At 34.7% G+C, this 72089-nt stretch overlaps 4 protein-coding genes across 5 annotated transcripts; 2 read left to right on the forward strand and 2 right to left on the reverse strand.

The window, feature by feature from the left end:
• Window positions 1–3765: 3765 nt before the first annotated feature.
• Window positions 3766–8337, reverse strand: LOC114313390 (endoglucanase). Its single transcript, XM_028259776.2, has 8 exons — window positions 8062–8337; window positions 7325–7537; window positions 6269–6469; window positions 6114–6191; window positions 5400–5552; window positions 5215–5323; window positions 4945–5111; window positions 3766–4619 (listed from the first exon to the last, which is right to left on the reverse strand). Exons 1-8 carry the CDS (start codon window positions 8296–8298, stop codon window positions 4245–4247), a joined length of 1533 nt encoding a protein of 510 aa, XP_028115577.2. The 5' UTR covers window positions 8299–8337; the 3' UTR covers window positions 3766–4244.
• Window positions 8338–20662: 12325 nt separating this feature from the next.
• Window positions 20663–22387, forward strand: LOC114313387 (putative WRKY transcription factor 43). The gene is made up of 2 exons (XM_028259773.2): window positions 20663–21226; window positions 22034–22387. Exons 1-2 carry the CDS (start codon window positions 20811–20813, stop codon window positions 22209–22211), a joined length of 594 nt encoding a protein of 197 aa, XP_028115574.1. The 5' UTR covers window positions 20663–20810; the 3' UTR covers window positions 22212–22387.
• A 210-nt stretch (window positions 22388–22597) lies between these two features.
• Window positions 22598–33851, reverse strand: LOC114313386 (Transducin/WD40 repeat-like superfamily protein). Of its 2 annotated transcripts, none has more exons than XR_003647175.2 (9): window positions 33354–33805; window positions 29643–32453; window positions 28834–28937; window positions 27673–27742; window positions 26380–27189; window positions 25915–26125; window positions 24981–25104; window positions 23682–23888; window positions 22598–23327 (listed from the first exon to the last, which is right to left on the reverse strand). XR_003647175.2 is itself a non-coding variant. In XM_028259772.2 (9 exons), exons 1-9 carry the CDS (start codon window positions 33507–33509, stop codon window positions 23184–23186), a joined length of 4629 nt encoding a protein of 1542 aa, XP_028115573.2. In that variant the 5' UTR covers window positions 33510–33851; the 3' UTR covers window positions 22598–23183. The 2 variants fall into 2 exon arrangements, 1 of the variants encoding a protein (XP_028115573.2); XM_028259772.2 differs by having other exon boundaries at window positions 25915–26117; window positions 33354–33851.
• Window positions 33852–33855: 4 nt separating this feature from the next.
• LOC114313400 (pyruvate decarboxylase 2-like) lies at window positions 33856–35754 on the forward strand. The gene is made up of 5 exons (XM_082895670.1): window positions 33856–33928; window positions 34665–34707; window positions 34795–34909; window positions 35148–35339; window positions 35431–35754. The coding sequence occupies exons 1-5, from the start codon at window positions 33856–33858 to the stop codon at window positions 35569–35571; spliced, it is 564 nt and encodes a 187-aa protein (XP_082751796.1). The 3' UTR covers window positions 35572–35754.
• The last annotated feature ends 36335 nt before the right edge of the window (window positions 35755–72089 follow it).

Raw genomic sequence — 72089 nt, forward strand, 5'->3', positions numbered from 1 at the left:
TATGGAAAGGCGTTAAGCCTTCGTATAAATTCTTACGAATGTGGGGGTGTCTTGCAAAAGTGGCAATTCCTACACCCAAACGGGTTAGGATAGACCCGAAATCCGTAGATTGTATATTCATTGGTTATGCACATAATAGTAGTGCATATCGATTTCTTGTACATAAGTCTGAAATTCCAGACATACACAGGAATACCATTATGGAGTCAAGGAATGCATGTTTCTTTGAAGACATTTTTCCTTGCCGAACCCATGAAAGGGTTCCAAGGTCTTTGGAGAAATTTGATGAGCTTGCTAGTGAGGATGATCATATTGATGATTCAGGTGATGATCAAATTGAGGTTTTAGATGAGCCCAGAAGGAGTAAAAGGGCTAGGATATCCAAATCTTTTGGTCCAGACTTCTTAACTTATATGGTTGAGAACGAACCTCAAACTTTCCACGAAGCTGTGACTTATCTTGAGAGTCCATTATGGAAAGAAGCGATCAAAAGTGAGATTGACTCCATCTTACAGAACCACACCTGGGAGTTGGTAGATTTACCTCCAGGTTGTAAGCCTTTAGGCTGCAAATGGATTTTTAAAAGAAAGATGAAGGCCGATGGGTCTATTGACAAGTATAAGGCGAGGCTCGTTATCAAAGGGTACAGGCAACGAGAAGGCCTGGATTACTTTGATACGTACTCACCGGTTACTAGGATAACATCCATTCGGATGGTGATTGCGATTGCTGCTTTGCGCAATCTAGAAATTCACCAGATGGATGTAAAGACAGCTTTCTTAAATGGAGATTTGAATGAAGAAATTTACATGGAGCAACCTGAAGGATTTTTAGCTCCAGGGCAAAGTAGGAAAGTTTGTAAACTTGTCAAATCTTTGTATGGTTTGAAGCAAGCACCTAAACAATGGCATGAGAAGTTTGACAACGCAATGTTGTCAAATGGGTTTAGAATCAACGAATGTGACAAGTGTGTTTATGTCAAAGACACTGACAGAGGTTATGTCATTTTGTGTCTATATGTTGATGATATGCTCATTATAGGTAGTAACGATGAAATGATCAAAACTACCAAGAAGTTGTTAAACTCTAAGTTTGACATGAAGGATATGGGCATTGCAGATGTTATTCTGGGAATTAAGATTACTAGAATCTCTGACGGAATTGTACTATCTCAGTCTCATTATGTTGATAAGATACTTGAGAAGTTTAGTGGATCAGATAGGAGTGTGTCATCGACACCTGTAGACTTAAGTCTACATTGTACCAAGAATAATAATGAAAGTGTCTCACAGTTAGAATATTCTCGGGTAATTAGAAGTTTAATGTATTTGATGAGTTGTACTAGGCCGGATATAACTTACTCGGTTAGCAGGCTTAGTAGATACACAAGTAATCCCGATGTTTCTCATTGGAAGGGTATTGTGCGGGTGTTAAGGTATTTACGCTACACTCGGGATTATGAGCTGCATTATACTCGATATCCAGCGATGCTTGAAGGCTATAGTGACGCAAATTGGATATTAGATATAAAGGACTCAAAGTCCACTAGTGGATATGTGTTCACTCTTGGTGGAGCAGTGGTGTCTTGGAAATCTTCCAAACAAACATGTATATCTAAATCAACGATGGAATCAGAGTTTATTGCTTTGGATAAAGCAATGGAAGAAGCTGAATGGCTTTGCCATTTCCTTGAAGATATTCCAAGTTGGTCCAAACCTGTGCCTGCTATTTGTATTCATTGTGATAATCAATCTGCAATTGGTAGGGCACAGAGTAATATGTATAATGGAAAGTCTAGACATATCCGTCGTAGACATAATTTCATACAACAACTACTCTCGAATGGAGTTGTCTCTATAGACTATGTAAAGTCTAAGGACAACATTGCGGATCCGCTAACCAAATGGTTAAATCAAGTGTTAGTCGAAACGTCGTCAAAAGGAATGGGGTTGAGGCCTTTGGAAGTTACCGGAATGGAAACCCAACTTAGTTGACTGGAGATCCCAAGATCCAGGTTCAATGGGACAACCTAATTGCGTGTAACGGTGGTATGTCACTGAGGAGGTTAAACCTCCAGCCATTCCTTCTATCAGTGATACCTGCAAGTGTAGAGGTTAAGCTGAGCTTTTAATGACTCTAGTGTGTTAAGCTATTGAGCTGAGTATAGCATGATACTCAAGTAGAGTCACCTATATGAGTGTGAAGTGGGGCCGCTTCTAGAAGAATTGGGAGGCCAAGATTCTTTGAAACCACTCACTGAACCAAGCTAGTGTCCAGGGCCACACAAGGCACACCAGTGAGAACAGAATGGTGGTAGGAGTAATTCCCGTGTGAGATGTATTGTCTCAGTTTACATAAACGGCAGAGCAGTTCAAGATGTCATATTCACTGATCAGCCAGTAAACTCGATAGGTTTTCACTGGGAGAGGTTCAAAGCCAAAAGCTACCTTCTCTGATGTCGGGGTTAGTCCATTGTACTCTCTCTCCGAGTCATTATTGTTGAACGGTGTTCGTTTGTTGAGTCATTCGGTCAATTTTTATTCATGTGGGGGATTGTTGGAAAAAATGATTTTTGGGGACTTCAATTTAATATTAAAGTGTGGTGACTTTAATTAAAGATTAAAGTGGGTCCCAACCATCTATTGTATTGGGTCCAAGTGGGTCTAGATACTTTGCATTGAGATCTTTACACCACAGATAGAATGGCCAAAAACCAGTGAGATTTGAATGAGAAATTATCTCATGAAGTTAGCTTCATGGAAAAAAAGTAATAAGGTTTGTAACTCCTGCATTAATGGGGTTTGTAACTCCTGCATTAATGGGGTTTGTAACTCCTGCCATTATTGCAGAGGTTAATGGTGCATTATGAACAGCCATAAAGGCTGGAGGCTCTTCCTCTCTCCCCTATACATGTATAAATTGAGACCCTTCTGTCAAGTCTCAAACACAGAAATTTTTACTTCCATTTTCACAAGTCAGTTTGCCTGAAAGTTCCTACAGTGAGAGAGTGCTGCCACTGTTTTGTTCGCTAAGCTAGACAGAGAGTGCTTCTGCCGTAACTGGTTTTGACCGTTGTACCTGGGAGACAGACGCCGGGATTCCTCAAGCACTTGACCAGTGAAGCGGCGAAATCTGTTTTAAGGAAACTGCTTCCGTGCAGGCTTCGGTTTCGTCTCTTTACCCTTTTATTGTTTTGTGTATTTCTGTTGAAATTTAGTTGTAATTATTAGCATGTGTTCTTAGTATATGTATAATTTGATTTTTTCACAAATCTATTTATTTAATTTCAAAATTTGAACAACATATTTTTCTCATGCTTCTTTGATTGAGAGTAACGGTTGGGTCACATTGCATAAAAATGTGAAATTTTGACTTTCACAATTAGAAAGTCAAGTAACAAAGTGAGGCTCGGTGTAAAATTTAAGGGTACAAAGTGTTATTTGATTATAAAAAAAATTATAAAAAAAAAAAATAGAATAGAGTTGCTACTGCTCTGGTTTAGCGTGAGCCGAACTTATGTACTGGGATTACGAGCAATAATTGGTTACCCAATAAATTTTATCACCAGTACAATATAAATTTGAAGTTAATGTATTGTGAGTCATATCTAAAATAAATACTGTCCACACATTTCAATTTCAATAAAATTTTGTGGATGTGTAACAAAACTGTATTAGGAGTTCAAAATGTTAAATTTACTCTCAAAATTGATGTAAAATTTAATTTTTCTCTATTTTCATCAAGCCTGTAATATATATATTTATATTTGCGACGGCAAGACATTCAAATTAATTTCTTACTAATATGGTCGAGAATACAACATGGATCCCTCCTTTCTATTGCTTAACATTAACTTCTTGACCACTTTTATTTTTGCACACACCATAAAGGTAGAATTCGAGTATTCATCCTCTGTCTCCTTCTCCTTTGTCCCAAATTTATTCTGTACCACACGATCATATTTTTCTTATCTAATTGTATGGTAAAGAGGGGATTTAGGACCGGAAACGAGAGAAGATGGTCCTAAAATTCTAAAACACTTGAATCTACAAGTAGGTTATTCATTAATACTAGTTACATTCACTCTTACTACACTAAAAATACATATAAGAACACAGATCGAACACAAAATGCGTATGGATAGATAAGATTTTTGTGAAATTTTGTAAAAAATCATATCTATTCATGTACATTCTGTGTTCATTTCTATATTTGATTCCTGTGTTCATAGCATAATTGGTACACTAAACATCTCCAACCACATTTGTGGTTCCACCTTGCAAACAATCATCTCTGGTTTCACCAAGCAAAGCAGCCACTGAACCAACAAAAGCTGCATTCATGTAGGTTGTTGGCTCTGAATGGGAATAATCTGATCTCACATCATTGAAGTGATCACTTGAATCAGGACCTCCAACAATGGCACCCACATGAGTGTTTGGATTTGGTTTGCTAGAAGAATACCAGGTTGAAAAGCCATCGTTGCATCCCACCTTGGATGGGTGAGATTGGATTGAAGGGATGGATGAACCTCTGTGGTGTAATTGCAATGGGTATTTGCTCCCAAATCCCACCATGTATGACATATTCTTGGGGTTGTTTCCTAGTATGTAATCCACCTGAAAGCAGATAGAAAAGTTAAAAAAAAGGAAAAATATAATCTTACAAACACAATTTTTTCACGGTGCCCAAAAATTTACCGAAAGATAGCAATGGGAGATGGAAGGTGGTGGTGGGTGGAGTTGAATAAGATAATAGTAAGAGTTAATAGTTGAAGGGTAAAAAGATAAAATTTACATTTTCTGTTGATGGCATCCATGGCATTTGTAATCAAGTGTAAAACATTGGGGAGGAACTATTGGGCAATGTAGAATTATTCTTATTTATTGTTGTTCAGAACAAACACACAAGACACCTTACGACATTTATAAGTTATAATGTTACCTGTTTTTTTGCGAAGGCCTTGATTTGAGAATTGGAGAAATGGGTAGAACCACATTGGACTCCTTGTATTTTAGAAGCATCAAGGATCTTCGAGTAGACTAAGAGCACCATGGAAGCACTTGTAACATATTGTAGATTACTACTATCTCTATAATACATAAGCCCACCTATAAGACAAAAAACAGAACCAAGTATATCATTTTACAGAACAAAGTGAAGCCATCATTGGACCTAGAAACCAACTTAATTAGGTCTCATAAATATGTTTACCAGGGGTTGTGCTAATCTGTACAGAGCCACTCCCTGGCATCAGTGCACATACAAATGAGTCAGCATCCTTCTTAAACTTATCCAAATTAGACTTCCCACCATAGAATTCCTGAACAGAAAATCTCATTAACTCAGTCATTTCATCGAACGGAAAGAAGACAACATGGTTGGTAATAGAAAGGTACTTTTGCTAGTAATGTTTGAGCTCCTGCAAATTTGTTATCCCAACTGAACTCCGATACTGCCTGACTCCAACCTTGGTTGCTCGCGACATAGTTCAAGTAGCTGCTTTCTCCACTTGCCTTGTATAGCCATGCCGCAGCCCATAACAGCTCATCCTTTCATTGAAAATTTAGTTATTGTTATGATGGAATTAGAAATTGAGAAATACTACTAAATAGAAGAACGAGCACACAAGAATTTTTGTGGTTCCGCTTAACGTGTAAGTTCACTAGCTAAAAACGGAGAAAGTGTAGAGAATATAATTTGTCAACTCTGTCAACATACTTTATTGCTCTTTTAACATTTAAAAACCTTAGAACCTTAACAACCCAATAAATACAAAGATCCAAATAATACTAATTTGGATCAAAACATATCCAAATACAAATACTTGGCCGTTTGGCCTAGCCGTGTGGGCTGCCAATGGGTGATAACATAATCTGGGTTGAATTCGAAGCATACAAACAACACCAATTCTTGTAATACATGTAGTGGGACTTGTTACGTGCACAGAAATAGAATATAGAAAAGCACACGATGTGGCTAAGATTCATCTTGGGTTTGGTGTGTGTGGACCACACTTAACATAAATCACAATCACACAATGCCATTTTTGTACACTTCTTGTGCTTTAATTACGTGCCTCAAACATTTTGATATGCAGCTGGACTTTTTACCTGATAGCCAGAGTAAGAGCAATAGAAAGGGCATGAACCCTGGTAAGACCCTCTATACTTGTCTGCAAACCCAAACAGCTGAGAAACATTTTAATCAACAAGTTAGATAAGAGTTTAATTGCTGGGCAAACAGTGTCTTAAAGTATACGTCTTACAGATTTTGAATGGCTTAATAGGTTGGCAGAATAGTTGGAATCAACCCCTTTAAACACAATTGAAGCAGCAGAAAGAGCGGCAGCAGCCTCAGCTGCTGCCTCTGTGCCTGGTGAAGTGGAAGTGATCTTGTAGAGCGTTCGAGCCGTGTCCATGTCTTCGGGACGCTCCCAACACTGGTGATCTTTGTTTCCATCTCCTACCTACAAAACCAATATTGGAAAAAGTAGTAAATATAGTCCTAGTACTAGTAGAGATGTACAGTTCTGTTTAGTGACCTCTCTGCATTACCCTGTAGCTTCAGAGCTATATATGGATTCAAGATGTAAAAGAACTAACCAAAGACCAACATACATAGGCCACTGAATGAGCCGATGAATAGACACACAGTTCCATGTGCGCAGAATCAAACACAATTTTTCACATAAAGTGAGTCTTATCAAATGTGTGTGTCCTAGCTCATATAAGAAAGATACGTTATTGATACACTTAAAATTTTTTATTTAAAAAATAATGAAGTATTCAAGAGTCACATAATGTAATTGTAACTCATCTGTCATCGTGACATTATAAATCTTGACCATTTGATCAAGCCCTTTATTGTGATGTGATGTAATTTGTACCACAGGATTGTGATGACGGAACATAAATATATTAACTGTCTCATGGTTGACAATTATTATTGATAAAAATCATGGGTCTTGATCGCACGCCTAAATTTGCCCAACTGTCTGCTGCACCACGTCACCCACGAGCGGTACAAAGCACACAATAACATATTAGGATGCTCCTATGTTCTCTTTTTAATTTAAGAGAATCTTTCCATACTTTTTTTCCTTCTGCTCTCTTCTGTGAGATAAGGTTTCGTAATGGTAAATAAAGAATCAAGATGGAAAATTTTGAAGACCTCAAAACACTATATGACTTGAAATTGTGTCACAGGTGTGTATTAACGACAAGTCTTATCATTAAGTTAAATCAATTGGGATTACAAAATAAAATATGAATAAAATATAAAAGGAATTATTCTTTGCAAATAATAGAGAGAGAGAGAGGACCTGAGTATAGAGGGTGGTAGGTGAAGTATGAGATCTCAAAATGAAATCAGACCCCCAACGGATTGCTGTGCGAAGGTAATCGAGCTGGTTGGCTGAAGATATATCATTCTGGTTCTCAAAAGCAGCCCAACTCAACAAGCTCACACTGAATGCCATGGTCCACCCAAACTTCACATTGTCACCAGCATCATAGTATCCTCCAATCAATCTCACCTGCAATATATATTCACAATTCCTGTGTATTATAGCTATATGCCTACATGTGTTTGTTTTAGTAGAAATTATATATATATATATATATATATTTGTATTTTTTCACTTTTAATATAATGAAAAATTATTAGATTATTTTGGAATATTATGTATTATCATCTACGTGTGATACTTATGGTCAATAAAAAATTATAACACATATTAAGTGAGTCATCTTTTATTTTCTATCGGTTTGGATAACCACGTAAACACTGACTATTAAATAATTACCCAATACAAACCAAGTAATGTTGAAATATTTGAAGCATTTGGAAGAGCAAAATGGTAAACATATATTAGAGCTCAAAACATAGAATTAAAACACAGAAAAATGCATGATATGGTTTAAATTGATTCCATGTTTAGAAAGGAAAAAAAAATTATACAAAGACAAAACAATTAAGAAAAGCCATATCTCCCATGCATGATTAAAAAGCAAGAAAAAAAAAATTGATAAAAATTGTTAATAGTTAAGAAAAGCATACATTATCAGGGTTGCCATCAGAGAGTGCAGAATCACCCCTCCATTTGACTCTCTGGTTTGCCGGTAACTTCCCTGACCGTTGGCCTTCGAAAAACAAGATGGCTTTGGTGAGTGCATCTTTGTAATCATTTGCTGCAAAGCAGAGCCCATTGTCAGCCTTCAAAACTCGTGTGTTGAGACCCACGAAGGCCATGATCATGAAGAAAAGCACACCCCATGCCATTCCACCACTGCCCATGGTTTGTTTGTTATTTTTAATAAGATACAAATTACAATGGAGGGATGTGTTCAGTCTGGTTCGTATTTATAGAGCTACAAAACTACAAATGCGAGGGGTAGACGCCACGTGTGTATTTTGAGTCCTATTGAACACACTCTTTCTTTGCAAGGACTAAGAGTTTGTTTGACATGTTGGATATTAGTAAAAAAAAAATTTTTTAATCTTTTTGAGTTATATCATTTAATTTTTTTTTATTTTTTTTATATCTTTTCATAAAAAATCAAAACATATATTTATTTAAATTATTCCAAACAATTCTTAAATCTTATGTCCCATTTTACTCCCAAAGAATAAATCCATGAACTCCCTTTAAAACAGACTTGGTGGCCAAATAGGACTAGTAGCCACACAGGCTACAACCCTTCGTTACACAATGAGATCACTCATGTATAAAATTATTTTAATCTTTTTTTTGCATAAATCGTTAATGGTGTGTTTGGTTGGGAGATTTGAGAAGGGATTTGGAAAGGGAAAAGGAAAAAGTGTGTGAAACTATGTGAAATATATACATATTTTATTTACATTTCACCTACCTTTTCTATTTTCCTTTTTAAATCTCTTCCCAAATCTCCCAACCAAACACAGCATAAAGGTACAGACATTGCACTTGTACAAACCATAAGAAATGCACGTGTTTATTTTCAACTGTTAGTAATGGGCGCCCATGTGGCATGACCATTTAAATTTAAATTTGATCCTTATCCAAATAGGTTTTGAATTTGAATTCAAACCTATTTAGGATAACCACTCAAGATACAGATGTTATCAGTTTTAACTGATATGGATAGATATTATAATATATTATATATCTGATATATGGTTATGGGTAATCCAAGTGAGAAACAACGTATAGTCTGTTTCTATCCATATACTGACTCTCTCCCAAAAGCACAACGATCAAGTCTTTGACACTGTGGTTTGTGTGGGTGATATTCAATCTGTGATATCATTCCACTGCTGGGTTGGTTCATCAAGAAGTTTCCTGGAAGCACGTGATTTATCCAAGAAGGTTCTATCATCAAGAAGGTATGATCTGATTATTTTATCCGCTGCATATTCTGTGTTTTTAAGTTTACATTGGTATCAGAGCCTGTTTATGGATATTTTCGTGTTTCATTTAATCATATGTATACTTTTATATGTATATGTATATATATTATACACATGAATATTTGTAGAGGAAGAAAAAAAAATTTATCAGATTAGGAGCATAAAAATATTTTTTTTATGTTCATTAATGTCTTTTTTCATATCATAAATAGTTTTATTTTGAAAAAAGGAGTCCGGCAGTACAAAAATCGGACCAGAAAACAGCCTAGAAGGCGACGCGTGGTTTGCACGCGCCACCTGACGCCGTGGGCCGTTTCCACGCGCCCCCACGCGCAGCCACGTGCCCCCACGCGCCAGCTGCTCAACCAACGCGCTTGCACGCGCTCTCACGCGCGCGTCAGCGGCGCAGCCACGCGCGCGCCCTCCGCGCCACACACGCGCGCCGTGCTCTGAGCCGCGGACTGAGCCGTGCACTGAGCCGCGAGCCGAGCCGCGCGCTGAGCCGCGAGCCGAGCCAAGAGCCGAGCCGCGATCTGGGCCGCGTGCTGAGCCGCGCTGTTTTCCTCGGCTGGCTTGGCTGCTGGCGATTAGGCACTGTTTGTTTTGTTTTTAATTCTGAATTGCGTTAAATGGTCATAATTAATTCATTACATATTTGTTTTATGCGTGACTTATACTGTTAGACTCAAAATTAATTTTTCTACATTCTGTAAAATTTTGAAAATTTTCAGAAAATATAAATTATTTTTCCTGTGTTAATAATTCATGTTTTATGCTTTAAACTGCTTCTGGTGTTGCATAAATATTTTTCTGGAGCTGAAATATTTATTGTAGACTTCTGAAAGGTTTTATTATTTACTGGTAATATTGTCTCATTTTATCAGTTTCTGGATTTTTTATTTCTAATTTTATGTGTATTTATTAGTCATTTAAAATTCCAGAATATTTCAGAAAAATTTCAGAATATTTCAGAACAATGTACATTTTAATTATGGCATAATCTGAATATTGTTTCTGTTTACTAGTTTCTGGATTTTTTATTTCTAATTTTATGTGTGTTTAATTAGTTATTTAAAATTGCAGAAAATTTCAAAAATGATGTACACTTTAATTATGGCATAATCTGCATATTAAATACAATTTTTTTTTTGGTTTTTTAATATGTTGCAATTAAAGAAGCATGATTAATTATTTATTTGAATTCCATCATTAAATAAATATATCATGAGTTGTTTGTAAATTTATATTGAGATGCTATTGTATGGAATTTATCATGCTTTGTATATGCCATAAATAGTGGGAGATTGTTTGATTGTTTTTTGCGCATGGAATGAAATTAAATTTTGATAATTATCACTAGAGGCGCAAGAGATGATTACGAGCATAGCAAATTTTCGATCTTGAGACATGTGTAAAATTATCATTATTTAATTTAGATTCTTTTTTGCTGCAAAATATTTTGTTTTGTGTTGCTATCATTAATATCCCCTGCGCATTTATTTACTCTGTATGTAGAAATGGCTGCTAAGACAGTGGTGGCAGACTTAACTAAGGGAGAGAAATTGGATGGCGACAATTATGACATATGGCGCCGTAAGATCCAATACCTCCTCAATGAGCAAGAAGTGTTAACCACACTTGAACAAGTGATGGTTGAGCCAGAGCAGGGCAATACAGCTCAACATCGTCGTGATCTTGAAGCCTTTCAGACTTGGCGTAACAAAGGTCGGTGTGCGCGCTTTACTATGTTGAGCAGCATGCACAACGACTTGATTAGTGAGTTTGAGCATTGCCCGACTGCATTTGAGATGTGGGAAGCTCTCAAGCAAAAGTTTGGTATTACCTCTTTGGAAAAGCTACGTGGGCTGACTATGAAGTTTGACTCATATCAGAAAAGGGCGCATCACTCGATGAAGCAGCATTTGAGAGTCATGTCAGCCATGATATGTGAGCTTGTGGCTGCTGGGCATAATTTGACTCAAGAGCAGCAAGTACAGGCTGTGATACGCTCTCTGCCAAATTCTTGGGAGCAGATGAAGCAGAACATGATGCATAGTGAGAGTGTGAAAACATTCGAAGACATATCGCGTCATTTGGAGCTAGAGGCTGAGCGCCTTGAGGCGGCTAAGTCTGATGGTTCTGCTATGGTGGTTGAGTCAAGCTCACGTAGGACTTCTCAGTTCAAACGTGGAAAAGCAAAAGGTGCCCCTAAGAAGCAAGCAGCGGCTGCACTTAAGCCCAATGGCGCTAGAAATTTCAAGCGTAGGGGCAAGAGAGGTGGTAAGAAGGCAAATGCTAAATTGACATGCTTTAACTGTAACAAAGAAGGACACTTCGCTCCGGATTGCCCTGAGCAGAAGAAGGTACTCCCTTACTTAATTTCTCGCATTCAATGCTTTGTGTCTAGTCAAGCATTAATTGCTCATTCTCCTCATTTTTGGGTTGTAGACTCCGGAGCAACAGACCACATCGCGAGGGACAGAGTAGGGTTCGTTGAGTATCGTCAAGTACCTGCTGGGAGCAGAAAAGTTTACATGGGGAACGAGTCCAGTGTGGAGGTGCTTGGCATTGGCACATTCAAGCTGGAAATGCGACGAGGGCGCACCTTGTATCTTCATGATGTTCTTTATGCTCCGGATATTCGGCGAAACTTAGTTTCAGTTATTAGCATGATGAGCCTTGGTTTTAGCTTTTGTTTTGAGAATAATGGTGTTAGCATTTATTTGGGAACAATTTTTTATGGTTTTGGTTATCTTTCAGATGGTTTTTTAGTTTTGGATGTGGATGATTCTAGTAATAATAAAAATGCCAATGGCTCTATTTCTAATATTGCATTTTTTTGTGATAATGATTCTATGAGATGGCATGCTAGATTAGGCCACATAGGGCAAGACAGGATGACTAGATTGGCTAGAGAAGGTCTTTTAGGCCCACTCGCTAGAGTCACTTTGTCTACTTGTGAGCACTGTCTTGCTGGAAAGGCAACAAGAAAACCATTTGGGAAAGCCATAAGGGCATCTATCCCATTGCAACTTATTCATTCTGATATATGTGGACCAATGAATGTGAGGGCAAGGCATGGAGCCCCTTATTTCATCACATTTATAGATGATTGCACACGTTTTGGTCATGTCTATCTGATTTCTCACAAGTCAGAAGCATTGGATTACTTTAGACGGTATGTTAATGAGGTTGAGAATCAGTTAGATAAGAGCATTAAAGCTCTAAGGACTGACCGAGGACGTGAGTATCTATCTGAGCAATTTAAAGTGCTCTGTGAGGAAAAAAGAGTTATCAGGCAATTGACAATTCCTAGGACTCCGCAACAAAATGGTGTAGCGGAGAGAAGGAATCGCACATTGCTTGACATGGTTAGATCAATGATGGCGCAAGCTAATCTTCCAATTTCTTATTGGGGAGATGCTTTGTTGACTGCTGCCTACGTCCTTAACCGTGTGCCCTCCAAATCAGTTCCTTCCACCCCATATGAGATGTGGACTGGCAAAAAGCCTGATTTGGGCAATTTGCGGCCTTGGGGTTCGGCAGCTTACATACACAACGCTTCTCATAAGTTTGGGAAGTTGGGCCCTAGAGGAAAGAAGTGTATCTTCATTTGCTATAGTGAGCATTCTAAGGGCTATGTGTTTGTTGGGGAGCATCCGGATGGAAGTGTGACTGAAATTGAGTCGCGAGATGTGGATTTCCTAGAGGAGGATTTCCCTAGCAGAGGTGAGGTAACTAGAGAAGTAGAATTCTACGAGATGGAGGATCTACTTGAAGGCGCACCTAGTAGCTTAGTAGAGAATGAGGAAATAATTCCTCAAGCTCCTAGGGACAGTGGGAGCGATCTACCTACCCATGGATTAGATCCAATGGATGAGGATTCTCAGGATTCTCAACTACGTAGAAGCAAACGTGGAGCTATACCCCGTCGTCGTTTTAAGATTAAAGGGGAAGCATTCATGATTGCTTCGAGTGATGAGATGGAGCCTAAGAATCTCAAAGAGGCTCTCTCATCCCCTGCTAGTAAAGAATGGAGTACTGCAATGGAAGAAGAAATAGAGTCTATGAAGAAAAATCATGTCTGGGACTTGGTTGATTTGCCGCTAGGGCGCAAGACTATTGGGAACAAATGGGTTCTCAAAATCAAGCGCAAGGCGGATGGTTCCATAGAAAGGTATAAGGCTCGCCTAGTGGCGAAAGGTTACACCCAACGAGAGGGTGTGGACTATGAGGAAACTTTTTCACCAGTTGTAAGGTTTGCCTCTATTCGCCTAATCCTGGCCATAGTAGCTCAGTTGGACTTAGAGCTATATCAGATGGACGTTAAAACTGCATTTCTCAATGGAGAATTGGATGAAGAGATCTATATGGATCAACCAGAAGGCTTTGTGGCAGTAGGTCAGGAGCGCAAAGTTTGCAAGCTTCAACGATCTATTTATGGCTTAAAGCAATCATCCAGACAGTGGAATCTGAGATTTCATCGAGCCATTGTTTCAAATGGGTTTACGATGATTGATGAAGATCACTGTGTGTACGTTAAGCGGTCCAAGGACATTTTTCTGATATTGTCATTATATGTAGATGACATATTATTGGCTGGAAATGACAAGGAGATGATTGTCGCCACTAAAATGTGGTTGTTCTCTACATTTGAAATGAAGGACATGGGTGAGGCGAGCTATGTGCTCGGTGTTAAGATCCTCAGGGATCGCTCTAGGAGACTTCTTGGTTTGTCTCAAGAGACTTACATTAAGACTATTCTAGAGCGGTTCCAGATGCAGAGCTGCAAACCCATTGACACTCCTGTTGCAAAAGGCGAGAGCCTAAGCCTTGATATGGGTCCTAAGACTCAAGAAGAAAATGAAAAGATGGCCCGTGTTCCCTATGCAAATGCTGTTGGAAGCTTGATGTATGCTATGATGTGTACACGTCCTGACATTTGTTATGCAGTTGGATTGGTGAGTCGTTACCAATCCAACCCAGGACCAGCTCATTGGAAAGCAGTTAAGAGGATATTACGATATCTTAGAGGAACTACAGATTACACACTTTGCTACCAGAGTTCAGATCTACATCTAGTTGGCTATTGTGATGCTGACTGGGGAGGAGACCTAGATGAGCGTAAGTCTACTTCAGGATATGCTTTCATGCTTAGCGATGGTGCTATTTCTTGGAGCAGTAAGAAGCAATCCTGCATCGCCTTATCGACCATGGAGGCTGAGTTTGTGGCTTGTTCATCTGCCGTTCAGGAAGCCGTGTGGTTGAGGAGATTCCTTCAGCATTTGGATGTTGTCACACACACTTCAGACCCTGTGACTATCCATTGTGACAGCATGGCTGCACTCGCTTACGCTAAGGATCCTAAATACCATGGCAGAACCAAACACATTGATGTGAGGTTCAATTTTATCAGAGATATTTTGGCGCAAAAAGAAGTGATCCTGGAGCACATCCCTACGAGTCGCATGGTTGCGGACCCTTTGACTAAGCCCATTGCTAGAGATGTTTATCTTACTCATGTTAGGGCTTTAAGACTACGTAGATGGTGATATTTTTTATGTGTATTCAGTTGAACTCATTTTTTGGGGATATTTATGCCATTAGTATTCATACTTGTTTCTTTCACACATTTATGTTTATTACTTTTAGTAATGGTTTGTGAATTAGCATACACAAAATAATTAAATTGATGTTAACAGGCAAGATTGGCTCACTCACACGAGCAATCGCCCTTAGCGCTGGGTAGCGAGTAAGGATGAGACTAGAAGCTAAAATTATCCACTAGCTATGTCGCCTTGGTTGGAGCCAAGATGAGGTCTTGTTAGAAACCGACCATGGATATGAGAGTACCCACTTTTCCATGATATGTCCGTTATGGATAGCCAGATGCGAGATCTCATTTGATGCCTGAGAGGCGAGCAAATAGAGAATTCGAGTTAGACGCTAGGAAGCGACTCGTGCGCTTAAGAGCGACTAGACTAAGATCTGTATGTTGTGTGAGTTTAACATCACTCTTTGGAAGAGTAACTCCACTATAACATGCATTCATACTACATGTGCTTATCGACCCGTTAGCGAGGTGAAAGAATGGATCCCTGCTTCTTCACCGTGTGAGTCCTAAAAGTCATTTTTTCCCTAAATGACTTCACTTTGTGCCTTTTGTGACCTTTGACTATGTCATAAGATGAGGAGTTGATGTTCAGCTACTTTGGTATGTTGCCTACGGTCATGTATGATTCGGCTTTAAGGGACATTACTGGGAAAGCGGTCAATTTCAAATTGAATGATATGAGGGTGAAGGGAAGATCATCTAGTTCTACATCTCTGCTCTATATTCACTGTCGACAACTCACATCGCTCTTTATAGGATGCTGATTGGGTGTGAATATAATGCGGGACCTAGGAGAGTCAAACATGCTCTTTGAGGGATTAGAGATGTTTTTTGGACTGATGTAGCTAGATGGGTCTGGGTACATGAGACACTATTTCTGTTCGTTTTGGGTTGATGTCTCTATGCTGACTCATATTGAGTTTCTAGTATAGAGCTCCCATTTGCAGGTGTTCTCAGCGGTCGCACGGTGCATTGGCTAGTATGAGATTGTTCTTTTTAGGGAGATTGAGATAGAGATGTGACAGTGTCATGCCAACTCATGTGCGAGTGGGAGATGTTAGTAATGGGCGCCCATGTGGCATGACTATTTAAATTTAAATTTGATCCTTATCCAAATAGGTTTTGAATTTGAATTCAAACCTATTTAGGATAACCACTCAAGATACAGATGTTATCAGTTTTAACTGATATGGATAGATATTATAATATATTATATATCTGATATATGGTTATGGGTAATCCAAGTGAGAAACAACGTATAGTCTGTTTCTACCCATATACTGACTCTCTCCCAAAAGCACAACGATCAAGTCTTTGACACTGTGGTTTGTGTGGGTGATATTCAATCTGTGATATCACTCCACTGCTGGGTTGGTTCATCAAGAAGTTTCCTGGAAGCACGTGATTTATCCAAGAAGGTTCTATCATCAAGAAGGTATGATCTAATTATTTTATCCGCTGCATATTCGGTGTTTTTAAGTTTACATCAACTGTGAAAGCAAGCCTCACATCGAGTAAACTATGACAAGATAAAATGAAATTTGCACTCGTTTTTTTTTTAGAAAAAATCTATCATTCACATTTTGGCCCTAGTTACGACTTGTTTTTGTTTATATTTGTTCTCCTTATAAAAAAATATGTATTGAATTTCATTATATATTTTTCTTTTTTGGTTATAAATATGACTTATCCAAAAAAAAGATTTGTGGTGGTCAAATTTGTGACAAACATGGTCAGGAGACTTTGTGATGATTGGTTATGAGACGTTTGTAATATTTTCTTATTGTAATTGAAATTAATTTTAATTATGAGAGTTTGTATTTAATTATCAGTGGTTTTTTTTTTTTTTTTTTTTTTTTTTTTTTTTTTTTTTTTTTTTTTTTTATGATGAACCGAATTGGCCTCGGTTGCAAGCCTTGTGTGGTGTTTCTTATGAATTGAAGTGACCTTGATCAGTTGCAGTCTAAGGTTTTATCAGAACTTAAATTAAATATCAAAATGAAATTTTATTTTACAGGATTTTTAAAAATATTAAGTAATAAAAAAATTGATGTGTATATATATATATATATATATTGTAGATGTTAGGCAACGGAATTAAGTGAATTAATGGTTGAGTCACTTCCAACTTCAGTTAGAATGTTTTTATTATAAAAAATTATATAAAAGTTCAGTAATTTGTAAAAGAGACAATTAATTAATGATTAGAAAAAATATATGAGAAAGATAGTTATCTTAAATATTCAAAAAAATTAAAACATCATTGGATTTGAAAAATTAATCTTTCTTTTTAAGTTAAAGTAGTAGGTCTTATATTATAAACTAATTTTATTTTATTATGATTTAAATGAGTGAAAATTATAAATTATTGTGGTTAAAATTTTAGATGCATAGAGGGTGTACTGTATGGTAGCAGTTCATTTATATCTTAGCTATCTAACTGAATACATAGATTGATGCTTCCAAGAAAGTTGAAAAAAATGTTCAAATTAAGACAAAAAGCAAGGGAGTGTTTGGAAACGAGATATGAATGAATTGATGATGAATTCATGAATGAAGATAACGTGAGGAGTTGAAAAAGTGTGGCAAAAATTTGACAACTTAGAGTTAGTCACAAAGATTATGCCAAGGCATGGAGGGAGATGCTCTTCCCAACCCTTCACGTCATTACATTCAATAGTAAAAATTCATTCAAAATTAAATTTTACAAAATAATGAAAAAAAATTATTATTTTAATTATAAATATTTATAATTATTACCATTTTTTGTAATTTTTTTTTCCCCTAAAACCCACTGACATCTAATTGTCCCTATATTATATCATCTATTTCTCATTAGTACCATCTCTTCTTAAAAGTAACAAATTACCTTCAAATTTTTCCATTCGGGTTTTCGTCCCCACCAACTCTCTAATTTTTCCTATTCCCCCCCCCAAAAAAAGAGAGAGAAATAACAATATAGTGTAACAGTAAAAAAAAAAATTAATATATTATACTTTTCTATGATCTCGTAATTTTTTTTGCTGTCGTCACTATGCCGTTATTCTTCCAAAAAATAAGATACAAAAACAAAAAATTACAAACTAGTCTTGTGCCGCACCGTTACCATTCCTAAAACCGGAGGGGGGCCATGCCATCTAAGTTTTAAAATTCTATGGTGCCAGCCCCCACCCCCAAGACGCCAAACGGCTTCCCACAGGTCCAATTTTCCCCCAACACGGCAACGTTTAGTCTTTTTCTTCCTAATTCCACGTATATATCTATATCTATTTAAACACCTTTCTTGTATGAAGATTGCGTGTTTGTTTGTAGTATGTTTCTATAATTTCATTACTAAAAATTGTCCATCTATTTTATCTATTATCTATAACATACCGTTGTCTAGCACAATATATGCGCACTTTGATTACTTTTAAGGGACCAATCTCACCGTTTACTTACGGAAGTCTCATTTAAAGTCAGAATAAAATACCCTCTATAACATACAGTTAAGTTGCATAGTTCATAGCAAAAAAAATATAAAAATAATAAATTATTATAATACACATACTTGCACACGCATCTAATAATATTCATCATGAACATGAAACATAACCAAATTAAGAGAGCTTGTTTTAACCACTTTTCTAAGTCAAAGTATAGATGCAGCATGGCTTATTCCTTGTTATTTCTTTTTTAAGTTGATTTTATATTATTTTTTTTTTAGTGATATGTAGAAATGTAAAAGCTTCGTATTATGGGTTCGCTGAGATTCAAATAAACCAAAGAAAAAAAATAAAAATAAAAAAAGACAAACAAACAAACAAACGAAAAGTTACAAATTCAAACAACAAAAGTAGTAATATTAACTGAAATAAATATACAATTATCATTATAGTACTGAGATTTGAACACATGATATATTATTTGCTTTAATATCATATTGAATTATTAGTTACTAACTCATTTAAAAACTTTGATGTAACACTTTACATCAATAAATTCTACTTTTGCTGGAAAGAAAAAAAAAATAATAATTCTAAAAACTTAAACTATTAAAGAGATGAGTAATTTTGTTATTTATTTTATATTCTCAAAATATGATATCTAACATTATTATTATTATTGTGATGCATGGGATGATCACTAAAGCCTGTTCTTGGAGATTTCAATACAAACTATCCATTTATATAAATATTTTCGTTCTCAAATTAATATTGAGCTATAATTCTCCGCAAAATTATATATTTTCTTGAAGTCAAGTATCTTTATCTTTAATTTTTTATTTTTTATTTTTTTGTCCCAATATATCTTTTACTATTGGATCATGTAAGAATTTTGAGATATGAACATCCTCATTGTAATGGGCAATATTAATAATATACATGTCTAATGCAATATTTTTGACTACTATCAAATAGTAAGAGAAGATAACAGACTTAAATAATTATCGCAAATTACTCTAATTTGAAATACATTAAAACAATAAAAAGAAAAATGAAAACAAGACACCATGTCCACACTCTGATAGCATCAAAGTAAAAAAATTTGACATAATTTTTAAAAAATGTCACTAAAGACAAGGAAATTTAAAAAATAAAAAAAAATATGACTTATTTGGAAGTTACCAAACAACCCCTTAGTTTTAGCCCCCATACAAAACAATACATTCATGATAATGATCAAACAAGTTGTATGTATATATGTCTGCATTATAATATTTATTTGCTTAGATTGAAAACAAGAAGTCATTAACATGTGTTTTTGCCAGCTGACGTGGCTTAATGGTCATGCATTTTTTTCTAAACCACCACAACAGCAGTTGATTGGTCTTGTGCCTCAAGTTACCCCAGTAGTTGGTTAACAATCTATAAACCTTGTACTTTTTTTTACTTGATTTCTACCAATAATCATGCCTTGAACAAAATACTTATAGAACCATACCATGGGATTGATTAAGCTTCCTCTATATGATAGAGAGTGAGAGAGATTCTTGACTATAGGCATAGTTGGTTAACAATCTATAAGCCTTGTACTTTTTTTTACTTGATTTCTACCTTGAACAAAATACTTATAGAACCATACCATGGGATTGATTAAGCTTCCTCCATATGACAGAGAGTGAGAGAGATTCTTAAGTATAGGAGTTCATTTTGGGTCTTATCGAATCATCACGTCAATTTTAATTCTTAATCAATTATGACCAATTGCTTAAATGTGAGAAATAAACCTCGGACGAAGACTTGGTATATAAGGCCACTCTAAACTTGGTTTTGATACTATGTTAAATTGCAATCCAACTAACTCATTTAAAATAACTTTTTAGAACAATTAATGATATCTACAAATGGTATTCTCCAATTGCGAACAATTAGTGATATTTACAAATGGTATTCTCCAATTGCAATGGATTCTCGAGTAGAGATAAGTATATCAAATAACAATTCCTAATGATTTCTGAACTGATTGGACTTGGCATAATTAATCAAGACCAAACCTAACTTGGAATCCCGCTTGAAGTAAATAGATTTACCTCAGTAACTATCCCTTATTTACAAGCTTTGGTGATAACGACATATTTTGGGCACTCCTATCTCTTGTTCATAGGGCAGTTGAACAGAAGTAGGTGAAGTGTTGTTGGTTTTTATCATGGGTGCAAGCCAGGGTCTCCCTATATTTAGAAGAAAACTCTCTCTCTTTCTCTCTCTCTCTCTGCATGGGACTGTCCAACCTCCTCTCACCTACCACCACCGTTGAGCTTCAAAAACATAAATTCTCAAAACATTCTTACACAATTAATTCCTAGTCCCTAGCTAGTGAAGCCCTCATGGGAGAAGAAGTTCAGCCACCACCTCCAACCTCAAACAACATCCCCTACCTCTTCACACCACCACCATTTCCACCACCCTCATTGCACCTTCCTCCTCCACTGCACCACCAACCCATATTACAAAACCCTCAAACCGGTGTCGACATTGACTGGGTTAGCCTCCTCCTCACTGGTTCCATCACAAATGGTGATCTTCAGCTTCCAAATGTATCGTCTATAATGCCTACTAGTAGGAGTGCAAATGAAGGAGAGAATTGTGAAAAAAATTCTACTAGAGGGAAAGCCAGTAAGAGCAAGAAAGCCATTCCACCTAGGGTTTCTTTTCATACTAGGAGTTCTGAGGATGTTCTTGATGATGGATATAGATGGCGAAAATACGGGCAGAAAGCTGTCAAGAACAACACCCACCCCAGGTACATACTATTATCAGTTCTGCTACATGTACAGAAAAAATACATAGAATAAAAATTAATTCAAAAAAGAAAAAACTGTATACTATTATTGAACCTCAATGTGTATGCATTTAAAAAGCGAAAAAAAAAATGAAAATGAAAAAAAGGTGAAACAAGTTAATTTCCTTACTTTTGTTTAGTTATTAAATTAGGAAAATAAGTTGAAAATGGATATAGATTTTTTCTTTGAAAAATGCTATCAACCTACCCTTAGGAATCCATAATTTACCCCGAATGGGTTTGTGTGGTAGAGATTATGATGGTGTGAAGTCCATGAATAAAATGAATTTGAAACATTGATTTATTTTTCAGGGTAAATTCTGAATTGACAAAGGTGGTTTGTAATATTGTTGTTTTTCTTTTTTTAAAACATCTTCGTTTGGTTAGCCATGACAGATAACTGGTTAAAGTTGTTTATAAAATGAAAGGGAAAACAGTTTTACTTTGTTGAAAATTTGCTTTGCTTTCCCTCATTGTGTTTATAAACTTGGAATCCTTCAAAGGCCCCAACTCTCACCATGGTTTATAACAATCAGAAACAACAATTAACTCGGCAGAATATGTGCTTGCTCAATAGTTAGAACTAGGGTCAAATACTTGGTAAGGACATTTAGACTCTTGTTTGGTGTGAGAAAATTTGCGCTACCCTCCAATGTGAAATTCCAGAATAAGTAGGTGAAATTTCTCATTTTATGTTGGTCTTTCTTTCTCACAGATCATATCCCTAACTTTTTTTATTTTTCTTTTTTCATCTAACACTGAAAAAAGGAGCTACTATCGCTGCACACATCATACATGCAATGTGAAGAAACAAATCCAACGGCTATCAAAGGACACAAGTGTCGTTGTGACAACATACGAGGGCATTCACAACCATCCTTGTGAGAAACTTATGGAGACCCTAAGTCCTCTTCTAAAGCAAATTCAGTTCCTTTCTAGATTCTAAAACCATGTCGGTATACTTCAGGATGATGAAAGTTTGAAGCACTCACAGCTCTGCTAACTTGTTCACTCTCTAACATTGTACAAAGAAATCAAGAAAGAAAGTGAAGAGAAAATGATAAAGAAGCTGTGTGAGTGTGCTGTATATTAACAAGAAGAATTAGTTTCATTGCCGCATAACCACATCTAATTTTCCAATCATCTTTGTTTTTGCCATTAACACAGTAGAAATTGCAACAGATTCAAGTGTGGTCTGTTCTTTTTCTTTTTTTCTTTTTTTTCCTTTTATTACTCCTAGTTTTGTATTTTTATATTTATTTCGGGTACACTATTCTCTTACATAGCACCACTGAAATTCGTAAATAGGTTCATAGATAAGCTAAAGAACACTTGCAAACAGAGAAACATGACTTATTGCTGATATAAAAGGTAAATATATAGTACGGAGATGAACAAAATACAAGAACAATAAAACCAAAACTTTTGGACTCAAGACCAAATCAGCAGAGCCTGAATATTTTGACAGATCAAATATTATTCGGCAAAACAGAAACTCAAAAGAATGTCAAAACCCATCTAGAGAAGTGTAAAGAAACTGGTCGAACTCGGTTGTTAGGATTCAATGCCACTCGATATTCATATATGAGGGAAGAAATAAAATGAACGAGCACATCGCTTAAATTAGAAATCAACTGGAAGCAAGCACTGACCAAGGAGTTTTGAGCTGTTACTGATGCAGTTGCACACCATCACCTTCAGAAAGAAATGAAAACTGCAGACCAGAAGCTTGAGATCACCAGAAAAAGCCGAGGAGAACAAGACCCTTTTGCATGGGAAGTTCTCGCATAATTGTGCAAATTTATTCTTCCTTGTTGAGATAACGCAAGTTAAACAGTGCAATATTATCAAAACTTTTGCCAAACCAGAATTCCCACAAAGGGTAGTGATTTTCCCCAAATCAGAATCTGGATGATGACTACAACGGAAAAGTGCCTAACTCATGGCCAAGCCTCGTAAGAAGTACTTTTCTCTCACCAACCCATTCTAGTCGATAAGAGAGATCAAGATTATGAATCATAAGTTTCAACCTATCAACATCACTCACACCCCCTGCATTCTCCTACAAACAAGAAACAGAAAATGAAGGTAGGTTTTCATTAAGATGAAAAAAATGTGTTCTTGTATCCTGTCAGACAAACAAAACGGATACTTTCCAAGATTCATTCTAACAGGGCTAAGCATAAACTATAGGAGTGTTCAGATTCAGCATAGTGGCATGAACAATGAACAGTCATAAACAAGGGTGTTCCCACTTGGGCAGTTTTATGGAACTCACCTAACAATCAATTAGGTCTTCAATCAATTTGTTAAAACAAGAAACTTGTGCCATCCCACCTCATTGAAATGAAAATAATGTAACAGTAAATAGAGAAAATTCACCTCTGTATCTATCAAAAAAGAAGAAAAATTTTACCTTTGCATTGCCATGTCTATCAGACTCCATTATGCTTGCCATTATGCTTGACCTAGTGGAGTTCGGTGAGAATCCTTCCCACGGGGGAACAAAAATTAGTTTAGTGCACTGAACAGGAACAAGGTTTCGGCTGAGTTTCTCCCACCACACAGATCCCAGTGACCACCATCTGATCATTAACCCATGCTCAGAAAAAGCAACTAACCCCTACAATTTGAAAGGCATGTCTGAGAAACTAGATAAAGACAATTTACCAGTTTGGGACCTCATCCCTCATTGCATACTAATACTATTTTACTTAAAAGGCTTCTAAGCTTTCATATTAGCATAAAGATATAGAAAGAGAAATGGTATGTTGGAATGCAGTCAGTAAAAATTTTGTATGAAAAGTGGAAAAAATGGAAAGTTCTGATAGTATACTGCTAATAGAAAGCAGTAGAAAAAACTGAATATACTCAGAAAAAATATATATTACCGTGAGGAAAGCTTGTAAACCAATTTGGATTTGATACAGTAAAAGAGTAAAATATATGCAGTGTGTCAAGTGATGGAGAAAAACTTCTTTTCTTTTCCTTTCTGAGGTGGATGTGCTATGAGGACTGCAGTGGGTACACATCATGGTGCAAGCTGTGTGTTAACTATGAGATTAACAATGGACTCAGAATTCAGTTGGATTGAAATTTGAAGCAGTTCAATCACATATGGCAATGGTGCCCAGTAGGTGCATTTACCCAAAATTTATAAGAATAAATAAACTAACAAACAACAATTTTGATTCAAATAGTTCAATCAAGTAAAAACATAAAGGCGATTAGTTTAACTTTCTTTAAAACATAAAAATAAAATATGAATATAAAAGGAAGATCCAGCCATGTAAAACCAAAATAACAATAACATTGGAATGAATATACAGACATCAATAGATCACCTGAACACATGTAGACATGAGTGCTAGATCACATCCTGAACTAGTATAATATTAGTCAATTGAATGAACTGGCATTCAATAGTGAATCAACTTAGTTTTTAGGGACATGTCATATTTCTTGGCTCCAAAACTTTGAGCATGAACTGAAGCCAGAAATCTGTCTATATTTCAATGAGAAAACTTATAAAGCAGGTTTTGGGACAAATTCTGCCAGCTATAAGCCGCTCCCACTCTAATTATATGCCAAGTGAATGCATGTGCACATCCAATGATGATTTGAATAAAAAACATGCATTATGCTAGGCTGCTAGCATCAGAAACCAGCAGCAGACAAAGAAGAATTCATGGATCTGTGGATTAATCAGATGTACCTCTCCGTCTGGTGAAAAGCTTAAAGCTGAAATGGCAGTGATTACCACCACTTCTGAAGCTCCTCCAAGCAGACTTGGAAGTCCTGGAGGTCCACTTGCATCCAAAACTTTTATTGTTGTCATGCTGAAGTGGAAAATAAAGACATATACAGAGTTAAAAGCAGTTATAACCCCGTCGTCATTAATTGCTAATCAAAAGAAATGCATGAACTTAATGGCACTCAGATGAGAAGTACATTAATGCTGTGTTGGATCATGGATTTGGATAGGGATTTAGGAAAAAAAGAGAGAAATGGAGAAAAAATTTAGCTTATATTTCATTCACTTTTCCCTAACATTATCTGGGCAGTCAACGAAGATTTTCAAATGGATGGATAAGCTTTTTGACTTCAGAAACATCATCGATGCACATCCATTGGTTAGTCAAACAAATATTGGAAGCTTAAAACCAGGGATGTGGCCCCCATAATAAACAAAGAAGCAATTTTAAGAAAAGAGTACAAGATAGTGAGTCAAGTCTTAAGCAAGTTAGTAACCCAAGTCTTACAAATAGTAGGACAAGGGAATCGAGTTTTGAGAAGTTGAGATTGTATGGTGTGCAGTGCTATCCTACCAATTCTAACCATACAGGTTGGCACATAAAGGAATCCAGGTGAAATTCCTCTAATCTGTTTCTCTTTTTTCTTCTGTAGTTTTCTGTATTTCATTTTAGTGTTCTAAGTTCTAACCACAACCAACCCTGAACTTCTTTTCTTTTCGGTCAACACCCAAAATCCATAATTTCTATTCCCAAACATTTTGGCCTTTAATTTAACACAATAGTTCATTGAGTCAAGTGTAAAAACAAAATGACACGATAGTAGGTTGAGTTGGAAACCAATCAACCCCAAATACACCCCGTGAATTATTACTACTATTTTTTATTATTTGTTACCTTTGCATGTCATATACCCGGATGATAGCATGATTGGTCTTCCCAATGGCATCGCCAACAGCCAATCGTGTTGATGTGTCATTCAGTGCTACCATAGGAAATATGCGTACAACTTCCTTCAGAGCTGCCATTGAACTTTGAAGGCATGTTTTGCGCATGACGGAGTTGCTAGGGTCCATGGTCTGTAAAATGAAATTAACCACCTGCAAATCTGTCCAAGTGTTAGAGATAGTAACACTGCAAACACTTTGGTTCTTGAAAATAGAATATAAAAATATATAAAAAAAAATAGAAAAACAAAGAACCGTGATTATTGTTATATCGTAACAGAAAATGATAATTTATTATGCAATATTTATAACAAGAAGTAGGAAAGGCCTAAATTTCACGAGCTAGAAGAAATCTTTTACGGGCAAATTAAATTACTTTATGCTTCCAAGTCTGATATAACTTAGATTTACAAACCTTATCAAGATATGGAGCTATGTTTCTTGGAGAACCACGTATGAACCTTATAAGAGTCATTAGAGAAACTACATGAACAGGGGAATCAGATGCAGTAGACCAAATCTGGCTTTCTATCACATTTAGAAACCCCAGTATATCGGCCATTGCTAAACTTGGAAGAAGAATCCCAACCAAAGTCTCCCGAATATTTATAGGTACAGCTGGATTTTGTGCTGATGAATTGGCAGGTGCACTAACACACTCTATTTGGAAGAACATATCACTAATCAGACGAGGTATTTCAGAAGCAATGCATGCCTTCCATGTACTCTCCATACCTTCTGCTAGAAGCTCCGCAGCAGTGGAACTATATTTATCATTCATGGCCATAACCAACTTCATCAATGGATGAACAACCAGCACAGCAAGACTTGGTTTGACAAGGCTAGGATACCAAATGGCCAATGCTGCAGCAACAATGATATGCGATGTCATTGCATCTTGATTTGTTCCCCAAACACAAGAAATCCAGTCTTGCACTTCAAATGATTCTAGCCAAGCAAGTATTTCAGATTCCTCAGTCCGAGAGAGCCCTTGGGTTTCCAGCATGCCATCAGATTTTAACCTGCTTCCAGATGTTTTTTCTGTGTTGAAAATTTTCTGTTCATTTGCTCCAGTTTCATTTAGAGACGCCAGAAGATTTTCATGCTCAATTGCTTTTTGACTGCGTAGGGGAAGTGGAATAGCTCGTGAAGCAGCACAATGGAATAACGAACGTGCAGCCATTCTTACATGTTCACTTTCATCTTGCCAAAAACTTACCAATAGCTGTAAAACAGTAATATCAGACAATCAAGCACATCAAATTATTGCAAATGCAGATCAGTTTGACAAATAAGAAGACCACAGGCTGCTAGCTTGACTGGTATCTCTAAATCTAAAAATAATAATAATAATAATAATAATAGGACATGTTCAAATGTGTATGCAACACGTTAACAAGTATCCTAAGAGTGTTAGTGTCCGGCACAGACATGCCACCTTCTTAAAATGTTAGGCTTCTTAGGCCATTACATAAAGGTAAATCCGGGTCCATAACAAGATTTGTGTTAGCCTTTGATTATTGACACAAAAGATAAGGAAGAAAAATTGTCAAAATACATCAGAATTGTCTTTTAGCAAGAATTCTCCTCCCTTCTATAATATAGATGCAATAAAGAATGGCACAAAATAAATCTAACCACATCAAGACAATCTGTAACCAATATATCATTTTTCTTCAAATTTGCAAGTGCCACAGGGACGTGTTACCTGGAGCAAAGGTGGCTTCACATCTGGAGTTTTCTCTAAGAAATTCCGAGTATAAAATGCAGCCAAGGCACTACACAGAAGACAAACTATGTCAAGAAACTATAATTATTGCCTAGAAACTGCAGTTAGGAAGTTGTTCATATACAAGGGCGACCCGATGCACAAGGCTTCTGCTAAAACGAGATATAGGGAGGGAAGATGTACAGAGTCTTACCCCCATTCCTAGAGAGGTTATTTCCTTGACTCGAGCCCACTATAATTATTGCCAAGAAACTGCAGTTAGGAAATTATTCATATACAAGGGCGACCCAATGCACAAGGCTTCCGCTAAAACGAGGTATAGGGAGGGAAGATGTACACAGTCTTACCCCCATTCCTAGAGAGCTTATTTCCTTGACTCGAACCCTTTACCATTGGGCGAAGCTACCCTACGTTGTTCATATAACATGTGCCAATAACATTTTTGCACATAAGCTATCTTATTTATTTTGGTAAGAGAAACAAATTAGATATGATTAATACAATAACAGGGGGAAAGATGGATGGTAAGACAAAATTTGTTCCAGTGTCATACGATCCACATGTGCAAGGGACTGAAAACAACCATGTATCAATTTCGTATGAAAATTTCTACAGCCGAATCACTTGGATGAGATGGTACCAATCTTCTCATGATAAATGATGTTGAAGACTTAGATACAACTAAATTAATCAATGGAATGGATAAATTTCATTACACGTGTAATGGGAAGATAGTTAAATTTTGTGTGAATAAGTTCTAAGTATATTATATTAAAATAAAATTTTCATCAATCAAACTTCATGACTAATTCGTGATGATAGTCAATAGAACATAAATTCCAAAGGAACAAAGGTTGAAGATTAAAAAAAAAAAAAAAAACTCGTGATGCACACCTGCATAGGAGGAGGTACTCATTAGGAACCCAGATGAGGTTTTCAGATTCTGATGAGCTATCTCAGACGTTAATCTTCCTTCGATTTCTAGCTATTTCAAATACAAGAGGTTGAAATACCTTTCCTAGACAAAATTTATCCTAAATTTCAAAAATTCTCTACTGGTGCTTGATACGCATATAGTTAAAATGAGAATAAATTGATTTATTGTGTGCCAAAAAAGAAAATGGTGCAGAACTGTGATACCTGCTGGCAGCTGAACAAGAATGAGACAAGCTAACAATGCGCTGGGCTAGGGAAACCATGGTTAGCGACCTCACTGCAGAAAACTCTGATGATGATTTCCAGAGCTGAAATGTTACCGTTAATGTATCAGGATTTAATACTGTTTAGATCCCCAATTCACACAAAAGCTTAATCTATTAGGGAATGGCCTATGTTACATGGATTCAGATACGGGTATCGGGTGCGGATATGCATCTAGAGATCGGACTCATCAAACCATAAATATGAGGGTACGCGGACTCAGCAAAAAAATGTCATATTTTTATATTTTTAATCAAGTATATGAGATAAAATGGCGCTATATGCAACTTACAGTGTCAAAAAGACATTTATAGCAATTATACAACAATATGTACATATAATAGTAGTGTTATATACAATTATATGAGAAGTATCTGTTGAAAAGTATCAGACACATATCCTATACCCTTGCCCGATTGTCGGGTGTCCAACATGGGTATTTGATTTATTTTGAAGAGTCCGTGTAACATAGGAAATGGCCCAACAATGTATATCAAATTATTCAACACCCTCCCTCATATGCAACCTCATCTTGCACGTGAAGATGCAAACATCTATATAGAGAGAGGAGAAAGAAAGCAAATGAGAGAGAGAACGCAAATGGAAAAACTTGAACCCAAGACCTCCAACTTGAGCTTTGATACCATGGTAGATCACCAATTCACCCAAAAGCTTAAGCTATTTAGAAATGGGCACACAAGAAGTCAAGAGAACATGTTCCAACGTGCAATTAAGTTAACCCAATGTACCTCAAGAGCAGCCCTTGAACTAGGAAATGTCAATGTCAAAGATCCTCTGTTCCCTTGCAAACCAGAAGCAAGAAGGAAATTTGTTGGTCTCCTAAGTTTCATTTCAGTCATGAGCAACTTATCAAGTTCAATATCCACATTCCACAAGTGCAAAAATGACAAGCTAAATTGAAGAAAACATCCTTCAAGTGACCGAACCCACTCATCATCCACAGCAGTATCAGTTGAGGTCCCTTGTAAATCAGAACCATTGAGTATGGTCCCATTTGTCGTCACATGGTGCGGACTTGGTTTCTCAGCCCCCAGTTCCTTCATATGGTTTTTATCTTGCTCGTCGCCCATATCTTTGGACATTTTAGCTCCATGTTCATTCACATGGGTATTCCTTCTCTTCTCACCACCATCTTTGAAGCTCACGTGGTTCTGAAAAGTAGACATTAATAACGCCAGGTCAAAACTCAGAGCTGCAATTCCAGGAAATGGACTAGTACAATTGATGGGATGCTTGTTGCTCCGAAGGATTGATGACATCGATGAAGATAGTTTTGCAGAGTTAACTTTACTAGAATGCTTTTGGGAAGCATTGGCCTCAGTCATATTTGTTATACTTGGTAACATATTTGACGAAGAGGAGGCCCCCTTGCCTAAGTGTTTGGAATGAGATTGTGAAAGGTTAGCATCTTCAATTAAGGGAAGAAGTAATGAAGAAGCCGAAGTATTTCTATTCAATACACCACCGGATGGTGAATTCGTGTTGATGCCTTTACAAAAATGATCAAACATTGAATGAGAAGCTGTACCACGGAGAACACGCTCAAGAGCACCCGTCTTTACATCCCAAATGTATAAAACATCAAGTGCATCATATGTTCCTGAATGGTTCTGGCAGAGACATGCCAGATAACCATTTGTACCATCCCATACAACTTTTGAAGGATAGTGTGGGTGTCCAGGAAACATTCTCTCCGCACGCAAAGTCTCAAGAGAAACAAGAGTGACACAAGAGTCCTCCCCAACAGAAAGAAAACAATCATTCCACGGACGGTCAGTTCGAGGTGGGGGGAGAATTATTTGGCGTACTGGAGCTACATGATGGTGCATCACTGTGATGAGATTGCCAGAATCAAGATCCCATAAACGGATTGTACAGTCCATGCTCCCGGACACTAAAACCCGACAGAAGCTCCATCCTTTGGCAGTGCCAACCATCCAATGTGCAGCCAAACACAATACAGCACCTGTGTGACCTAAAAAATATTGTTTTGATACATTTGAATCGACTTCATGATGTTGACTTCTACCGTAAGAATCAAATCCCCCGGTAAAGATATTAAAATGTACAACTTCTATTTCACCGCTGTGAAATCCGTATACAGCAGCATAAGGAGTGTAGTAGGACTCAGAAATGATCATTGAAGAAGATACAAGTCGTCCCTTTTGGGAAAACCAATACTTTCCATCAGTTGCATGTATATTATCTCCATTGGGACAAGGCACACAATTTTTCTGGGAGAACTGAGTCCCTTGGCCTATCAGTTCCGCGCCAGCATCGTGCCTTAGGGCCTCAGTTTCATTAGGAGAAGTTAAGCTTGAAATCCAGTCAACAAAAAATCTACCTTCCCCAACCATTTTGCACTGCTGAGGCAAATTCAAGTTGTTATCATGCTGCTGAGGCAGTAACCAGGTTGTGACATGGGGTTTCCACAGCAAAGATTCTTCAACATGAAAGCAAATTGATTCAATACGAAGAAGATAACAACTCAATTGAATAAAATAAATTGATAACCTCACATCAATGGGACAAGTCACAGCAGGTATCACAGATAGAAGCTCGAAATTGAAAATGCTGTCTGAATATGTTATACTATACACAACTGCAAAACCTCTATTATTCCAAACAGCAAAGTTTTCTGCAAACCTGTCATGGAATTCCTGGGTTTTCAGTATCTTCCTAGATTCATCCCTCTCAAGAAACATGCCCCCTATAACATATAATTGAGCAGAACCCTCTTCAAGACAAAGTTGATTATTATTAACAAAAGAAATCTCTCCAATTGTATTACCACTGGCCACTAACCTAAAAATGCAGTAGGTTCTATATACATGAGCTAAAACCTGCCCTCTGGTAGTCACAACCTGTAACCCCTCACTGGAACCCTCCACCCAATCAGTCATTTCCAAATTATAAGAATTTTTTTGCAATGCTGTCCCAGTTTCACTGTCTGAGTTGGGTTCCTTCAGTATAGGCACACATTGTAGCTTACCATATGAATCACCAAGGAGCACTGACTGTTTTTCCATATCCTCAACTCGTGAAACTATAGACATGAATCTCAAAGGCCCAATGGATAAATTACCATGAAAAATGGTTTGGACAATAGTAAGAGTATATGAATCAACAATTACAACTGTACACTTGGAAGGTTTACGGTGTAGCGGGTCTCTATCAACGGAAGCCTCACCCCCCTCAGGAGACAACTGGTGGTCAACTGAATTGACAGCATCAACAAAACAAGCAGCAACACAAACATATCTTGGGTTTTCAGGAAATGACCGTATTAAAGAGGGACTCCCCACCCATGGTGGCATTTTCCTTCTGCACCTACAATGTCCACTGCCTCTGCTCCAAACACACAATACACCATCGGTACACACACTGATTAGTGCACCATAATCAACTGAATTAGAATTCGCTGAGACATTACTTAAATGATCAATCTTTACATCTCCTGAGTATACTGTTGGAAAACAAATCCCAAGATCTGCTATGGGGGCAGCGTGGCCGCACAACAAAGCAACTGGTTTAATTTCCTGGCAAATTGAGAACATTATCAGACTGAAACGTACTCTACATAAAATGGAATTTGATGATTAAACTTATTTTTCCTGTAACCTTTGTTTGGTTGTTCTGGTAACGTGTAAAATCAAGGCAATTTTTATTTATTTATTCTATTGAAATCAAGGTAATTTTGAATTTTGATAACTTAGAAAAGCATCTCCAACCCCTGCTCTCTTTTTTTCATCAAAATTGGAGTGAAACTTTCTCCAATCCTTTCTCCTTTTTTTCAAGAAATCTTTTTTTTAATTACAAACTCATCCTAAAAAAGTGTTTTAACTGTTTTTTATTAAAGAAAATCATCTTTGATCCTTATCCTTTTTAAAATTTCACCAAATTTGAGTAATAATATGACTGTTGGGAATTTGGTGAAGGATTTTTTTCATCCTTGATTTGGTGAAAAAATTCCCTTCCCTGTGATTTGATACAGATTTGATGAATATAGCTGGAACACATTATTTCATCAAATTTGAATTTGATGAAAAAGTTGATGAATTGGAGATGCTCACCAGAACGCATTAGACTCCCCACAACTCGGTAAATACAGCAGCATGTAGTATGAATTTACCTTTTCTTTTCCTTTTTCCTAGGACTCTAACCAAGAAAAAAAAAATTAACCCATTTTCTCATTAAACAAGCAGAATCCACTCAAAATAACTCCTTTTCTTTCAATTTTCCCCTTGTTTAACACCTCAATTGCCATAAAAAGAATAACCTAACAGCTTAAGAAAAACAAAAAGCGGTGAAATTGAGTATAACAACAAACTCATATGAACAAATATATATATATATATATATGCATAGCTCTGGTTCAGGAATAGTAACAAACAAGTGAGATTCGTGTAGTGAAAATTAGTTAAGGCAGTTAGGGTTACCTGGTTGGAGTCGGTGGCAGAGACGTTCCACCAGACGATGGAGCCATCGGATCCGCCGGTGTAGAGAGTGGGAGGTTGGCTTAGGGCGGCGACGGCGGTGACTCTGTGCGGCGGAGGAGAGGCGGACCATATACACGCAACGGATCGGCACTTCATTGGTGAACTGGATCAACGGGGACAGAATTGGATTGGCCGACGAGCAGGGACGAAGCTGGGAGTTCGGAACTTATTCGGGTTTGGAAGTCGAACCACACACAGGTCGGTCGGTATCTGAGTTTGTGGATTTTTTGGCAAAAATTACGGCTACGTTTGGTACAACTTTCCCATTACAATTTCGCCGTTTCACGTGAATAATAAGACGTTTGGATAGAGTTTTTAAAAATTAATTTAACTGCATATTTTAAAATACATTTTTATTTTATGTTTGGCAGAGTTCATTTCAAAATAAATTTCTAATGCAAAATTTTCACTTTTTCACCCGGTTCTTAAATTTTCTAAGTCTATGGGACATCCCAAGACATCTCCCAGGATATCCCCGGACATCCCTCCGGATATCTGGCCAGTTGAGCATTACAGCAATTTTTTTTTAGTAACTCTTTCATACATACATATATGTATTTGTACTGTTGTAGATTAATTTTCTGTTAAAAGTGAATAAAAAAAATTTGAATAAAATTGAATTGTGTATGGTAAATTATATAGATATTAACAAAATAATATTCTAATTTTTGTTTGACTCTCACATATATAATACTTGATAAATTTTTTGACCATTTATTTGAAAATAACAAAACAATAAATAGCAAATAATTTGTAACAGTAATTATTAAAAATATAAAAATATTTTAACTAAAAAATATTTTTAAAAAATTCAAACCAAATATACAATCAAAAGTTATTTTAAATCAGTAATTGAGTATTCATTTTGAAAAAAAATTTATTGCCTTTGTAATATTATTAATTAAAAAAATTGATTAATGTTATTTTCTGTTAATAATTAATTTTTTTAATTGAATTTTAAAAAGAGTTTGCTTATTAATCAAAATTTTCAATAGAGTTTTGAGTAGTGTTTTTGATTATGAGTTATAACAATTTAAATTAAATTTTCAAAACTCTTTCTAAAACTCATAACCAAACAATTTTCTTATTTCACATGTCACACCAAACATTAAAAACTCAATTCAACACTCAACTCAAAACTCAATTCAAAACTCTTTTCAAAACTCATAATCAAACAAATTTTCTACACTTAAATCATAATTCTAAAACTCACAAACTCAAAATACAACTCTATTCTCAAATCATATTTAGAAAACTCTACCAAACGCTACCTAAAGTTGCCTAAGGGATGTGGGTAAGTTGTGGAGAGAATGTTGCATTTTTTTTTTTGGTTTTATTATGCTTTATGATACAAAAAATATTATGAAATTGGGTTTTGTAGGTATGAGCTCCAGATGCAATATGGATCAATTGGTTGGGTTGTAGGTACGACTCTTAGATATGCACAGGTTGTACGGAATAAGCGAGTGATTGCTTCCATTGGTGATGGTAGCTTCCCGGTAATTATGCATACATTTCAATCTTCATTGTATATAATATAGTTTTGATTTTTGTAAATTCTCCTAATCTTATGAATATTGTATTGGATATACTTCCTACGTTGATGTTTGTATATCTTCATCATATGTCACCTAGCATGCACAATATGAAGGATTATAAACTGAAGGGATTGCAGTAATGGGATTCACTGCTCTGAATTTGTCCTTGTTAACACCTATTTTGGTGAATGCTTGGCGAGTGACAGCACAAGATGTGTCAACAATGTTGAGATGTGAACAGAGGACCATCATCTTCCTTATAAACAATGGGGGATACACCATAGAAGTTGAGATCCATGACGGGCCTTACAATGTAATCAAGAATTGGAACTACATTGGTTTGGTCGATGCAATCCACAATGGTGAAGGCAAGTGCTGGACAGCAAAGGTGAGTTGGGAAACTTAACTGCATTCGCTTTGATGCATTAAATAGGATGATGGCTGATCACAAAAACCATTTCTTTCACTTACTGTTGCAGGTGCTCTACAAGGAAGAGCTCATCGATGCAATTGATACAGCAATGGGTGCTAAGAGTGATTGTTTGTGCTTCATAGAAGTGACTGTTCACAAGGATGACACGAGCAAAGAGCTGCTTGAATGGGGAATTTTTGTTTCTTAGTAGATGTTTTCACAGTACGTGTATGTATAATTAGTTTGAATTGTATCTTTTGTGCCGATTTGTTTTGTAATAACTTTCAACTTACCACTAGGCACTAGTTTTACTTTATTTCATCTTGGAATTGAAATATTTTTGCATATTGAGAAGCATGAATTGATCTAGTATTATGTTTACCTAAATTTAGTCAATATATTGAATATTTTTTATCTTTATAACAAGTATTTTTTTTTAGTTAAATCTCACAGAATTAGCACTATTTTTTTATTAAAAAAAAAAGAAAAGAAAAAACTATAACGGCGTTTTTAAACGCCACTATAGAATACTACCGGTTATATTTTTAAAATAGAAAATATCTATCACGGCATTTTTAAAACATCGCTAAATGTGGTGTGAAGTCATTGTACCGTTATGCAGCACATTTAGTAGCGTTTTAAAAAACGCTGCCTATACTAATATAGCGACGACTGCATCTTCGACGTTTGGTACTAAACGTCACAAAAACAATTAGCAGCATTTTTTAAACGCCACTAAAAGTTTAATTTCCAACAGTGCTTCCAGTGCCCTTGGCGCATGAGTTGAAGTCATGCTTCATTTAATGCTTTAAGTTAGTATCTCAGTTGGACGAGTCCCATTTTAATCATTGCTCTGTTGGATCTAACCTAGACTTCTGGATCTGACATGTGCAGGGTAGAATCCAGTATTGATGTTTCCAGTAATGCAAGTGATGGTAACACACGAGTAAGGAATCTTTCTTATTTTATATTTTAAGTTCTTTTTGTCATTGGGCTTTGTTTGATATGAGGGAACATTATGAGGAGGAAAGTGGGAAGGATAATGGAGTATTGTTAGTTTTGTAGAAACTGAAGGGGAAGGAAAAAGGAAAACTTGAAGGTGAGCAAGTCCATCCTGGCTACCATTTTTCATTTTACCTAGAAGTGGAAAGAGAGGAACAAATGAGAAGATTATCTCTTACTTTTTTGTTTTCCGTCCTTCAAAAACCATGTTATCAATATTTGACATTATGATGGTAAAATGAATGAACATCCCTAAGCTTCCCCTTTCCTTTCCTTAATGCGCAATGAAATAAATGAAACGGACGGAAACAGTTTCCTCCATTTAGCAGGAAAGGGAAAGGGGAAGGGGAAGGGAAATGAGAAGTGAAGTGTAGGCAAATCTCCAGTGTCCTACCATTTTCAATCTACCCAAAAGTGAGTAAAGATGAAAAGGATATGTTTTACTTTCATATTTGGCACACAAACATCTTCATGTCAATATAATGGTAAAATAAAGTAACATAATTAACTTTAACTTTTCTTTCTTTCCTGCTGAACCAAACCAACACGTGAAAGACCTATGTTACCTGGAACGTGGATCGTTCTGGTATGTGAAATGGGAACGGGAACTGGAACATGGTATGCCACATGCTCTAAAATGTGGTACAATAGGGGTAGACTTGTATATATTATACTTAAGAATTTAAGGTATTTCTAGAGTAATTTTTTTTAATTATTAGACCTCCAATAAAATGTAATATTTTCTATGAGTATTATGACCCATTTTTTTTGATTTTTTTTCTTATCAAAACTTAACTCGTCTTAGATTTTAGTTCATTATATTTGATTTTTTTCCTCCTAAGGTAACATTTAAGGACATATATTGAAAAAAAAAAACTTTTGGATCGCTTGGGATCGCTAAATTTACCATTTTGAAATGGAAGTGTACCACGTTTCAAAACGTACGTACCAATACGTAATTCGCTAGGGTATTAGCGTTTTCTGGTAACATAAGTGAAAGACAACATGCTTTCCTTCCTTAATGGAGACAGATTCTTTGTTTAGTTAGAAGGAAAAGGGAAGGGAGTGCAAACATGGCAAGAGAGCATATTCGCCTTGGCCCACCATTTTCAATCTATCAAAAATTGAACGAGGGAAAGCAAATAACGATACCTTCTTTTTTTTGCATGTCTCTTCCAATGACACGTTCATAGTAATACATAAGGGTGAAAAGTTAAAAAAGATAGACCCTTGCCTTCCTCATCCCTTCTGTCTCAACTAGACAAATGGAAGAAAGACTTCCCTTTCTTTTTTCAACCATCTTTCATGCAACTTCTTTCCAGTTATCCATTCCTCTACCAAATGGAGCTACAAGACGTTAAATGTGGAGTTACGAGAAAATATTGTTCTCTTATCTTTCAGGCACAGCAAAGTCTGTGGAAATGTGATTCAATGGGCAAGCTATCCACTAGTACGATTAAGTCCTTGAATATATTTTATTCTGATAATAATATGGAATGCACCTTAGACTGCACAACTAATTGGTCTTGAAAGGAGATGGTGCCTTTAGGGGTCGGCCTTCTGGAATAAAAATCTTGGGCTTATGTTGCCTTTATATTGGTGTTGGCACATAATAATGGAATAGGAGCTTTGTTTACACTCCAGGATAGTAAAGAAGCTGTCTAATTGTGTCTTCAAACTTATTGTTTGCCATTTATTGTTTCTTAAACAGACAACAAAGTAAAAGTGCATAAACAGGCCAGGTCTGTACTTGAAGAGGATGCCAATGTAACTTCCAGGAGAGTTTTGGGATTGATGTGGCTCCTGAAAATGTTACAGGAAAACCAGTAGACTCTCCCAATTGAAAAATAGAAAATAGAGCAACTTGTGTTGCTTCTACTGCTGCTGCAGGGTTGCCTTGTGAAGACTGGAAAAAAGTAGGATGGTCTATTTCATCTGTAGTTGATACCACTGGTTATGCTTTGAACTAACATGTTTCAGGTTGTCCATAGATGCAAGAAACATTTCTTTTCTTGCCCTTCTCTTAAAATAGTTCTACATTGCATAAACCACAGGAGTGGTAAGGGAACACAGAAAATTTTGAATTCAATAGCCAAAATTAGCTGAGAGATTGCCTGTATTAAGACCTAGTTAATAGTGTAGCTTTCTAAAACCATGTTTATAACATTGTAAAGATATTTGAGGGGACTTTGAGTTCGAACATTTCCATATAGAACAGCTTGCAGAGTATAGCAGAGGTGCAATATTATTTTCAAACTCTTATTTGCTTTGTGTCTGTTTCTCCAGGATGAACAACGGCTGAAACGAGAGAAGAGAAAGCACGCTAACAGACAATTTGGCAGGAGGTCTAGGTTAAGAAAGCAGGTATATGGAATTTAAGTTATAATTTCTTTTATTCTTTTAGTTTTCACATTTGTAACTCAGCTTCCCAATTGAATTTGTTATTAGTTCAATCTGTTTTTTTTCTTTTCAGGCTGAAACCGAGGAACTGATGAAGAGATATGAAACCGTGAAAATGGAAAACATAACCCGTTAAATCTGAAATGAAACAATTAATGGAAGGTTCAGAGAAACTTAGGGTTGAGAATGTTGCATTGATGGTACTTTCTATCTTGTAGAATTCTTTTTCATTACTTAGTTTTGGCTGCTTCTTTTCTTTTTTTGGTTTTATTTGGATTGTTTAAGACAGTTCAGCAACACTTGTGTTTCTGAAACTCTAACCAAAGGTGTCATGAGTTGTTTACCTAGAGGATGGTATTTTTTAATGCTAGGATTTGCAGGACACCTTACTAGGAATTGTGAGACACGAAAAGGAGAGAACAACAATAAACAATAATAATAAATTACATGCACACTAGATTTACGTGGTTTACCATAGGGCTACGTCAACAGTCACTGCTGTTTCACTATGGTCAGAAAGAGTTATAAAACAAGATATAGAGATAGTCACCCCTCTAAACTACATTTAGCTAGTGTTAGGGTTACAGGTCACTTGAGGAAATATCAAAAATACCCTTACTATGCAGTTGAGTTGAGTGATTAGATACTGATTAGGATCCATACTAGCCAACACTTAACTCTTCACAAAGCTCACTATTGATGGGTAATGTCTCGCCAGCTTTCAAATGAGTGAAGTGAGGGAGAGAGGTTGTAGAGGTTGGAGCTTATGTGAGTTCGATCTTGCAGGAGAATTTGAATGGCTCAGAAGTTGCACATCTGAAGAGATGGTTTTAGATAATATTGAATCAGATTTAGCTCAGCCTAACTGTAGCGGGGATGGATTTTTGTTAAAAGACTCAAATTCTATCAAGGAAAACAAAAGGAATGTGAGACCCTTGAGAACTCTGTTCTGAGATGAAGTTGCAAATATTTGGATCAAGGGCCCATACTGTTGCCACAAGCTGATTCATATATTTTCTCTTGTACTTTTTGACAAATAGCTTGAAAGCCCCCAATTCACTTGTATGATATGTTTAGTTGGTGACATAGGCACATAGGTAAGAAAGGCGATTAAATTACTTCCGAAAGATCTCTTGAGTTGCATTTTCTAAGTTTTTAACTAATCACGGTGTGGTTAGTTCTTGACTACAAGTATCCCTATAGTGTTATGGGGATTTGAACAGTTACTTCTGACAACAGGTTAAAAGAATGCACCTTTTATTAGCTTAACTTCAAAATTAGAGAAATTTATTTACTTTCATCATCTGTTTATTTTATTGGAGTTTCTTGTAAATGCTTACTGTTATTGAAATTTGCAGAAATTTGTGCTTTAAAAAAAAAAAATCATTGCCAACGAGCAAAACTCGGTAAAAAATATTATTCTATGCATGATATCTGCTTAGGGTTCAAACTATCTATGCAGGTCTGAGCTCAATGTGGTTACAAGATTTGTAAATAATTTGAATGTTTATGTAAATGAAAATCAGTTATATTTTACTTTCTTTATAGATTCAATGTCATTTCTCATAGCTTTGGGGTTCTTTCTTATTTTGCTTTGACATGTAAATTATTACTCAAAGAATTGGCAAAAGTGCCAAAATTGCCCCTTGATTAGATTTTTTAATCATTATATAAGGGCAATTTTGGTAATTTTCATAAAATTGTCTAGGAAATAATTAGAGGTGCCATACAATAGTCACCTAAAATGCAACCCTCTTATATTTTTTGAGTAATTATTCTATTTTTTCAAAACATGAGTTTATAATGAATAAATAATAAAATATTTTTAAGGGAATACGATCTTGTAATATTTTAGACTCCTGATAATTTTTTGTTTACCAACTCTTGAGAAAAAGTTTGAAATTGGCTGCTTGTAATCGAGGTCCTATTATATTTGAGAGATTAGTCTCCATTACAAAATTGTGGGATCTAGAACTCAAGGCTCAATTGATGGTAAATGAACTTTTAATTGGCAAAAACAAAAGAGAGCAAGTATACCATGAGATTGATCTCATAATACTTCTTATGAGCTCGCCCTTGATTGCACCACATCACTATCATCTACGGGTGTGCACTAGTTGATTCAGCTTGTTTATTTTAATTTATTTTAAAAAAATTAGGATGATAAATTTATTAAGAAATTTTCTTTCAAATACTTTTATTTCAATTATTTCATAACATATTCTTGTATTTTAATAAGTCTTATTATTTGGACATTTGATCTACCATATCTTATTTATCATATTTAAGGTATTTTATAAATAATTTTACCTTTTTAAATATTTTTTAAACCTTAGCAACATGGTGTGTAGTATTTTGGACTATTTTGTGTTTTTTGTATATTAAACTTTAGAAATTTAAAATTTTTGTACATATTTTTTTTAATGAAATTTATATTTTTCAAATCTAATTAACAAAATCTATCATATAAAATCTCAATTGAATATGTAATTTTATAAAATAAATAAATAAATAAATTTTTCAGTGTGAATGCTTACATTGACAATATGAATGTTCATATTATGAAACATTTACATTGATATTATGAACATTAATTGGTGTTTCATCCTATCATTATTAGGGATATTATGATAATTATGTCCCTTGTAGAATTTATTAAAATATAATAAAATAATTTAAATTAAATGAAACATAAGAAGATGAAAAGGGAATTATTAATAAATGCCCCATTGATATTTAATTTTATATGAAATTATAAATATTATATATTAGTTTAATTATATCTATATAATTTACTTAATTTTATTTGGATAAATTACAAATACACCCTCTGAGGTTTGCTTAAAATACAAATTGCTCCCTGTGATTTGGAAAATTACAAATACCTCCCTGTTATAATTTTTTATTTAACAGAATTAACTGAAAAAATAAAATTTCTAACTGTTCTCCTATAAAATAATAAAATTATCTGAATTATTAATTTAAATAAAATTTTAACATCATTAAAAATTATTAACTAACTTGATGATTTATTAATAAAAGGACTTATTTGTTATGAAATTAAAAAAAAAAAAAAGAACTTTAAGAGCATATTGCAATTTTTAAAACTACCGGGATAATTCGTAATTTAAATCAACTTCAGGGAATACATTTATAATTTACCTATTTTATTTTTATAATATATATTTTTTATTATGGAATTTGTTGATGGATGAGATTGTAGAGATTTTTAGACTTGTAGCCTAGCCAATCTAGACTTTTACTCGAGATATTTTTGTATTTTTACACTTTGGAAACTCTTGAAAAAGTCACATCTTTTTTATTAATTTTTTTTTTGTTTTTAGTGGCTTTTCTCAAAATTATATTTATATATATATATATATTTATTTATTTTTTCTATTTGTCTTGTGTAGATGAATTTAAAAAGTTAAAAAAAAAAGAAAAAAGCTAAGATTAGCCCAAAAAGACTACTATTTTTGGCCTCTTTTTTTTTTGAATTTTTGTAAAAAAATTTAATCTCTTAATTCGTCTCGTCGAACTAAATCTAGAAATTTAAATTTTTTAATTTGTTAATAAAGTCACTGAAGATAAAAATAAGTATATATAAAAAAATAAAAAAACTAGTAAACAAGTAAAGGGCTGTTTGGAAAGTTCCAAATTAATATACTTTTTGACTTTTTACGAAAATATTTGAAATGTAGGTTGGGGTTAAAATGATATGATAGAGAAATAACACATGCCAAACAATACCTAAATCTTAAATACCCACTTAAACTTAGTCCACATCCAATCCAAATTTAACCCAACTCAATGTTTGTTCAGCATTACTACTATCGGCCTTGGATCAAAACCATTTGGGTCAAATAAAAAAGAATGTTGATATTTGAGGACTCTCATTTAATAATATTCAATCAAATTTTAAAGGTTAAAATTTTATCATAGAATATAATGTCTCGTTTGATATGAGTATGGTGTGCCTCGTTCGAGGGCAAATTGTTTAATATTTTTAGAGTATCACATATTTATATTTTCTAATCAATTATCATTTAATATATTTTTTTATATTTCTCAATCACTCAACATGATACCCCATCTACCCACTTTTTCCACTAATCATAATACTATGTGTTAGACTTATTTATTTTAATGATTTATTTAATTATGTTTTAATTTATTTGGAAGAAAAAAATAGAATCAAAATTTATTTTGATAATTTATTTGAAAGAAAAAAATAGAATCAACATTTATTTTGATGATTTTATGTTTTAATAAAATCAAAATTTATTTTGTCCCATTATTTCTCACCTAAACCTTTATTCTAAATGTTGTTAGAATGTATTTAATATTTGATTAAATCAGGAGTTCAAACAGCCCAAAACAGAGGTTTAAACAGCTCAACACAACAGCAGTTCAAAAGGTTCAAGTGGAAGATATTTAAATTTGTAATGATGGAGTGGAAGATATTCAAATTGGTAATAATGGAAGTACAACGGCCAGAAATTCAAATTGGTAATGATGGAAGTACAACGGCTATAAACGACTATAAATTTAAATGACTACAACGGCTATAATTTTCATTATATATACCAAAGCCTTTAATGTAAACAAGTTACAAAAAATTGAAAATATTCTTTGATCTATAATCACTCACATCTATTCTCAGAAATTATACACTGAGCCTTATAGCTTTAAGCCCATCTTTCCTGTGTGAGGTTTATAGAAAAACCAAAGCTTTATTTTTATATCTATCTATGAGAGATAATTCTTGTAGTTTTCCGTGAAAGCAAAAACCCCTTCTTTTCAACCTTGTAAGAGTGCAGTACACTCAGTGTTCTTGACTTAGAAAGTCAGTGTAAAATCATTGCTCAATCTGTGAAAAGGTTGCTAGCACCCTGTGAAGCTAGAGTATAGTGGAAAATCTCAAGTGAAACTTGAGAAGTGGATGTAGGCTGAGTTGACGTGGAACCACTATAAATTTGTTTCTCTCTCTCTCTCTCTCTTATCTCTTTATTTTATTTTAAATTGCTATAGCTATATTTCACATTTTTACTGTGCTAAAATCATTAACTAACATAGTTGTTAAGACACTTGTTTTAATTATTTTTATTTAATTAATTATATTTATCTATTGTGCTAGTCATAATTTTTATTAGGGTATTGTTAATTTTAATTATAAAAACCTAATTCATCCCCCTTCTTAGATTGTCTTTTGAGTAACACTATGAAATATCACGTGTCCATATTCTGAAATTACTGAATAATTATCCTTGTTCGAGATCATATAAAGCTATAAAGTCAACTTTCTTCCCAATAAAAAAACAAATTAATTAAATATTGAAATATTTAATAATTTTGCATCAAATCCTGGATCAAATTATCAAAAAACTCACAAGAGAGAATATTAAAATTCTCAATAGTTCAATTGGGGTCTCTATCTCTTTTGAATATATTAATATAACTAACAAGATACTTTACATTTGTTTATAGTCATAATCTGTAGCGCCCTCAAAAATACATAGAAACCTACATTCTTGACATGCATAAACATAAGAGAATAAAACATATTTCCATATACCAGAGTATTCATTACAAAAGTATTACATGTTGACAACAAAAGTAAATGCCTTACGGGCTTACAACTTTTCAAGCTAACACTTGGTTACAAAAAGAGAGTACTAACTCAAATACACTTTAAGCCCTTGGCTTAAATTTACATGTAATACCAAAAACTAACAAAAACAACCAAAAGAGTCTTCAACTCCCGAACCATTCAAGCTATGTCCTTGGAGGTGACATATCACTTGAACCTGAAAATGATGTCTCATAAAGTATGAGCCAAAGCCCAGTAGAGATATACTAAACCAATTATGAGCAATTACTAAAACATTAGCATTTGACAAATGATTAACACTTGTAAATCAACTTACAACACATTCCAGTTCTATGACAATTGCGTCTGTGTTTCATTCCACTTTCCTTTACTTATCCAATTTACATACATAAACCTGGCTCATTATTTAGCCAAACAATTAAACAAGACTACAACTCATGTTAAGACACTTCCATTATTCACAATTCACATGAGACTACAACTCATATTAAAACACTTCCATACTTCAATTATCTACATTATGCAAACATAATTAAGATTTCGAGACTTTCACCCTGGACACTCTGGCCAACTTAGTTATCAATGGAGTCCGTCTCCTATCTCCTCCAAAACAAGTTTGAGAGTGCATTCTCTATCTCCTCTCAAACCATGGAGTACATCCCCTATTTCCTCCCCAACAATACACATATACAATGTGTTTAAACACTTATCATATACAATGATCAATCAATACACATATTCGATGTATTATTCCAACCATCATATACAATCACATAACACATTTGATTAGTTTTAGTTTTTCCTAATCAACATACAGTGTCTATAACAATCAAGACTATCCTCCACCGATAGCCCAAAGCAATTATCTCTAAACAGGTAATAAATTTATCAAACAGATAAAATATCAACATTTTCAGAGGTGAGTGATTAATTAATCCAACTACACCATTTTATCCCACAATTTCCCAATTTCATGATTTTCAACTCAATTTCACAATTTTCCAAATTAATTATTTGAATTAATTATTCAACATAATTAGGGCATTATCTCCCTTTTTCAAATATCAACCCTAAGGTTCAATTTCATCAATTTAACAACAATAATCCCATTTTCCAAGGTCTCGCATACACATGGAGTTTATTATTTGAAAACCCCCTTTTTATAACTTTAAATCAAACCCTAACTTTCTCAAAATTACCAAACAACACCATCTAATCAAAATGACTAAAATTTATGTTAAAACCCATAAAATGGAGTAGGATATCCCTACCTCAAAAGCAAGGACCCAAAGGAGATGATGAGAAACTCGAATGTGCTCCAAACCCAATGATTTTCGGATCCAAATGAAGATCAAGCCAAGCTCCACGCTTTATATAAAGGAGCTAAGGTAGAAGATCACTAGAGATAGATGATTTCGTAGAGAGAAGTTGTATTCTAGAGAGAGGAGCTCTCAAATGAGGGTTTTAAAAATTTAGAGAGAGAGAGAGTGGGTCGAAAAAGTGATTTAAAATGACACAGTCGCGATCTAATATACGTATAGTCCATTCAAGCGGAGAATAGGACGCTCGAGCATAAGATACAAAAACTAAACCCGTTCGAGCGCCAAGGCACAACAGCAAAGCACTACCCGCTCGAGCGCAAACAGGCCCACTCGAGCGTAGAATACACTCCTCCAGTACTTTTACAGACTCCGAACACCCGCTCAAGCGCAAGATACCCGCTCAAGCTCAGACCCACTTGAGCGTAAGGAACGTTGCTCGAGCGTGAAAAACACCTCTGTAATATTTTTGCAGACGCACAAAATGCTAAAAGGATGCAAACTCCGCTCGAGTGCAATAAGACTCGCTCGAGCGGATCATCAAAAATCTGGGAAACAAGATTAGAGACCTAAGCTCAACCAACTTGTTCAAACACACGCCCAAGACATTTCTAAACTCAAATACAAAGAATTAAAGGACGAAAAGAAATATATACAACAACAGACATCTACGGAACCGAGTCCGGAATACAATAACCACTGGAGGGAAAACCGAGATCGCTATATAATCGAAAAATTTAGGAGGTAAGGCAAGATTTTTTTTCACTGCAGAATATATATATATATATATATATATACATATTGAGATTAAGGCTTCTTTTGAAAAATTAGTTAAAAGCTATTTTATTTTTATTTTTTTTGAAAAAAACATGTAAAAAAAAAGAAGAAATAATGTGACCAAAAGTAAGTTAAAACTTTTAACCAAGTTTCCAAATTATTAAAAGCCAAAATTTCACTTCTAACCAAGTTCCCAAATTAAGTCTAAGTGTGGATAGAATTGGATAGAGAAAATATTATGGAAATAAAAGTTGAGAAGTTCATTTTTGTACACCACCAATCCACTCACTTCACATTATTACTATTATTGTTTTATCATTTTGTCCTTCAAGCAAATTATCATCTAGAATAAAAAGTACACCTTTCGCTTTCTTTTTTGTGTGTGTGGATAATTGGATATCTAGACGCCTTTCTCTTTCCACTGTTGATCTCAAATATCGTGACCTCCCCCTTTAGTCACTTACCATTGTTAATCACCAACCACCATGATAAACCCCATCATCATCTAGAAAAAAAACAAGGGATTAGTGAAGGTGAAGGGCTAGGTTTTCACATTTGAAAGGGGAGGTGGAGCACAATAGAGATGAGGTTGGAGAAGGGGTAATTGCAAAAGAAAAGAGTGATGTATGTAAGGACGTTGGGAAAAGAAAGGATTGGACTAAGGTTGGAAGGCACTTCGAAAGGAGAAGATAGAGAGAAGGGGGTTGGAAAGGGTGTCGACATTGATACGAGTAGCAGGTGGTGGTTAACGGGATTTGGTTTAGTTTTAGAATTTGATGGATGAAGGTGATGGTATTATAGGGATTAAGTGGTAAGAATTGAGTAAAAATAAAAAATAAAATTATGTATCAAATAATGGTGTAAATTGAGATAAAATGATATATATAAATAAAAGTTATCAAAAGTTGAAATAAATATTGAATATAATAGTTAACAAGATTGAAAATTTTAAAGTTATGGTAGTGTGATGGTATTATGGTAATGAAAATTACATAATTACATAATTAAATTAATCAGAGATAAAAATTGTCCATTTAATTTTATTTATTGATCAGTGACTATTGCTCTCAACAATTATTGAAAAAATTAGAAGACAGTAGAGAAATGAAAAAATTATTTACCAAAAGGTGAGATGTAATTTTTACTGTAATTTCTTTACACATAAAAAATTACACACCCCATATATTTATAAGTATTTTTAATATTCTACATTCATTTATAATTTTTCATAATTTATTCCAAAAGCTTAACTCTTTCTCTTGGCAAAACTATCCGACTTAGTTCTATTTAATTCAATCCAATTTAGTAAAACATATTTGGGGAGACCATTGTTAAATTATAGAGTTAAGAAAATCAAAACTCTCCACATTAAAATAAAATATAAAATTATATCATAAAAATGATTTTTAATTTTTTTTTTGTTTTTAGTGAAATTTTTAAATATTTCAAAAAAATTTGCTTCCTAACTTATGTAGACTTAAAAAATAAAATATTTGTAAAGAAATTTTTTAAAAAATTGTATTTAGTGATTTTTTAAAATTATGTTCATATATTTTTTTTTACTTTTTAGGTGTATTTAAATTAAATAAATTTTAAAAGTAAAAAAAAGGACTTAAAATAGTTCAGAAAGCCCACTGAATTACATAATAGCGCAACAATCAGTTTCCAAACAGAATAAAAATTTAACATTGGAATTTTTATTGAAATATTTGCTTAAATCAGTGCGTAAAAACTTTAATCATGAGTGGAGGATATAATTTATAAGTATTATAGAACTTTTTTTAAAAAAAATCAAACTATTTTAGCTTAATTTGTGATTTTTTTGGGATTAAAACTCATTTGAAATTGATTTGAATAATAAACAAACTAAACTTTTAATATATTTTTTAAGCTCGTTAAGTTTTAATTGTTTGGAAAATTTTAAATAAATTATATTTTATTCATTTTTTTTTTTAGTGATTTTTTTTTTAAAAAAAAATTGTGTCAATTTTTTATTTTTCTAATCTACCTTGTCTAGATGAATCTAAAGGTAAAATTATTATTTTTTTAAATCAAAATCTAAACTGGTAAAAGTTACACCATAATATCACAATCAACTAAAAATCATAATAATAGACATAAATACAAAAAAATAAAATAAAATAAAAATAAAAATTTAGAACACTTTGCTATTGATTGGCCTTCTTCTACCGGATAATAGCTTTGAGAGCATTTCCAATTTTCTTGACATTTCTGGTCAACATCTTCACGTTAGCAAAGAACCCTTCTTGCCTGTACGGCACAACAACCGCCTCCGATCTCTCTCTTGCACCACCGTCACTCCTCCTTCGGCCACCATCGGCTTCACTCTTCCAGAGACGCTGTAGGTTCCTGTTGGAAAAAATGGTTTAATATAGGCATATTTTTGAAGCCAAAATTGAGTAGGCCCCAAACATCTTTTTGGGGTGGGTCCGAAGAGGTGATGTGTTCCTTGTCGCGTGGCAAGTCACACGGTGAAGACGGAACGTCAAAACCATTTATGAGTGAATGGGAAGTTGATGTCGTTTTCGGGTCTAACATTAATTTTTTAGATAAAATTCTTTTGAATTTTTTCAATAAGAAATTATTGTGGGAATTTAATTTAAATCTAAATTCAAATTTTTGGGTTACTAAAGTGGTTTCCTAAAATTTGTCAAATAGATTAATATTTATATTCCAAACAGGTTTTATTAAATCTATTATACTATTGGCTTTATTTGATTATCTAGTCTAATAGTTTAATAATATTTATATTCCAACAGTTTAGAATTTAGTCTCATTTGGCTACTTCTTCAAATTGTTTGGAAGATATATAATTGTTCCTGTACAACGGGCTGAAATATATTGAAACAGTTGCAAATTGTTTGAATTTTGAATGACATCTGTTCATTTCAAATATCATCTGTTCACTTCTTTATGTACCTATTCGGGTCTATTAATACAAGACTTGTCCATCAAATGTGGGGTGAATAAAAACATCCAGAAAAATTCTTCGGACAGATTGAAATCTGCACAGTTGCAGATCTGTCCAGTTCCCAATCTGTATCTGTCCTATAACAGTTTCATATCTGTTTGGCAGTTTACACGCCTGTTGGGACAGAATTTTGTGCCTATAAATACCATCATTCCAGCAGTGTTTTTGGTTCGAAAAAACAGTCTGCAGATTGTCTAAATTGCTGTCCACATTTTATTTGTGCATTGTTCTCCATTTTAGTTTTAGAATAAAATTCAGAGAGTTAGAACACAGGTTTGGTTCGCCGAACAAATTGTTTGGAGTACTACTACAATTTGTGAAGATCATAGTATCCTGGAAGATAGACGCCACTCAACCGTAAATACCGTAGCGGGGCGAATCTGTCTTAAGGATAGAGTGTCACACACTCGACTTGGTCTTTATTTTTAATTCGGTTCGATAATTAAATTCGGTATGTTATTTATTTATTTTGTTTGAATTATTTCAAGTTATTTTATTTACACAGAAGATTGTTCCAACAATCTTAAGACATATTCGAATTATTCTGTTTACAGAATTTTTCGTTTGTTTCCTTTTTCATTCTTCGTTTATAAAAAGAAAATTATTTTCTGTGGATTTACAAAATTATATTCTTGTTGGAAAAATAAATAGTGATTATATGCTATTTGACAGATAGTAGTAATAAACTGTCTATTTTCTTTGACAACTAGTAGTACGATACTGGTGTCATTAACAATTCAGAATATATTTTTGTGAAATTTTGTCAGAAAATTAATTTTGGTTTTTAGAAATTATTTTCTGAGTTTTCATTAATTAAAATTCTGTTACAGTATTTTAATTATTGGAGTGTTACAAGAGATTTAAGTTTCTGTGTGAAATTAATTTGGTTAAATAATTTTTTTTATTTCTAAATTAATTGGAAAATAAAAGTTATATTCTTATTTCTTTTATTTTACAGAATTTAATTTCTTGTGTGGAATTAATTTGGTTAAATTAAATTTTATTTTATTTCCAAATTAATTGAAAAATAAAAGTTATTTTCTTATTTCTTTTATTTTTACAGAATTTAATTTCACGTGTGGAATTAATTTGGTTGAATAAAATTTTATTTTATTTCCAAATTAATTGAAAAATAAAAGTTATATTCTTATTTCTTTATTTTACAGAATTTAATTTTCTATGTGGAATTAATTTGTTTAAATAAAATTTTATTTTATTTTTAAATTAATTGGAAAATAAAAGTTACATTCTTGTTTCTTTTATTTTTACAGAATTTCATTCTGTGAATTTGGATTAGTTTTCTCTGTGGAATTAATTTGGTTAAATAAAATTTTATTTTATTTTATTTTCAAATTAATTGAAAATAAAAGTTACATTTTGTTTGTTTCTTTTATTTTAACAGAATTTATTTATGTAGTTTTGGTTTAATTTGTTTAAATAAAATTTTATTTTATTTTCAAATTAATTGGAAATAAAAGTTACAATTCTTGTTTTTTTTTTTTTACAGAATTTAAAATTCTGTGTTCTTTGGATTAAATTTTTTGTGTAGTATAAAATTCTAATTATAATTTTATTTTATAATTTAGAATTTATGGCTACTAAAACTGGTCAAACTTATGTTCAAACCAGTACTGGTATGGTGATTGCCATTACGCCAACCTCTCCTTATGTTGGGACTGTGCCAGTGAATCATGGTAGAAAACCAAAGAAGGTCTTAGGAACAGTTTTTAGAAGATGGCAGAAGAGAAAGCTATCTAAAGGAGAGGAAACTAAGAAGTACAAGTTTAACGGCATATGTAACATTTGTAACAAAGAGGGACATCGGGCAAAAGATTGCCATTACCAATGTAAAGGCAAAGAAAGATCAAGTAAGAAGGCTGCTAAAGCCAAAATGACCGAAATGGATAAAATTTCCAGTGGTGTAGATGTCATAAATCTTTCTGCAGTTGTTTTCGAGGCATATCTTGTCGGAAATCCTAAAGAATGGTGGGTGGACACTGGTGCTACTCGTCATATCTGTGCCGACAAAAAGATGTTCACATCTTATTCTATAGTGGACAATGGTGAACAACTTTTTATGGGCAACTCCTCAACTTCCAAAGTTGAAGGACAAGGAAAGATTGTACTAAAGATGACATCAGGAGAGGAACTCACTCTCAACAATGTGTTGCATGTACCGGACATTCGCAAGAATTTAGTTTCCGGATCTTTGTTGAGCAAGAATGGGTTTAGGCTAGTTTTTGAAAGTGACAAGTTTGTACTTACCAAAAACGGGATGTATGTAGGAAAAGGTTACATGTCTAATGGCCTTTTCAAGATGAATGTAATGACTGTTGTACCCTCAGTTATTAATAATAATACATCTTCTTCTTACTTGCTTGAGTCTTCAAATTTATGGCATAGTAGACTAAGACATGTTAATTATGGATCTTTGCGTAGATTAATTAATATGGAATGTTTACCTAAATTTAACATTGATTCAAATTATAAATGTGAAATTTGCGTTGAGGCAAAATTATCTAAAACTCCTTTTCATTCAATTGAAAGAAGTACGAAACCACTTGAATTAATTCATAGTGACATTTGTGATTTTAAATCAATTCAAACTAGAGGTGGGAAAAAGTGTTTTATCACTTTTATAGATGACTATACTAGATATAGTTATGTTTATTTAATTCGAATCAAATATGAAGCTTTAGAAACTTTCATTCAATATAAGAATGAAGTTGAAAATCAACTTGGTAAGAAAATCAAAAAACTTAGAAGTGATAGAGGTGGTGAATATGAATCACCTTTTGGTGAATTTTGTAAAGAACATGGAATAATTCATCAAACCACCGCTCCTTACTCACCTCAGCAAAATGGAATTGCTGAAAGGAAAAATAAGACTTTAAAAGAAATGATGAATGCCATGTTAATAAGTTCTGGATTACCTCAGAACTTGTGGGAGGAAGCAATACTTTCTGCAAATTATATTTTAAATAAAGTACCCCGAAAGAAAGTGAATCAAACACCTTATGAATTGGCATGGAAGAGTACCATCCGACAAATACTTAAAAGTGTGGGGGTGTTTGGCTAAAGTGGCTATTCCTAGTCCTAAAAAGACTAAGATAGGTCCTAAGACCATTGATTGCATTTTCATTGGTTATACCAAGAATAGTAGTGCATATTGGTTTTTGATTCATAAATCAGAACATTCTGAAATGCATGTAAATACTATTATTGAGTCAAGGAATGCATCATTATTTGAACATGTATTTCCAAATAAGATTGGACAAGAGACTAGTAATAATAAAAGATCTCATGATGCTATTACTAGTCAAGATCAAGAACATGATCAAGAACAAGAGTAAGAGTTAGACCAAAATGAGGAAGAGGAACCTAGGCGTAGTAAACGTGCTAGAACCTCAAAATAATTTGGTCCAGATTTCCTAACATATTTGTTAGAAAATGAGCCTTTAACTTTTAAAGAGGCTATATCCAGTCCTGAAGCTCCTTTATGGAAAGAAGCTGTCAACAGTGAAGTTGAATCCATCTTGCAAAATCACACTTCGGAATTAGTGGACTTGCTACCAGGTTGTAAACCTCTTGGGTACAAGTGGATTTTCAAAAGAAAATTGAAAGTAGATGGATCAATTGACAAATACAAGGCAAGACTTGTGGTCAAAGGTTTTAGACAAAAAGAAGGTCTTGATTACTTTGATACATACTCACCGGTTACTAGAATAACATCTATTAGAATGCTAATTGCTATTGCATCTCTATACAATCTAGAAATTCATCAAATGGATGTGAAAACCGCTTTCTTAAATGGTGAGTTAAATGAAGAAATTTACATGGAACAACCAGAAGGGTTTTCTGTTCCAGGGAAAGAAAAGAAAGTATATAAATTGGTTAAATCATTATATGGTTTAAAACAAGCGCCAAAGCAATGACATGGGAAATTTGACAAGGCAATGATGTCAATGGATTTAAAATTAATGAGTGTGACAAATGTATTTATATTAAAAACACAGATAAATGTTATGTCATTGTATGTCTTTATGTAGATGATATGCTCATCATTGGTAGTAATAATGACATGATTAAAACTACCAAGAAAATGTTGAATAAACATTTTTGACATGAAAGACATGGGCATTGCTGATGTAATTCTTTGTATGAAAATTACCAAAACATCAGAAGGATATGCTTTGTCACAATCTCATTACATTGAGAAAATACTTGACAAATTCAGCAAAGATGATGATCATCTTGTTAGAACACCTGTAGATATTAATTTGTATCTTTCTAAGAGTGTACAGGAAAGTATTTCTCAATTAGAGTATGCCCAAATTATTGGAAGCTTAATGTACTTGATGAACTGCACTCGCCCAGATATAGCTTATGCAGTAAGTAAATTAAGTAGATATACGAGTAATCCGGGAGTAGAACGCTGGAAAGCAATTATAAGGGTTCTAAGATATCTTCGATTTACTCGTAACATTGGGCTGAATTATACTAGATATCCAACAGTACTTGAAGGATATTGCGATGCAAATTGGATATCAGATACTAGAGACTCGAAGTCCACCAGTGGATATGTCTTTACTCTTGGTGGGGCGGCTGTATCTTGGAAATCTTCCAAACAGACTTGTATTGCTAGGTCTACTATGGAATCAGAATTAATAGCTTTAGACAAAGCTAGGGAAGAGGCAGAATGGCTTCGTCACTTCCTTGAAGATATTCCAATATGGCCAAAACCGGTGCCTGCTATATGCATACATTGCGATAGTCAATCAGCTATAGGTAGAGCACAAAGTCATATGTATAACAGTAAGTCACGACACATTCGTCGTCGACATAACACCGTGAGACAACTACTCTCTAATGGAATTATTTCCATAGAATATGTTAAGTCTAAAGACAACATAGCGGATCCACTAACCAAAGGGTTAGCAAGAGAGTTAGTTGAGAATTCATCGAGGGGAATGGGACTTAAGCCTATTAAATAAGAGTTACTACAACGGCAACCCAACCTAGTTGACTGGAGATCCCAAGATCTAGGTTCAAAGGGACAACCGAGTTGTGATTGACTTAGAAGGATCACTGGGGAGTCTAACTCCTACCCATTTCTATGATGAAATAGTGATGTCTGCAGCGTTTTAGGTTAAGTAAAACTTTTAATGATTTTTATATCTAGGTTAACCTAGTGGAGTATAGCAGGATACTCTTCATAAGAATCACCTATGTTAGTGTGAATTGGGCCGGTTCTATGAGATTTGTGAAGGGTTACAATTCTTTAGAGCACTCATGAAAGACCAGGTTGTTCAGGGCCAAAATGAACACAATAGTGAGAGCTAAACTGTGTCTAGGGATATACTGTGTGAGTTCTATTGTCTTGGTTTACACAAACGACTGATCAGTTCAAGACATCATGTTCACTGGTTAGCTAGTAAATCCAATAGTGTCTCACAAGGGAAGGTTCAAAGCCAAAAGCTACCTATCCTTTGCAGAATATTTTCAATTTCTGTATTCTCTGTATTTAGATCATGCTGTTGCATTTTCTCTCCGTCAAATTCCATTCATGTGGAGGATTGTTGGAAAAAATGGTTTAATATAGGCATATTTTTGAAGCCAAAATTGAGTGGGCCCCAAACATCTTTTTGGGGTGGGTCCGAAGAGGTGATGTGTTCCTTGCCGCGTGACAAGTCACACGGTGAAGACGGAACGTCAAAACCATTTATGAGTGAATAGGAAGTTGATGTCGTTTTCGGGTCTAACATTAATTTTTTAGATAAAATTCTTTTGAATTTTTTCAATAAAAAATTATTGTGGGAATTTAATTTAAATCTAAATTCAAATTTTTGGGTTACTAAAGTGGTTTCCTAAAATTTGTCAAATAGATTAATATTTATATTCCAAACAAGTTTTTTTAAATCTATTATACTATTGGCTTTATTTGATTATCTAGTCTAATAGTTTAATAATATTTATATTCCAACAGTTTAGAATTTAGTCTCATTTGGCTACTTCTTCAAATTGTTTGGAAGATATATAATTGTTCCTGTACAACGGGCTGAAATATATTGAAACAGTTGCAAATTGTTTGAATTTTGAATGACATCTGTTCATTTCAAATATCATTTGTTCACTTCTTTATGTACCTGTTCGGGTCTATTAATACAAGACTTGTTCCATCAAATGTGGGGTGAATAAAAACATCCAGAAAAATTCTTCGGATAGATTGAAATCTGCACAGTTGCAGATCTGTCCAGTTCCTAATCTGTATCTGTCCTATAATAGTTTTATATCTGTTTGGCAGTTTACACGCCTGTTGGGACAGAATTTTGTGCCTATAAATACCATCATTCCAGCAGTGTTTTGGTTCGAAAAAACAGTCTGCAGATTGTCTAAATTGCTGTCCACATTTTATTTGTGCATTATTCTCCATTTTAGTTTTAGAATAAAATTCAGAGAGTTAGAACACAGGTTTGGTTTGCCGAACAAATTGTTTGGAATACTACTACAATTTGTGAAGATCATTGTATCCTGGGAGATAGACGCCACTCAACCGTAAGTACCGTAGCGGGGCGAATCTGTCTTAAGGACAGAGTGTCACACACTCGACTTGGTCTTTATTTTTAATTCGGTTCGATAATTAAATTCGGTATGTTATTTATTTATTTTGTTTGAATTATTTCAAGTTATTTTATTTACACAGAAGATTGTTCCAACAGTTCCTGCCAGAACTCCGTCGAGCTCATCTCTGCCGAAAATAGGGAAGACACACTCAGCCGTAAGTTATTTTTTTGATGCACCTTACTTAGATGTATATAAATTGTAAAATATTTTTAAAAATTAATAAATACACAAAAATATGAAAAACGTTATGAATTTTCGTATCTTTTTTTTTTGTATTTTTGGTATTTAATGAATTTTTTAAAGATTTTTCACAAATATTATACGAATTTTTTTTAAAAAAATTCCAAAAATATTAAAAAAATTTCAATGAAAACAAAAAATACGAAAAAAGAAAAATTAAAATATTCTAAAAAATAATTTTTGAAAATTAAAACCAAATAGACTGAGTAGAATCCCCCCTCGCCCAAAACACCCTATTAGTGTTGGTTCAACATTCAATATTCCATATGGCCCATTTGGAAACTTTATCATTTTAGTTAATTTTTTGGCTATTTGACTATTTTAACTTGGTTAAAAAAATTAAGTCTGAAATGATAGTTGACTTTGTTTGTTTGTTTGTTTGTTTGTTTTTTTTTTTTTTTTTTGTAATTGGTTTAATAATTGTGATTGCGTTTGGTAGAGCTTTCTAACTATGATTTGAGAGTAGGAGTTATATTTTGAGTTTGTGAGTTTTAGAATTATGATTTGAGTGTGGAAAATTTGTTTGGTGAAATAGTTTTGAAATGAGTGGGGAATTTTTGATGTGAAATAGTTTTGGAATTATGATTTGAGTGTGAAAAATTTGTTTGGTGAAATAGTTTTGAAATGAGTGGAGAATTTTTGATGTGACATGATATTTGATACAAAAACTCACAACTCATAACCAAATATACAACTCAAAATTTTATTAAAACACATTAAAAAAATTTTAAAATTCAAAAAATATTTTTTCCAAATATATAAAAATTAACATTTGTCAATTGCAAAAAAAAAAAATTGCACTGTTCCGGTCAACCGGCCAGACGACCAGTTAGCCCAAATTTTCCCACCTTTGACATAGTTTTCAAAACTGAGTATGGAATTACATTTTAAAAACTCTAATAAATGCCATTTGCAAAACATGAGGTGGAAATATATTTGAGAGGCTAACCAAACACAACCTAAAATTATTATAATGTAAATATGATATTTTATTTTATTGACTATTTAACCCAAAAAATCAAATGCCAAACAGGGCTAATAAGATAATAATTCAATAACAAATATATATATATATTAAGATAATAATTGTGTACATGTGACGCAGACACGAAATGTGCAATTCTACTACAGAAATTGTTAGGTCACATCCATCGTACCCTAAAATTCAAGGATAAATTATCGATAGGTTTTATCTTTATAATTTATTATCTATTAAATTTTATTGATAAATTTATTAACTGATAAATTAATCAATTTTCTTGGTGTTATAAATAAATTAGCAGTGATAAATTTATCAATTAGGACATATAAGTAAATAAGTCTAATTAATATGACCGATTGATAAGTGTTCCTAAATTTAAAAAAGTTCATATATGAAAAAAAATAGGCCTTTAAAAAAAATATATATGTCAATGTTTTATTTATCACAAATTCAATTATGTAATTATGTTATTAATTTTAAATTTCAAGTTATAAGCCTTTATCACTCCACTTGTGCCAGCCCAGCTTCAAACTGTGACCAGCCCCACAACCACCTAGCTCTTCCTCCTCTAAAGCCCAACCCTTTTGTGCACAAAAAATGAGATGGAAGTGGAAGATGAGTAGAAAAGATAAAAATTTTCATTTAATCAAATTTAAAGAAAATATTTATAAATTAATGAAAAACTTTGTTATATTAAAGTCAAACACAAATTTTTTTTCATGAAATTGATATTTATTTTTGAAGTTATCACTGATTTATTATTTTCCCAAGAAAAAAGGCTATGAAGAAGTGGGATTACCAAAGGAGAGATGGGGTTAATGGGGATGGGTTGGAAAGGGCTACTAGCACTCAGGTTGTGGGGGAGAGTGTTGGCCAAATAGAGTGATAGTTGGAGTGGGAAGAGGGTTTGGGTTAGACTTTTGAGAGGTTAGAAATAAGGATAAAATTGAAATGTATTGTTAAGATAAAATTGTAATAAAAAAAAATGAGAATATTTTTTAAAGTCCCTAATGTTAAGATTTTATAAGATAAAAGACAAAATAACATTTTCGTAGTAGTTAAGGTCCCTCAATATTTTCACAAAGAAAATTTTACTCAGAAAAATTTTGCCCGACTCAGAGAAATTTAGTCTCGACTCAAAGAAATTTTAATTTTCACAGAAATTTCTATGTGAAAATTGAAATTTCTTTGAGTCAAGACTAAAATTTCTCTGAGTTAAATTTTCTTTATGAAAATATTAAGGGACATTAATTAATAAAAAAAATCTTAGACCTCTTCTATTATATAAAGTTGTAGAGGGATGTTTCATTTATTTTTCTCCAAAAAACTAGAAAAAAGTAGAGATCCAAAGAAAAAATGTGACACTATTAGCAACACTTTATATTAAATAATACAAAATTTTCATAGAATAATCGAGCTGTTTTTGGCTAATTTTTTTTTTTTATTTGTTTCAATGTTTGCTTTGTTTTGTTTTGTTTTTGTTTTTTTTTCTTTTTTCTTTTTTGGCATTTTCTTAGTTTGGTAAAACAGAAGATGTTTTTTTTATATATATAAATATTCAAAATTCATTTAAACTTTTTGTTTCATACTCATATCAAATTGAGTTTTATTTATTTTTTACTCAAATAAAAAAAGATTTAATTTAAATGTTGACTCAAACATCCAATAGTTTGGTAAATAACACTGTTAAAATTTGATGAGATTTTTCGTTAAAAAAAAATAAAAATTATAGACTGTTTGATTTTGAGATCTTAAAAATGATTTTTAATTTTTTTTGTATTTAGTGAAATTTTTAAATATTTTAAAAAAAAAATTTTCTTAACTTATATGCACTTAAAAAATAAAATATTTGTAAAGAAATATTAAAAAAAATTGTATTTAGTGATTTTATAAAATTATGTTCATATATATATTTTTTTACTTTTTGGGTATATTTAAATTAAATAAATTTTAAAAGTAAAAAAAAATACTTAAAATATTTCAAAAGGCCCACTAAATTACGTAATAACACAACAATCAATTTATAAACAGAATAAAAGTTTACCATTAGAATTTTTATTTAAATATTTACTTAAATTAGTACGTAAAAGCTTCGATCATGATCGGAGGATATAATTTATATGTATTATAGAATTTTTTTTAAAAAATCAAACTATTTTAACTTAATTTGTGATTTTTTGATTTATTTATTAAAACTCATTTGAAATGAACTTGAATAATAAACAAACTCAACTTTTAGAATATTTTTTAAACTCGTTAAGTTTTAATTGTCCGGAAAATTTTAAATAAATTATATTTTATTTCAATTTTTTTTGTTTTTAGTGATTTTTTTATTTAAAATTATGTCAATTTTTTATTTTTCTAGTCTACCTTGTCTATATGAATCTAAAGGTAATTTTTTTTTTTTTTAAATCAAAATCTAAAGTGATAAAAGTTCTTATAAACCAATCAAATATAACAATCAATTAAAAATCACAATAATAAACATAAATGCAAAAAAAATAAATAAATAAATAAAATAAAATAAAAATTTAGAACAATTGTTTGGCCTTCTTCTACCAAACGATAGCTTTGAGAGCACTTGCAATTTGCTTGACATTTCTGGTCAACATCTTCACGTTAGCAAAGAATCCTTCTTGCCTATACGGCATCAACAACCGCCTTCTTCGATCTCTCTCCTGCGCCACCGTCACTGCTCCTCCGGCCACCGTCGGCTTCACTCTTCCGGAGACGCAGTAGGTTCTTGCCGGAACTCCGTCGAGCTCATCTTTACCGAAAATAGAGAAAACGGGCCTGATCTCATCGACAAAGGTGGGGAACTCAAAATCATCATCTTCATCTTCATCTTCGTCTTCGTAGCCTTTTTTCTAAGAAAAAAAGGCTATGAAGGAGTGGGGTTACCAAAGGAGAGATGGGGGTAATGGGGATGGATTGGCCGAATAGAGTGATAGTTGGAGTGGGTGGAGGGTTTGGGTTAGATTTTTGAGAGGTGTGGAATAAAGATAAAATTGAAATTTATTGTTACGATAAAATTGTAATAAAAAAATGAGATTTTTTTTTAAAAATTCCTAATATTAAGATTTTATAAGATAAAAGACAAATAACATTTTCATAGTAGTTAAGGTTCCTCAACATTTTCATAAAGAAAATTCTACTCAGAGAAATTTTGCTCCACTCAGAGAAATCTAACCTCGACTCAGAGAAATTTTTAATTTTCATAGAAATTTCTATGTGAAAATTGAAATTTCTTTGAGTCGAGACCGAAATTTGACTAAGTTAAATTTTCTTTATGAAAATATTAAGGGACATTAACTAATAAAAAAAAATCTTAGACCTCTCCTCCTACACAAAGTTGGAGAGGGATGTTTCACTTATTTTTCTCCAAAAAACTAGAAGAAAGTAGAAATCCAGAGAAAAAATGTGACACTATTAGCAACGGCCTATATTAAATAATACAAAATTTTCATGGAATAATCGAGCTGTTTTTGGATAATTTTTTTTGTATTTGTTTCAATGTTTGCTTTGTTTTGTTTTGTTTTTTCTTCTTCTTTTTTGACATTTTCTTAGTTTGGTAAAACAGAAGATGTTTTTTTGTATATAAATATTCAAAATTCATTTAAACTTTTTGTTTCATACTTATATTAAATTGAGTTTTATTCATTTTTTTACTCAAATGAAAAAAGATTTAATCTAAATATTGACTCAAACATCCAACAGTTTGGTAAGTAACACTGAGATTTAAAAAAAAAAAAAAAATTGAATGAAAATTATAGACTGTTTGTTTTTGAGATTTTAAAAATGATTTTAATTTTTTTTTTGTTTTTAGTGAAATTTTTAAATATTTTTTTAAAAAAATTGTTTCTTAACTTATATGGACTTAAAAAATAAAATATTTGTAAAGAAATATTAAAAAAAATTGTATTTAGTGATTTTTTAAAATTATGTTCATATTTTTTTTTTTACTTTTTAGGTATATTTAAATTAAATAAATTTTAAAAGTAAAAAAAATGCTTGAAATAGTTCAGAAAGCCCACTAAATTACGTAATTGCGTAACAATCAATTTCCCAACAGAATAAAAGTTTACCATTAAAATTTTTATTTAAATATTTACTTAAATCAGTACGTAAAAACTTCAATCATGATTGAAGGATATAATTTATATGTTTTATAGAACTTTTTTTCAAAAAATCAAACTATTTTAACTTAACTTGTGATTTTTTTTTTTATATTAAAACTCATTTGAAATTGACTTGAATGATAAATAAACTAAACTTTTAATATATTTTTGAAACTTGTTAAGTTTTAATTGTCCGGAAAATTTTAAATAAATTATATTTTATTTCAAATTTTCTTGTTTCTAGTGATTTTTTTATTTAAAATTATGTCATTTTTTTTTTATTTTTCTAGCCTACCTTGTCTATATGAATCTAAAGGTAAAATTATTATTTTTTTAAAATCAAAATCTGAAGTGGTAAAAGTTCTTATAAACCAATCAAATATACCAATCAATTAAAAATTAGGCATAAATACAAAAAATAAAATAAAATAAAAATTTAGAACAATTGTTTGGCCTTCTTCTACCAGACGGTAGCTTTGAGAGCATTTCCAATTTTCTTGACATTTCTGGTCAACATCTCAACGTTAGCAAAGAACCCTTCTTGCCTATACGGCATCAACAACCGCCTCCTCCGATCTCTCTCCTGCGCCACCGTCATTCCTCCTCCGGCCACCGTCGGCTTCACTCTTTCGGAGACGCAGTAGGTTCCAGCCGGAACTCTGACGAGCTTATCTGTCACGACCCCAATCCACCCCTAGTAGAATGGTGCCGTGATGGCCAGTAATCCGAGATTACCGAAGGCCAACTTTCAAAATTCACACACAAGCAGAGTATTACATATGGGGCTAACATGTGTGGAAGCAATATATACAAATCTGATTAGTCCATAAGAGCTGCGCATAAGTCAAATGAAATGGCATACATCTTTACATAGCTTTACAACTTGAATATAAGCAAAATAAAATACATATTACATCTTGACTAAAAGGCTTCTCAAGTCGACATGTTCAAAATACATGAACTACAAGTCGAGAAACATAATCTTCCAGATTGCCGACATCCTCACTGCCGACATAACATACATACAAGACACACATCTCGGCGTAGCCGACTTCTTGTTTGTTACCTACATATATACATAGGGAGGGTGAGCTTGGATACTCAATGAATGGTGTAAGTAATAAAGGGGTTAAATGAATGACATCCGAGATCCTTTCAAAACATACATAGCATATGTTTAACAAAACCATACATAACATAGCTTAGCTTGACTTGAAATAAAACATCAATCGAACCTTGGTCTTTCAAAACTTGCTTGGGATACTTAACATATGTCAACTCAAAACATGGGGTGATGACATTCCGGGCAAAACAAAAGCATAACCTCGGCATCGAGCACACCCGTTCATAGTCTGTCAGTGGCCGATATCATAATAAGGGTGCTACTTAGGCTTAACGTCCCCTAGTACGAAAGGACGGTGCTACCTAGGCTTAAAGTCCCCTAGTACGGAAGGACTATGCTACTTAGGCTTAAAGTCCCCTAGCACGGAAGGACTTTCCAAGATTGTGCTACAAATGCTTATAGTCCCCTAGCACGTATGGACTGGTGCCACAAATGCTTAAAGTTCCCTGGCACATACGGACTTCCCGAGATTGTGCTACAAATGCTTATAGTCCCCTAGCATGTACGGACTTTCCAAGATTGTGCTACAAATGCTTATAGTCCCCTAGCATGTACGGACTTGTGCCACAAAAGCTTATAGTCCTCTGGTACGTACGGACTTCACGAGAACGTCACCCAAAACAAAGCTTACTTGATACATAAAAATAGGGATGATCATTCATGCTTAACAAATACTTTCAAAACAAAGCAAAGCAAAGCCTTTATCAAAACGTATAACATAGCTTTATTAAAAATACCACTCACTTAGCTCTTCGGACGTCGAGATCAAGGCAAAGGTCCAAGTCCTACAAACACATGGCAAAGTATACTGAACGTACTTCTCAAAACAAGTCTTACATGCATGCAAGTGATCTCGGGAAAACATGCTGGAAGTCAAAACACCGTTTTACATGTCAGGAAGACATGCTGGGTACCAACCAGGTCTTTGCCGAGGTCCCACACCTCCTGGCCGAGGTGTGGTTACCTAGGCTTCGGCGTGCGGCTGCATGCCGAGGTGCGCACAAGACAAACTAAAGGTGTAAGTGATCATGCAAGGTAGGCCAAGGTGAGATACGATGCTTGGCCTAAGTGTGAGGTCTAGGTAAGAGTGATCTCGGCGACTACACTTAGGGAAGCGAGGTCTGGAGATCTAGGTTTCCACCCGTGAAGAATATGAAGAACATGAACATGAAGATCATGAAGAATATGAATGCTAAAATCATAACTTCTTTATTACAAAATCTGGGATTTCATGCTATGAGTTCGAAAACATGGACCTGGGTACCCATACTTGAAGATCATGTGAAAACAAACACAAAAACATGGATCTTGGCATGAGCTTTCGGATCAAAACATGACTTTTCTTCAAGAACACATGAATACTATTTTCTCTTTCTAAAACCGAACTTCAAAGCAATGCATGGCTTACAAGTCATATTCAATCATGCAATGTAATAACATGAACATAAAGAACAACATGAGCAGATCAAGAATCTAACCTTAGAACACGAATTTAACGGTTCGATCTCTAGGGATCAAGCTTGGAAATCCACTCTCCCTCAAGAACTCCTCTTCCTCTCCTAGAGCTTCTCTCTCCTCTTCAAAAACAAGGATATAACAAATGATAGGTTTCTCCCTCTGCCGGCTGACTTAACACTCAGCTCGGACACGTGGCAACGGCTGGTTGGCTCTCCCCAAAAAGGTGATAGATTGACAAGACATATGTAAGACAAAGTATATCTAACAAGCTACCCGGTAAGGCACTCCGGCAAGTGATGACATCGGCTAAGGACAAAGCTTCGGCAACTAAGGTGACAATGACCTCGACTAAGAAGGACAACACTTGACTAAGCTGTGCCACACCTTGGCCTAGATGTGCCACACCTCGGTCTAGGTCATACCACTCCAGGACAAGGTCACTTAGGTGCAAAGGTAACATCTCGCCCTAGATAATACACATCTCGGCCTTGGTGATGAACACCTCGGCCTAGATAATGAAATCTCGGCCAATATGTCAGGGCGAAGGTGGAGGTCAAACAAAGTGGTTCCAAGATGAATTCCAGACTGAAGATGACCTCGGCCTGGAATGATCTAGGCTTAACATGACCTAGGCTTGGTATAGCAGGAAAGGAACAAAGCATGTACACAACACTTAGGCAAATCACATAAACACAAAACAAGACATGGACCTTAGGCAAAACAAGTCATAAACATACAAATGCAAGCTTAACGAGTCATAATCATACAGATGCTCATGAACATGACTAAGACATGAATACGGGTTGTTACAGCAACTTAACATGGCAAAACATATAAATGCATGCAAACATGACTAGGACATGAATGTGGGTTGTTACATTATCTCTGCCGAAAATAAGGAAAACGGGCCTGATCTTATCGGCAAAGGTGGGGAACTTAGAATCATCATCTTCATCTTCATCTTCATCTTCGTTGCTCTTCCTTTCTTCTTCTTCTTGGACCCCTGGCATCTGATCCGTCTCAGTCTCAGTCTCGTGCTGTTTACTTCTTAGCTACTCTTCCAAATTCCTGTTCTGGTTCCGTAGAGAGTCCACCTCCCATTCCAAGTCCTTTACCTGTACCAGAATACCTTCTTTCTCTTAGAGCATATTCCTATTTTTTTCTGACTTCTCTGCGATTGTTTCTTCCAATTCTTTGACCCTGTTCTTTGCACCTTGAAACGTGTTCAGAATTTCATGAACACGGCTCTCAAAGTACCCGTAGTCTTCCTCAATCGTGCTGAGATTCTCTATCAGCAACTTCATTTCATCTCCTTTCTGGGTATGCAGAGAATCCAGCTCAAGTTCTAAACCCCTCATTCGAGCTGATGTTTCACTCTTATGGGTCTCATGCATCTCGGTGTGACTCGCAAGTTCCCTTTCTCTCTCACCCAATTTCTCTCTCTGCTGGCTACATTCGGCGACAAGTTCTTGTAACAGCTTTGAATTCTCACCATTCAACGTTTCAGCTTCCATCTTTAAATCACTGATCATCTTCTCTACTTTCTTCTCTTCAGTAGTTTCTGTCAACTCCCTTTTCAAGTCAACCACTTGAAGTTCTTGCTTAATGTCATCTGTCACCTTCTGAAACTCATTTTGCAATTCTCCATTGTTACTGCCCTTTTCCTTTGAAGAATAAGTTGAATCCAAGTCCAAGCCGGAGGAAGAAAAAGAAGAATAATAATCTGTATTCCCATCTTTTTCATCCTCAACTAATGTCTTCTCCACTGACTTCCCGCCGCAGCTGCCAAAAATGGATCGAAGAAACCGAGAAAATTTTGAGGGTTTTTTAATAATGGATCGTGGTGGTTGTTGAGAAAAAACAACTTGCAGAGCCATTGTAATTCTGGGGAAAAAGGACAGAAGACAGGGATGTAATTCTTGGGAAAAAAGACAGAAGGAAGACAGAGATGTAGAGATTGGGGTAGAGATGTAGAGATGTAGGGAGTGGCTTTTATGGTGAAAGGTAGTTCATTTTTTTCCATATTCTTGCTTTGGTAGGTTCTTTTTTCCATATAAAATTGGGGTATCAAATGGAAAATATTGACATTTCCATTCCATATTTCCTTAACTCTCTCTCTCTTTGAGTGTGTGTGTGTGTACGTGTGTGTGTGTGGGGGGGAGATGAAATGTTTCATGATCAACATTTCTTAAATTGCAAAGTAAGCTGAGTAGCTAACATTTTTTGGAGGTAATGGGAGATGAAAATTTCGTTGTAGTCATCCTATTGTGTTATTGTGTTGAAAATAAATTAAAATAAAATTGCTAATTTGCATTGATAGTGAAGTCAGATAAGGTAGGATTTGTTGAACTTAATTTAGACCGTTCATCTTTTAATGCTTGCCTAGTAGATCATCCATGTAAGAAATTAGGATTGTATCATATTTGTCTTAAATAAAATAGACGGTCTATTATCGAAATCATACTTGTTGTCCATTTTTTTCAAGACAAATGTGATCCATAGTATATAGCTGCAAATGTTATTAATTGTCTAATGTTCAAAAGCGAGGACTGAGAAATATTTATGTATAAATGACAAAAATCTAAATAACAAAAAAGAAAGAATCAGAATTGGGTTAATAGTCTTCCACCTCTCCCTTCATTGTGACATGGCTTGGCTTATATGGGGATCTTCATTGTGCAGTTTTTGCTTTTGTGATTCATGCTTATATGGGCTAATGTTCTTGTGTTTTTTTTTTTTTTTTGGGGGGGGGGGGGGCGAATAATGTTCTTGTGTTATGCTTGCTGATTTCTGTAATATTGAAAGGGAGCATTGCTGAAATTAGCCAAAGTCTTTTGCTGAATCATTTTGTTTCCAAGGAAAGGCTTGTAGTTGCATTACTAGATTTAGTGGTTGCATATTAACTTGTGACTCGTGAACTCAAGTTTCTTTTTGTAAGTGTAATAATTTGGTGGTGTGGCTTAAGGTGATCTACTTGTATACTTATCTCCTATTAGGTTCCGCTTATGCCAATGATTTGACTGTTCTAACTTCATTTCCTTAACTCTCTCTCTCTTTGTGAGTGTGTGCGTGTGTGGGAGATGAAATTCATGATCAACATTTCTTAAATTGCAAACTAAGCTGAGGAGATAACATTTTTTGGAGGTAATGGGAGATGAAAATTTCGTTGTAGTCATCCTATTGTGTTATTGTGTTGAAAATAAATTAAAATAAAATTACTGATTTGCATTGATAGTGGACACAGATAAGGTAGGATTTGTTGAACTTAATTTACACCATTCATCTTTTAATGCTTGCCTAGTAGATCATCCACGTAAGAAATTAGTGTTAATAGAAGGGCAATTTTTTTTTGTTTTTTTTTTTGTGTGGATAATTTCATGAAACGTGAGAGTTTTGGTGATTTGGAGAGTTATTGATTTGTTTGATTTGAACATTATGTGGGATTAGTACATGGGTTTTGTGATTAGAAATTGCAATTTATGTTTGAATGCTGATATGGGTAAAAGCTTTGCTGACATATTCTATGCTTTGAATTTTTCCTGATACAAAACCTCAAAATTGGAAGAAAAATAGAAGAGATTGCAACGAGAGAATGAAAGACAGAAATAAAGAGATATGCATCAATATAGTTTCTTATTTTGGGTTATCAGGATCAGTACTAGCTAAGTTGCAGGAGACATACATCAGGATGGAATTTCTTTTGATTTTTCTGTTTTTTCCCATCATTGTGCTGCCCTTCACTGTGCTAAGACTTTCTATGTACTACACAGATATGGTGGTTTTTATTGCCTGTGCTGTATTAGTTGGTCTCTTTACAATGCAGCACCACGGTATGCACAGGTGGCCTTCTTATTTGCTCCAATTATAATCTTATGGTTGCTATCCATTACTGCTGTCGGGATCTACAATATAATTGAGTGGAACCCAAAAATATACTGTGCACTTTCTCCGTATTATATCTACAAGTTCTTTAAGGACACGGAAGAAGATGGTTGGCTTTTGTGGGTGAGAGGTGTGGTTAGAGATAGTCCGGGAAGATGGCGGGCACTTCAATGGCCTGAGATCACCGGAGGTGGAGAAGAGGAGATCAAGGCAAACTTGGAGAGGGAGAGGTTGGCAGTGATAGACCTTGAATATTAATGTAAAGTAAGAGAGGGTGTTTAAGTATGAAACTTGGTTGTATTGTTGTTGTTGTGTCTCGCTGCATATACGATACGTTATATAGGCCGCAGGAGTATTGGAGCCCAAGCAAACTGTTGGACATGTGGCTTGTTCTCCTCAACTCTGCCAGAAGTGATATAAGCCCTTCTGCCGTCTGTGGCTTGACGACAGGCGGAGAGCAACGTTTCATGGCAGGCAAAAAGTAACGTTTCGTATATGCATCAGATGACATGAACATAAGGTCATTGTTGCCTCTTCTCCAAGCCTGGTCGAGATGGAGTTTTCTTAGCAAGAAGACAAACATCTCGACGATCCCATGACCTCAGCCGCCAGTCCAGTATCCTCTGATGATCCCGAGCAGTAGTGCTTGGGTCCTGCTCCCAACCTAGGCATCCAAGTAGATAAATGGGCCAGGGCCCACCTTAGTGTTTAAGAGAGCCAGGGGCTCGCCTCCAAGCGACCAAATAGGAGAATGGGTCGCAGGCTTATCTCGATGTTTAAGAGAGGGGCTCGCTTCTGAGCGACCAAGTAGGAGGTTGGGCCGTAGGCCTATCTCAATGTTTAGGAAAGCCATTGTTTATCAATCCAAGTCCAAGTGAGCTGGGAGCTGATTGTATTGTTGTTTGGCCTTGGAGCGAGGTATGAAGGGCCATGGGCTCTGGGGCCAGGGTGCTGCCTGTTGCAGGGCTCTTCATATCTAGATATAGGTGGTGTTTGGTGTAGCTGTTAAAACAGATTATAGATTATAGCTTAACAGATTATAGATTATGACTTTAATCAGAAGCGGTTAATCTGTTTGGTATAGCTGTTGGATTATAGATTTAAGTTGCTGAGTAGTGTTTGTTAAATAAGCTGTGAAGTAGCTTTTTCAATTAATTTTTATTTTTTATTATTCACTATTTGTCTACATTTTTCATAAAAAATAATAATAATATTTAATAGTCCATTTGAGTCTTTTTCTATTTTTAAAAAAATAAAAAATAAAAAAATCTAAGAGTATAACCGTGAATTAACATGTCCACAGCAGAAGCTGATAATCAGAAGCAAGGGGTGAGCAGCTTCTCAGAATCAGCTTTTTTGACTTAAAATAAGTTGTTAGAATCAGAAGCTGTTTGAAATAAGTTTAACCAAACAGTCCAAAATAACTTTTTAAAAGCCAGAAGCCATAAGTTGGCTTAAAAAAGCTGCACCAAACACCCCCATGTTTGGGCTTATATGTATGCTCCCGCTTAGGCTAAGCATATAATCTTGGCTGCCTTGGCACATGACGCCCGTAGGGCTCGCCATGTAGCAAACATATGACATGCCCGACGTGGTGCCTTATTGGTCTACCACGTGGGTTAGGTTTTGGTGATGTGGCACCTGTAGGGCTTACCACATATTGAGCTTGATACAAGTACCCACAATAATGCCCCCCTGTACAGATGCTCTTATAGCTAATGAGAGTATTTGTACATGACTTTGTTAAAAAGTTTTGAAAAATATTAACTCATGAACACAAGTATTCAGATAGAGTCGTCTAAAATTAGGCTTTTGATACAATGGGGGCATTTGGATTGCTCATGGAGAGTTTACATTTTAAATTTCATTCGGTGAGAGATGGCCGGATAAAGATGTGGGCTTGTTGGGCGATGGCTTGATTCCACGGGATCTCTATTACATCACATGAGATTTCAGCTTCATTCCATAGGCACCAAATTCCGCTCGTTATTCTTTCCATGCCGCTGGGAGGTGGGTTCATGGTCTTGGTGTTGGAGTAACCCATGATTTGGCTCATGAATTGGGTCTCGCTTTCCCTTTTTTTTTGTGTTTGTGATGATGACGAGGTGAAAGCGTCCGCTAGAATGTAAGTGCATGTAGTGTTGGAGAAAGTTAGGACGAGCGACGCCCTCAGTGTTGAAGAAGAGGATGTTAAGTGGAATATTGTAGGAGATGTTTGGCTGAGCATTGTAGGAAGCGCTCTCTTCTCCCATGTTGAGATCTGCAAAGTTCTCTATGTCCCACCCAAGTCCCAAATCTTTATTTAGGTTTTCCAATGGTGTTGACATGATGGAGATATGGTAGCCTAGATCTCTCTCTGTCGGTCTTTGTGAGAGGATATTGATGCGGATCTTCTCGAAATGTGGGATTAATACCTGATTTGCCTGGCAGGTGGATCCTTGGAGAGTGAGGTTGATTTCTTGGTTTCGCAAAAACCAAGTGTAGGACAGTGGTATTGTGCAAAGTTCTGGAATGGTTAGTGCCTTGTACCATCCTCTTATTTTATCCCGGAATTCTTTCGGTACCTCTACGACTGTATGAGCAGATATTGGGTGTTGGATCCAAGGGGATTCGAATAGCAGATCTTGGAATTGCCATGGAGGCATGGAGAGCATTCACACACAGGGCGGCGACGGTGAGTAGGAGTGGAGCTTGAAGCTCTAGAGTTGGAGCTTGAAGCTCTATAGTTTGAGCCTCTTTGGTTTGGAGCTTTGTTCACCGGCCGCCAAATGGTGTTATCTCGGTGCCCCTCTCCTCCGGAAGCTATTTAGAGAGCATGAGTTATTAAAGTTGAGAGGAGAACGTTGGCGAGTGGATATGAATTTGCCTGTGTTTTTTTTTTTTTTTGTTACTGTCCCGTATTTGCTCTCTTATAAAGATGAGATTGCATTGGGAAAGAGGAGGTGAATTTACTAACTTTTGCAGTTTTATATTGGGAATGGGCGATCCATGACGAAGACAACTCATAAATTGAAGTTATAGGTTTAGAGCAGACCTACTAATTTTAAAGTTGTTCATAGTATAATGTGATAGCTTGTGTAGCTATTAGTAAAGCGACTTTTTGAAGGCTTTAAGGTATTTGCAGTATGTAGCAAAGAGTTTGATTGGTTTAAGGATTCATCTTTGGAAAGGTGCAATCCTGAATATGTGTGTATTTATACACATTACTTATATATATATATATATATATTTATTTATTTTTTTTGAATTCAAAGAAGTTTGTGTATATGACTTCAGCTTGTTCAAAACTATTTGAAGGGGAGTTCCCCGCCCCCCCTTTTTTTTTTTTTGGAATCTGGATTACAGAGGGGCTAGTTGGTTGCTTCGTCTTCTTATTTTATCCGTTGTACAGAAGGGTGTTGTATAGCTTGGTTACCCGTAGCTGGGTGTCTTAGATTAGTGTACCATTAAGAAAGTTTGGCAAGTTTTGTGTCTAGGTATACCTTTCGTTCTCTCTCTAAACAAAACCTAGAATCCCACTTGCAGTGAAAGACTAGAAAGTGCAGAGTCCAGCTGGGAGAGGAAGGTTGATAGCCGCGAAAGAGGGGAAAAAGCTTGCCGCCGCCGAGCCCCGAGGTAAGATCCCACAGTGTTTGTGTGGTGCGAAGGCGCCACAGCTTCTGTCACACTGTTGTTGCTGAAACGGATTGTGAGGGGCGAGATTTTTGTATCTTGATCGAACTTCGAAGGCACAAACGAAGAGAGAGGAGAGGCGAGTTATTAGAGAGAAAGGAAGAGAGGTACCTGCGAAGCGCAGAGGTTGCCGTCGGCGATCCGTAAGGGTGGTTTTGGGTTTGCTGCTGGGGTTGGTCGATGTTTGAAATCGATTTTTGAAAGATTTTGTGAACAGTGTTTTGCCGAAGAAAAGTGGGTTTGGATCTTGATTGAAGATTTTGCACAAGTGAAGGTGTGTGAGCCGACACTAGAGGAGGGCTAGGGTTTTGATTCCTTTGTTAAGAGATTTTGGGGGTTAGTTGCCATCGTCAATTGAAGGGAAGAAGAAAAAATTCAGTGATTGACAGGTGATAGAGAAGGTGAAAACCGAAGAAGGTGAGTTGGGGAGTTGCAAGCCATAGTTGCGAGTTGTGCGAGGACTTGGCGCGTTATCTTCCGTCTTCTTGGAGTTATCTTCCATGAGGTATGCTTCGAATCTCCCGTA

Source organism: Camellia sinensis, chromosome 11, assembly GCF_055761805.1.
Source record: "Camellia sinensis isolate YWXY chromosome 11, ASM5576180v1, whole genome shotgun sequence".
In the NCBI taxonomy this organism is placed as follows: domain Eukaryota; kingdom Viridiplantae; phylum Streptophyta; class Magnoliopsida; order Ericales; family Theaceae; genus Camellia; species Camellia sinensis.

What these genes read in the sequence shown, in the direction of transcription:
- LOC114313387 (XM_028259773.2), top strand. Translation starts at nt 20,811, where the DNA reads ATGGGAGAAGAAGTTCAGCCACCACCTCCAACCTCAAACAACATCCCC. An exon ending in AAGAACAACACCCACCCCAG is followed by an intron (nt 21,227 to 22,033) that starts GTACATACTATT and finishes CACTGAAAAAAG; the next exon opens with GAGCTACTATCGCTGCACAC.
- LOC114313390 (XM_028259776.2), bottom strand. Translation starts at nt 8,298, where the DNA reads ATGGGCAGTGGTGGAATGGCATGGGGTGTGCTTTTCTTCATGATCATG. An exon ending in CTGATGGCAACCCTGATAAT is followed by an intron (nt 7,538 to 8,061) that starts GTATGCTTTTCT and finishes TATATATTGCAG; the next exon opens with GTGAGATTGATTGGAGGATA. An exon ending in CTCAAACATTACTAGCAAAA is followed by an intron (nt 5,324 to 5,399) that starts GTACCTTTCTAT and finishes TTTTCTGTTCAG; the next exon opens with GAATTCTATGGTGGGAAGTC.
- LOC114313400 (XM_082895670.1), top strand. Translation starts at nt 33,856, where the DNA reads ATGGGACATCCCAAGACATCTCCCAGGATATCCCCGGACATCCCTCCG. An exon ending in CCATTGGTGATGGTAGCTTC is followed by an intron (nt 34,910 to 35,147) that starts CCGGTAATTATG and finishes GTGAATGCTTGG; the next exon opens with CGAGTGACAGCACAAGATGT. An exon ending in GCAAGTGCTGGACAGCAAAG is followed by an intron (nt 35,340 to 35,430) that starts GTGAGTTGGGAA and finishes TTACTGTTGCAG; the next exon opens with GTGCTCTACAAGGAAGAGCT.
- LOC114313386 (XM_028259772.2), bottom strand. Translation starts at nt 33,509, where the DNA reads ATGAAGTGCCGATCCGTTGCGTGTATATGGTCCGCCTCTCCTCCGCCG. An exon ending in GTTCAAGGGCTGCTCTTGAG is followed by an intron (nt 28,938 to 29,642) that starts GTACATTGGGTT and finishes GTAACATTTCAG; the next exon opens with CTCTGGAAATCATCATCAGA. An exon ending in TAGCTCCATATCTTGATAAG is followed by an intron (nt 26,118 to 26,379) that starts GTTTGTAAATCT and finishes ACAGATTTGCAG; the next exon opens with GTGGTTAATTTCATTTTACA.